We start from the raw sequence: 72,089 nt of genomic DNA on the forward strand, positions 1-72,089 counted from the left end.
CCAAACTATGGAAAGAACCTAGATGTCCATCAACAGATGAATGGATCAAGAAGATGTGGTATATATACACAATGGAATACTATGCAGCCATCAAAAGAAATGAAATCTTGCCATTTGCGACAACATGGATGGAACTAGAGCGTATCATGCTTAGCGAAATAAGTCAAGCAGAGAAAGACAACTATCATATGATCTCCCTGATATGAGGAAGTGGTGATGCAACATGGGGGCTTAAGTGGGTAGGAGAAGAATAAATGAAACAAGATGGGATTGGGAGGGAGACAAACCATAAGTGACTTTTAATCTCACAAAACAAACTGAGGGTTGCTGGGGGGAGGGGGTTTGGGAGAAGGGGGTGGGATTATGGACATTGGGGAGGGTATGTGCTTTGGTGAGTGCTGTGAAGTGTGTAAACCTGGTGATTCACAGACCTGTACCCCTGGGGATAGAGTATTATGCCTCCATCAGAAAGGATGAATACCCAACTTTTGTAGCAACATGGACGGGACTGGAAGAGATTATGCTGAGTGAAATAAGTCAAGCAGAGAGAGTCAATTATCATATGGTTTCACTTATTTGTGGAGCATAACAAATAGCATGGAGGACATGGGGACTTAGAGTGGAGAAGGGAGTTGGGGGAAATTGGAAGGGGAGGTGAACCATGAGAGACTATGGACTCTGAAAAACAATCTGAGGGTTTTGAAGGGACGGGGGGTGGGAGGTTGGGGTACCAGGTGGTGGGTATTAGAGAGGGCACGGATTGCATGGAGCACGGGGTGTGGTGCAAAAATAATGAATACTGTTATGCTGGAAATAAAAAAAAAAAAAAAAATATCCCATAAAACAAGAGCCCAGGGCCAGATGGCTTAACAGGGGAATTCTACCAGACATTTAAAGAAGAATTAATTTCTATTCTCCTGAAACTCTTCCAAAATATAGAAATGGAAGGAAACTTCCAAACTCATTTTATGAGGCATTACCTTGATGCCAAAACCAGACAAAGACCCCATCAAAAAAGAAAATTACAGACCCATATCCTTGATGAACACAGATGCAAAAATTCTCACCAAAATACTAGTCAATAGGATCCAGCAGTACATTAAAAGGATTATTCACCACGACCAAGTGGGATTTATTCCAGGCCTGAAAGTTTGGTTCAACACCCACAAATCAATCAGTGTGATACAATATATTAATAAAAGAAAGGATAAAAAATACAGGATACTCTCAATAGATGCTGAAAAGCATTTGACTAAGTACAGCATCCTTTCTTGATCAAAACTCTTCAAAGTGTAGGGATAGAGGGCACATACCTCAATATCATCAAAGCCATCTATGAAAAGAACACCACAAATATTGTTCTCAATGAAAAAAAAACTGAAAGATTTTCCACTGAGGTCAGGAACATGGCAGGGATGTCCACTATCACCACTGCTATTCAACATAGTACTAGAAGTCCTAGCCTGGCAATCAAACAACAAAAAGAAATTAAAGGCACCCAAAACGGCAAAGAAGTCAAACTCTCACTCTTTGCAGATGATATGATACTTTATGTGAAAACCCAAAAGACCCCTCTCCCAATCTGCTAGAACTTGTACAGGAATTCAGTAAAGTGTCAGAATATAAAATCCATGCACAGAACTCAGTTGCATTTTTATACACCAAAAGCAAGACAGAAGAAAGAGAAATTAAGGAGTCATTCCTATTTACAATTGTACCCGAAACCATAAGATACCTAGGAATAAACCTAACCAAAGAGGCAAAGAATCTATACACAGACCTGTACCCCTAGGGATAAAATATATGTTTATAAAAAATAAAAAATTAAAAAAAAATTAAAAAAAAAAGAAATGGGCAGAGGACATATACTCAGAAAACTATAAAGTACTCATGAAAGAAATTGAGGAAGACAGAAATGGAAAGATGCTCCATGCTGATGGATTGGAAGAACAAATATTGTGAATATGTCTATGCTACCTAAAGCAATCAATATGTTTAATGCAATACCTATCAAAATGCCATCATTTTTTTTCAAAGAAATGAAACAAATAATCCTAAAATTCATATGGAACCAGAAAAGACCTCGAATAGCCAGAGGAATGTTGAAAAAGAAAGTCAAATTTGGTGGCTTCACAATTCCAGACTTTAAGCTCTATTACAAAGCTGTCATCATCAAAACAATATGGTACTGGCACAAAAACAGGCACATAGATCAATGGAACAGAATAGTGAGTCCAGAAACAGACCCTTAACACTATGGTCAACTAATCTTCAACAAAACAGGAAAGAATGTCCAATGGAAAAAAGACAGTCTCTTCAACAAATGGCGTTAGGAAAATTGGACAGCCATCGCAGAAAAATGAAACTGGACCGTTTCCTTACATGACACATGAAAATAGACTCAAAATGGACGAAGAATCTCAATGTGAGACAGGAATCCATTCAAATCCTTGAGGAAAACACAGGCAGCAACCTCTTTGACCTCAGCTGCAGCAACTTCTTCCTAGAAACATAGCCAAAGGCAAGGGAAGCAAGGGCAAAAATGATCTCTTGGGACTTCATCAAGATCAAAAGCTTTTGCACAGCAAAGGAAAGAGTCAGAGAAACCAAAAAACAACCCACACAGTGGGAGGAAATACTTGCAAATACATATTAGATAAAGGGCTAGTATCTAAAATCAAGAAAGAAGTTATCAAACTTAGCACCCAAAGATCAAATAATCCAATCAAGAAATGGGCAGAGGACATGAATAGACATTTCTGCAATGAAGACACCCAGGTGGCCAACAGATACATGAAAAAGTGCTCCACATCACTCAGGATCAAGGAGATACAAATTAAAACCACAGTGAGATGCCACCTTGCACCAGTCCTAATGAATAAAATTAACAAGTCAGGAAATGACAGATGCTGGTGAAGATGGGGAGAAAGGAGAACCCTCCTACACTACTGGTGGGAATGCAAGCTGGTGCAGCCACTCTGGAAAACAGCATGAAAGTTCCTCAAAAATTTGAAAGTAGAGCTACCCTACCCTACAACCCAGCAATCTCACTACTCAGTATTTACCCTAAAGATACAAACGTAGTGATCTGAATGGGCACATGCACCCAAATGTTTAGAGCAGCAATGTCCACAATAGCCAAACTATGGAAAGAACCTAGATGTCCACCAACAGATGAATGGGTTAAGAAGATGTGGTATATATATAAAATGGAATACTAAGCAGGCATCAAAAGAAATGAAATCTTTCCATTTGCAATGACATGGATGGAACTAGAGGTTGTTATGCTGAGTGAAATAAGTCAATCCAAGAAAGACAATTATCATATGATCTTCCTGATATGAGGAATTTGAAAGGCAAAGTGGGAGGTTTGAGGGGTAGGGAAGAAAAAAAAATGAAACAAGATGGGTTCAGGAGGGAGAAAAACTATGAGACTCTTAATCTCAAAAAAGTAACTGAGGGTTGCTGGGGGGAGGGGGGTGTGGAGAGAGTGGTTGGGTTATGGACATTAGGGAGAGTATGTGCTATGGTGAGTGCTCTGAATTATGTAAGCCTGATGATACACAGACCTGTACCTACGGGCAAATAATACATTATATGTTAATTAAAAAATTATATATATATATATATATATAACAGAGGAATAAACCTAACCAAAGAGGTAAAGGAAAACTGTAGAATAGTTATAAAAGAAATTGAGGAAGACACAAAAAATGGGGGAAAATTCCATTTTTATAGATTGGAAAAACAAATATTGTTAAAATGCCTGTATTCTCCCAAGCAATCTACACATATTCAATGTAATCCCTATTAAATACCATCAACATTTTTCACAGAGGTAGAACAAACAATCCTGAAATTTGTGTGGAATAAGAAAAGCCCCCAAAGAGCCAAAATAATGTTTAAAAAGAAAACCAAAGCCTGAGGTGTCACAATTCTGGACCTGATACTGTATTACAAAGCTATTATCGTCAAGACTATATGAGTCTCTTCTTCTTATTTTCTTTTTTTTTAAAGATTTATTTTTTTCATTTGAAAGGGGGATAGGGGAAGAAAACAAGGGATAGCTAATCTTAAACAGACTCTGTGCTGAGCAAGAAGGAGGACACAGACTAAATTTCATGACCCTGAGGTCATGACCTGACCAGAAATCACGAGTCAGTCACTTAACTGACTGAGCCACCAAGACGCCCCTCCATGACTCTTTCTACTCTGACTTCACACCTGATTAACTCCCTTAAAATTGTGTTCCATGCTTATATATCTCCAGTGCATTTGGTGGATCCTCCACTTAAGCTCACTCCACCAAAGTCTTCTCATGTCTTCTTATGGGTACATCTAAGACATTAAGCATATTTTTTAGAAGTATGTAGATACGTAAAAAATTATTTGAGAGAAAATTGGGAGGTGTTCCACATCAGAATGTTAATATTAAAGAGCCTCTCTCTTTTCCTTTTTCTCCATGGAAAGAAATACATCTGTGTAGATGGGATACTCAACACTAGAAAGAAAAGGGCATTTCTGCGTCTTCTTCCCTTAGGCTCCAGTAGGTTCCCCAAACCTAGAAAACAAGCAGACTATCTTGCCGAACTTTGAAAATTCCTTTAAAAATGTCTTCAAATCCAAAAGAGACCATTATGTATGTCCAAAGTAACACATTGGGTGAGGAGACTGGGGTTCTTGACCAATAAGAGAAAGAATAGTAACTGCAACTTAATTTCAAAAATGGAAATTCATGTCTAGAAAAATTTACTCTTGTTTAGTGTTCATACATGATATGTATTGAATTTTCAAAATCCTGTTTTGAAATCTAAATATCTTTTTGCACAACAAAGGAAACACTCCACAAAACCAAAGACAATGAATAGAATGGCAGAAGATATTTGCAAATGTCTTATCAGATAAAGGGCTAGTATCTAAAATCTATAAAGAATTTATCAAACTCAACACCCAAAGAACAAATAATACACTAATAAATGGGCAGAGGATGTGAACAGACTTTTCTCCAAGATTGACATATAAATGGTTAACAGATAGATGAAAAAATATTCAACATCACTTGGCATCAGGGGAAATACAAATCAAAATCAGAATGAGACACAAACCCCACCCCAGTCAGAATGGCTAAAATTAACAGCTCAGGAAACAGCAAATGTTTGTGAAGATGTGGGGAAAGGGAAACCCTCCTACACGGTTGGTGGGAATGCAAGCTGGTACAGATACTCTGGGAAACAGTATGGATGTTCCTCACTAAGTTGAAAATAGAGTTACCATATGACCTAGCAATTGCAGTCCTGGATATTTACCCCAAAGATACAAATGTAGTAATCCAAAGGGGTGCTTGCAACCCAATGTTTATAGCAGCAAAGTCCACAATTGCCAAACTATGGAAAGAGCCCAGATGTACATCAACAGATGAGTGGATAAAGAAGATGTGGTATTTATACACAACAGAATGTTACTCAGCCTTGGAAAAAAAAAGAAAGAAAGAAAGAAAGAAATCCTACCATTTGCAATGACGTGGATGGAACCAGAGTGTGTTATGTCAAGCAAAATAAGTCAATCAGAGAAAGAAAATTAAATGATCTCACTCATATGTGGAATTTAAAAAAAAAACAGGATTATAGGGGAAGGAAGGGAAAAATAAAGATGAAATCATAGAGGGAGACAAATTATAAGAGATTCATAACCATAGGAAACAAACTATGGGTTGCTGAAAGGTGTTTGAAGATGGAGTAACTGGGTGATGGACATCAGGGAGGTCATGTGATGTAAAGGGCACTGGGTATTATATAAGAACAATGAATCAATGAACTCTATCTCTGAAACTAATAATACACTATATGTTGATTGAATTTAAATAATTTAAAGAGTTAAATATATTGACACAAAAAAAGAATGGCAGAGGAAACTAAAAGAAATTGATAAAAGCTGATCAAGATTGGAAAAATGCAAATATATTTGATGTGTATGATGAAGTAGGTTAAGTCAGATTATATTTATTGTTTTTTTTCATAAAGCTTTTATTTATTTATTTGACAGAAAGAGAGAGAGACAGAAGGAGAAACAGAGAGAGAGGAGAGCGAGATCACAAGCAGTTGAAGTGGCAGAGGGAGACGGAGAGGTAGGTTTCCCACTGAGCAGGGAGCCTGATGCAGGACTCAATCCCAAGCCCCTGGAGTCATGTCCTGAGCCTAAGGCAGAGGCTTTGCTGACTGAGACACCCAGTTTCTCCAGTAAGATGATATTTCTGATGCCCAGTTAAACTTCTATATTGTAACAAAAGAGACTAGATGGGTGGAAGGAAGAAGACCGTTTCAGAGCTTCAGTTTTCTTGGAAATCAGTTTTTATCGGATATTTGGAAAAATAAAATATGAAGATATAACATATAGCAAGAAATTCATGTGGCTAGGCTGCATTTTAAGGATGTTCAGATGTTACATTATAATTTCTTAGATCAGCCCTGTGATGTAGCTACTATTATGATCACCATGTCACAGGTGATAGAAACGAAGCATCAAGTTCTTAAGTCAAAATGACTAATCTAGTGAATACTTGTGTGTCAAGAGTTACTGTTCAAATAATCTAAGTAACTCTATGAATAAGATGCTATATCTATTATATTTTCCAGGACACAGGATACTGACCTAGAGCAATCATGAAACTGACTCACAGACCCAGAGTGTGCATTTAGAAATTACATTGAAGAGGCCTGGTTTCATTGCCAATGTCCTTAAACTTTACCCCATACTACTTATTCCCATTTATAAACTGATTAAGGTTCCTGGTACAAGCATCTACATTATGATGTTTACCACCATAGAGAAGTACGAGCATTTTGGCACAGAGGAAGCAAAAACTAGACTGGAAGTTAAGAAAGTACTCAATTTTCCATCTATTTTCTGATATTTTTCTTTTACAAACAAGCTTTGCTATCTCATGAAATATAATGAGAAAATATTCCTATAGTTATTATGGTAGATTAGGTTCTTGTTCAATGAAACTACATGTCTTCCACCTGAGCACTTTGAAAGGCATAAACCCTGCAGAAAATCAATGATAATTTTGGCCATGTGACTTGTTTTCACAATCTAATGTGAGTGGGAATGTGATATTTTTGAGGTCAGAGTCCAGGCGTTAAGAAGCACATTTCTCCTAGCTGCTAATCTCTGCTATAAGATGTCATATATCAGGTTTCCTGTTCTTCTAAGAATAAAATACACCCAAAAGATCTGATTTGAATCTGTAGTTGTAGTCTAGAGCCATGTCCATGCATGCCAAGCCTTGATCAACTAAAACCCAGCCAAAGCACAAACCGGTGAATGAGAAATAAATGCTTATTTTACAATGTCATTGCAATCTTGGTTTGTTTGAGCATAATGTCAGCGAATAGTTACAGATAGCATTTACATATTATATGATTTTGATTTTGAATATTCATATAATTTCTCAATAGGAGTAAAAGGAAAGAGTACAGAGAGTGTAAAGAATATGTGTAGCCACTGATTAGTGGCTCAGTCAGATAAGCATCTGTCTTACGCTCAGGTCATGATCCCAGTCTGGCTCTCTTTTCAGTGTGGAGCTTGCTTCTCCCTCTGACTGCTGCCAAATAAATAAATAAATAGATCTCAAAAAAATAATAATAATATGTGTAAAAATATTTTTCTATATTCAAATTAATAAATGTATAAGAAGCATGAATTTTTTTGCAAGTAATAATCAAGACCAATCTCTCTCCCTCTTGTAATTGAATGAGGGTAGAAATATTTGAATCATTACCAAATTACTAAAGTGTTTCGGGAATTCTGGCATTAACTAGCTGTTTGACCCATACAGTATCTTTATACTTTTATTCTTGTTTTCTTCATTATTTAACATTTTATTTTTTACATCAAAATGTTTTCTAGCCTGGGTAAGGATGACAGAAGTGGGGATTGGAATATTTAATAATACAAGATGTCTTCTAAAATATCTGAAATTCAGGTAAGAAGGAAAACATCACACAAGAAAAAGTAGTGAAGGACACTGGTTATTAATGATTGAGAAGACACCAATCTCTACCAAAAAATGAACCTAATTTTGATGATGCAGGACAAAAAGAGATTCAGAAGATAGCTGTTTATTCCATTCTCTGAGGATGTGGGGCAGGTGGGAATGGCTCTTATACAGCAATCCTGTGGTTGTTGCATGATCACCCTGAGTGCCTGTTAACAATCTGGTACTCTTAGCTCTAAATCTACCCATCCCTCTGTGCCCTGTTCTCAGAAAATGGAGTTCTCTTCCTTGTCAGCTCACATGAGTTTGAGTTCTGTTGATAAAGGCAATGGAGAGACACAGCAGGAAGGGCTTGTCTGGTTTCATGGTGTTTTCAGGGTGTTTGGCCTCTATGGCTTGGTTACCTGCTGCTTGCAGGTTACCTGTGCCTCCAGCAAGTACTTGTGGCCAGTCCCAGTCAAAGATTCCTGGCCTCTGCTCTCTGCCTCCTAACAGGGGTTCTTCCTGCCTGCCAGTCACAGCCTGAGATCCAGCCTCACCAGTTTCAGCCTGTGGACTGTGGAGCTGCTCTGTTCCAGGTCAACGCAGTGAGCATGCCTGCCATGAAGCTGTGTGTGGCCACATTGTCTTCAATGACATCTAAATCCCCTAAATCCAGAGAGTAGATGTGGTTTCCCAGTGATCTCTCCCTTGGGTACTCTCCTTTAACCCTAGAAATTCTTTATAATTTTCTTCATTTTAGAACTTTCCCTCTTAGTAGTCTTTCCCTTACAAATAGATAATAATTGTTTACATCAGTCTTCCTCTGGTTTCTGTTCTGGTGGGTAATCTTGGCACCCAGGGTTGTTCAACCCTTACTTGCAGCCCATTTAAGGGCTAGGACAAATCAATTCATTTGGAAATATGAATCCAATTCATTTGGATTGATGACCTATGGAAGACTTTACAATAACAGTGCTTGATATTATAATTTGTACTTTATTATTTAACAAATAACTAAAGCATACAAAATGTAGAATATGTACATGAGCATATATATTATTTACATTAATAAAATTAAGATGGAAAAACAGTTCTATGACACCAAGGGGGAAACCTCAGGTACACTTTGGGCTTTGTGTGATTATGATGCAAACTGCAGGTTCCTTCGTGGTAACAAACGAACCATTCTAGTGAATGATGCTGATAACAGGCCAGGCCATTCACATGTGTGTACGGAGACAATGGAGGATAGCTCTGTACCTTCTTCTCAATTTTGTTGTGAACCTAAAATTGTTCTAAAAATAGTATCTGAAAAATATCTGGGAAAATTGTATGCCTTTTGAAGAAATGAGAAATATCTTCTTTATAGGTGGTGAGGTAGTGTTATATCAAAATTAGGTAACTAAAATGCCCAATGCTTACAAACGTATATTTTTAGATCTAAGCAGTTTTCAAAAGATCTTATGCTTGAGTCAAAGCTGAAAAATGAACAATTCTTGTCACTTGCTGAAAAAACTGATGACCTGAAATACAGAGAATTATATCTTATTACTCTTAAAAATATAAATCTCAATGTTTTAAACAATAAACAGCTTATGTAAACTAATAGTTGTACATCTGAATCTGAATATTTCCCATATCATTCTGCTATGGAAACACTTTAACAATTGTGTTATAGAATTGTTCATGTACTGTACTGATTCTTTGTAAGATTAGCCCTCTTAAGGCATAAAATACAAAAGTTGTCAAGAATCTTATGGTTTAGGAAAGAAGGTCAAGGCTTTTGGACACAGAGGTGAATTAATATTGATATTCTGAGAAACTCTACTAATCCATGAAGAATGAGTGAAGAGGCCGAGCAAACACTAAGACAAAACAATTTTTTAAGAAGTCAAATAAAATCTCTTACTTGAATTTGTAATAACAACCACAGTTATTTTTTTCTTACTTTATAAAATCTTTCACATTTTCATATAGTGTTATATACTGAACATGTTATAAAAATATCTTAGTAGGAGTTAGTGAGGAGGACAACCATATAAAAATAACAATTTCAGGTTTCTGATAATTTATCAAGAGTTACTAATATTTTGTGAAATATCTATTATGAAAATCTCCTAGAGATTCAAGTAAGAAGAAGCACATCTCTAGTCTTCTTGCCTAGCACTGCTCCCATGCCTCCCTACCCACCCACCATAGCTCAGTCGTCCAGAAGCTTGTGAGTCCACAATTTGGAGAAGTTGCAGAAAGCAATGGTGCTGGTCCCACAGGGGAGACTCTGTTAACAGCAGGGAAGGGACTGAAATATCCCACTGACTTTTCAGCTCATGATTTCGCTTGGTATGAATGAGGAAAACCCATACTTTTACTAGCCAGAGGTTGTAGTTTTTTGTCAAGCATTGTGACCCCCATAAGTATAATGAGAAGGTACTTTAAGGGAAGGTAGAACTGAAGAGATGACATTAGCGCTCTACACACTCCTGGCTGACGGAAAAAATATGGGAATGGGGAGAGGAGACCAAGATGCACCTAGAAGAAAGTAAAAGCTGAAGAAGACTTGAGAACTGTTGGAAAGTTATGAGGACTCCCTACACTCTCTCTCTCACACACACACACACACACTCACACACACACATATCACATGGCAGAGGGTGGAAGCCCTGTTGACTTGTGTGCAGTATTTGAGCACAGTCTTTAAAAATTTGGTGGTTCATTTCTAAACTAAAAAAATCACAAGGATCATACCCAGGAAGATAGGCTAAAAAATGGTAAGCAATACAAATTTAGAAAAACTAAGCAAAAAATATCAGGAGGCCAAGTTTAGAGAAGATTGTGCAGTAAAGTTTAGGCAACTTATAAGAAAATAATAAATCTAAGAAAAATGAAATAGGATGCATGTCCAGTAAACTATGTTATCAAAAATGTCTACCAAGAAAATTAAGAAATGGGGCACCTGAGTGACTCTTTTGGTTAAGCAGCCAACCCTTGATTTTGGCTCAGGTCTTGATTTTAGGGTCCTGGAGTTGAGCACCACATCAGGTTCCATGGCAGCGTGCAGTCTGCTTGGGATTCCCTCTGTCCCTCTCCTCTACTCCTCCCCCAACTTGCACGCTCTCGCTCTCTCTCTGTCTCTCTCTCTGTCTCTCACTCTGTCTCTAAAATAAAGTAAATTTATTTTTAAAAAGAATTAAGACACTTAAAGTGTGTCACTATAAAAAAAATGTCAGTGACAAGGTGGAAAAAGAGGACACTTGTACACTGTTTTTAGAAGTACTAATTGATCAACCATTGTGAAGAAGTGTATGGAATTTCTTTAAGAAATTAAATGAATCAGCAATCCCACATGTAGGAAAATACCTAAAAGAATTGGAAGCAAGATCTCAAAGAGCTCTCTGGGCACCCACGCTCACTGCAGCATTATTCACAAGGCCAAGTGGTAGAAGCAGCCCATGTGTCCACTGAGGGAGGCATGGATCTAGAAAACATAAGACACACATGACAACATAATAATATTCAGCCTCAAAAAGGAAGAAAATCCTATCACATGAGTGAAACTTCAGGACTTTGTGTTAAATGAAATAAGCCACCCACACACACAAACACACAGACACACACACAAGATACATGGTTCCACTTATATGAAGTACCTAAAGTAGTCAAACTGAGAGAAACAGAAAGAAGAATAGTGATTGAGGGGAAAGTATAGAAGGGAAATTATTGTTCAATGAGTAGAGAGTCCCAGTTTGACAAGGTGAAAGTTCTAGAGATCTGTTGGACAACAACATGAATATACTTATTGCTCCCAAACTGTGTGCTTAAAGTTGGTGAAGATGTGTGATATAGTTAAATGTAATGTAAAATGTGAGATAGTGTGTGATTCCCACTAGATGACAGTCTGGAAAAAACTAACTCTGGATACAGTTGAAAAGATCAGTGTTTAACAGGGTTTAGCTGGAAGGAAGGATGGATAAGTGAAGTACAGAGAATTTTAAGGCAACAAAACTATTCTGCATAACTTCATAATGGTTGCTACTTGTGATTACATATTTCTCCAAAATCATAAAATGCACAAAAAAAATCCACTATAGTCTTTGAGTGATAAAGATGTGTCAATATGTTATATTAACTGTAGCAAATGAACCACTCCATTGAGGAATATTGAAAATGAGAGTTAGCCACTATGCATGCAGCAGCAAAAGAAAAAACTAGTCATTACATTTAGGAAAATAACAATATGACTAATAGATGAATTCTCACCAGTAACAATGAAGAATAAGAGACAAGAAACGTCATTCAGAGCTGGAAGTACTGAAAAAAAAAAAAAAAAAGAAAGAAAGAAACAAAACAACTTTTCCCATTAACAAAAGCCTCAAACAACCAAACAAACAAAAGTAAAAAGACTTGTCAAACAAGAATTATAAATTCAACAAAACCATCTTTCCAAAAATAGGGTTCATAGAAGTACCTGGGGGGCTCAATAGGTTGAGTGTCCAACTCTTGATTTCAGCTCAGATCATGATATCAGGGTCCTGGGATTGAGTTCTGTGATAGCCTCCATGCTCAGCATGAACTTTGCTTCGAGACTTTTTCTCCCTCCCCCTCTCCTCTCCCGCATTCACCCTAGGTCTCTCTCAATAAATAAAGAAATCTTAAAAAAAAAAAAAAAAAAAAGAAGGTACATAAAGACCCCAAGACAAACACAAAACTTAAGAGAATTTCTACTTAGTAGAAAAATGTTCTTCACATTAAATGTAAATGATGCTAGATATTATTAACCCATATACACAAGAAAGAATCAATCAGTGGAAATGGTAAATATGTCAGTAAATTTTTAAATCTGTGTATATTCACTTTTATTTGCTTTAAAGGATAAGATTATTTAAAGCCATCATTATAAGACTATATGGTTGGATGTATACCAGATACCTTATTATTTTTAGTATTTGTTATTTTCTGTGTGAAATGTTACTGTGAATGCTTCAAGTAACTAATATGAAACCATGAACACAGCGTAGGAAAAGACGTGTAATTGGTGTTCAGAAACCAGTGTCAGCTGGCTTCAGTACAATATGGTTAGAAGTACAGATTTCTGGCTCTATATGAAAGTAGAGTGTTCCTATGAAAGTTTTCCTTAGCTGAAATTATATAAATTGAAGAAAAAATCACCATTAATTTATATGGAAAAATTGTTGAGCATTCTCTGATCCAAACATAACTTCTTGGGTTTTTGTGACGCCTTAAGACACATCTTGCTAATGTTTACACAAAATAAACTAAGATGAAACATAGGCACTCAAAACATCATTCCAAGTTATGCTTGTTATGGAGATGCTGAGTATAGTTTCTGAGGAAGGATCCTGACAGCGTCACTCTCAGTGCTTGGGGTGTGAGCTGCCTCTATAACAGAAAACCCAGCACTAAGCACAATTTTCACTTTTTGTTTTTTGCCTAAAAGCAAAAATCCCCTTCAGATTTCTATTGCTCAGCAAAAACTGGTATTACTCTAGGTTTTTCATAAAAGTAAAATAACATAATGCAAATGTTTGGAAAAGTTGAGGCATACCTGTAATAATTAGGGTCAGAAAATGGGTTATGTTACTGTTCATTTAATATATCTTATCAGACTTTAGTCAGAATTCATTTGAAGTAGATGGCGACCAGTTAATAATATATGTGTGAAGAGTCCCATCAGCAAGATGGAGAACTAGGGGTTCCCAAAGCTAATCTGCCTCACAACAAGCAATAAGAACAATCACTAAACAACATACTAAAACAGCTCAGGAAAAGCTCTAAACAAAGAAGCAGCAAAAACCTGATAGAGCTCAAAAGTCCAGGATGGCGCCATAGAGAGTAAAGCAAGCATTTTGCTTGTATTCCCCAACCCTCCATTTGGGAGTGATTGACCCCTGCAAGAATCCCCTCAGAGGAAGTCACCACATGGAGGGAAGGAGAGCAGGAGAGTCCAGGAAGTTTCACCTTCGGGGATGTCTGCAGCTTTTACATCAGAAGTGCCCACCAATGCTGATCCTGATTGATGGAACACCCCAGAGGGCCCCACGTTGCATCTACTCCCAGAGGCTGGAGCTGTTGCTACTGTGAAACCTGCCTTCAGAGACCCCAGCTGCTACTCTGAATTTTGGGCACCATAGCATCTCAGCATATATAAGATTAGAGCTGCCTGTGGTTTTTGCCCCCCATGGTCCCAGACTGGGGCTCTGCCTCAGCATTACTGGGCAACGTCTACTGCAGTAAGCCCTGCCACCAAGTCCTAAGACATGCTTTGGCAGCCAGTAAGGGCAGATGCTGCTGCTGCACTGAGTCCCACCCACTGGGTCCATGTCAAGCCTCTGTATCTTCACTGTAAAGGTGCTCCTGCTGCTCTGAACCACACCCCCATCCCGGGCCTGGACTCTGAACTGCCATTGCTAAAACCAGGTTGCTGCTGCTTGGACCCTTTCCTTCACCTATGGAAGTTCAATACTGACCTATCATTGCCAAGGCCAAGTAGCCATTTCACAGCTTAAATTGCCTTTGGAGGCTATGCTGGTAGAGCCCGTGACCAGCTCTCTGGGTCCTGACACATGGCTATGACCTGCCAGCACTCAGTGAAAGTAAGATCTAACATAATTACAGTGATCATACTGCAATACATAATGTATGAAATGAACACAACATATGCCTTAAATTTATAGACTACTATATGTTAATTGTATTTCAATAAAAACAAACAGAAGATATATTTGTGATACCTACACTTACTACCAAGGAAATAGTTTAAGAATATAGGTAAGTAAAATAAGTCAAGCAGAGGAAAACAATTTTCATATGGTTTTATTCATATGTGGAACGTAAGGAATAACTCAGAGGACCACAGAGGAAAGAAGGGAAAAAATTGAATGGGAAGAAATTGGAGGAGACAAACCATGAGAGATTCTGGACTCTGGGAAACAAACTGGGGTTACAAGGGGATGGTGGGGGGATGGGGTAACCAGATGATGCATATTAAGGAGGTATTGTGATGAGAGCACTGAGTGCTATAGGCAAATAATGAATTGTTGAACTGTTGGGGTTAATGTAGAACATGAAATCAGCCATAATACCTGGCTTAGTAAAATGTTAACAGAGGCCGCTGAGGGTGAAAGAAAGTTTAGGGGAAGGGTGTGGGTCTTTGGAATGGCAAGGCCTGTGTGACCACTCTGATGTTGGAATGCCTGGGGAGTTGCCTTCTGGAAGCTTTCTTAGCCCAAACAGCTGTTCTGTGATGTATGCATTGTCCCTTAGGCTATGTTTAGCAGAATTCCTAGAACATGCAGAAGAGCATATCTCATCTTTACTGTAAACAGATCCTCCTACTTTCAGTAAGACCCCTTGTCACACATCCTGTGCCTAAGAAACAGTGATATGGATTTGTGATTATACTGAAGGACTAATAAAAGTGGGAACAAAGAAGAGCAAAGGATCTTCATCTCTGAGCATTGACCCTTTTGCCTTCCCCTCTCTTTCACAGCAAAATTTGGAGTAATTTTTCATCCACTGGTACAGGGATTGCTGGCCATCTACATGCTTTCTGTAACAGACACACTTTAGAGTCAAAGGCACAAATAGATGTAAGAAAAGATTAGCAACAGATAAACCTGACAAACAATAACCTTGTAAAGGAACAAAAATGGTTATTCTAATACCAAAGTAGCTGTTAAAACAAGAACTATTATTAGAAATTAAAAGAAACATTTCAGCATGTTAAGGCTCTCAATATAAGAGGAAGATAAAGCAATGATAAACGTAGATTATTCATCTGACAACGGAATCCAGGCCTCAAACACATGCAATATAAACTGACAGATTTGGAAGGATAAATAATTCAATGAGCATAGTTGAAGATTTAAAAGTTCTTCCAGCCAAGCACCAAACCAGGAGCCCTATGGAAGACTGTCAAAGTATAGGAACCAGCTTGACATAACTGACATATATAGAAAGGAGTCTAGGCCATAAATAGGGATCAAACAGGTGTAAAGATGTAAAATTTCAAAGTACAGCCTCTGAAGAAGAAGGAACACATTAGAAGCAGCAACAGAAAGAAATGTGGGAAATTTCCAAATATGTGGAAAGTAAACCATTTCTGAAAATTTTCCAATTCAAGGATGAAATCTTTGAAAATATTTTGTACTGGATAATACTAAACTGAGAACATACCAAAACTCTTATGGGGGAACAAAAGTAGTATGCAGACACAATTCGTAGCTTTGTCATTTATACTCAAAAGGAAGAAACTTATAAAATGCATGATCTGAGTAACTCCCTCTCGAGAAACTATAAAGAAAAGAGCCAAATAAAATTAGAGAAAGAAGATACGATAAAACATGTACTTAGCTGAAAGGTGATTGTGAGATATGTGTATTAGAAGGACTCATGGTAGCCCCAAATAGATCAAATACCCAAATATCCAAGGGAATCAACAATAGAATGGATTCTGATTGTAGTAGAATCCAACAATGGAATAGCAAGGAGTTTGGACAGTTTGCATCTTCATGCAACTATATGGATGAAGCACACAAGTTTAGCTTCCCCTGAAAATTCCAAAAATAAAATATGTACACTGTATGATTCCATTTATATAAATACTTTTTAAAATGCAGAGAAGAACACAGAAGGGGCATTTTGCAATACTGGTAAAATTCATTTTCACATTCCAGGAGATGGTGACACTTGAAAATGCAGCCATCAGTTGGCAAGTATCTTATGGGAATCCATCTGTACGTACATTATACCACAACAAATGTATAAGAGAATATTATGAAAATATGCAAATATATTTAAAACTAGATGTAAAATTGAAAAATATCCTACCAAATACAACTTGTGTCAACCAAGTACAAAAGAAATAAAAATATCAGAAGTATCTTACAACATCTAATACATTTTTTTTTATTTTCAGCATAATAATATTCAACATAATAATTTATTTTCTGTTAGACAGAAAATAAAAAAGGGGTGCCTGGGTGGCTCAGCAGGTTAAAGCATCTAAATACATTTTTTTAAATTTATTTTTTTATTTATTTTCAGCATAACAGTTTTCATTACTTTTGCACCACACCCAGTGCTCCATGCAATCCGTGCCCTCTATAATACCCACCACCTGACCCCGACCTCCCACCCCCCACCCCTTCAAACCCCTCAGATTGTTTTTAAGAGTCCATAGTCTCTCATGGTTCACCTCCCCTTCCAATTTCCCCCAACTCCCTTCTCCTCTCTAACTCCCCATGTCCTCCATGCTATTTGTTATGCTCCACAAATAAGTGAAACCATATGATAATTGACTCTCTCTGCTTGACTGATTTCACTCAGCATAATCTCTTCCAGTCCCGTCCATGTTACTACAAAAGCATCTAATACATTTTTATCTGTCACTCAGAAAGCTTTTCGCACCCGGTTACAGAATATTTAGGTGCTTATGAATGAAGAAAATGTCTGCCAATTAAAAACCAAATGACCCTTGTATGGTGTAAGAAGAAGCTAAAAAATATATGACATGTGCATTTTGATGGGAATATTAAATGAAAGGAAATTACAAGTTATGCAATTGCAAATACATTCAGACAGTATGTAAAAATAATGGGCTATGATATAAATACATTTATTGAAGCAATACCATCCTGAATTTACATTTGAAATGCCATAAACTTGGGACACCTGGGCGGCTCACTGGGTTAAGCCTCTGCCTTTGGCTCAGGTCATAATCTCAGGATCCTAGGATCGAGCCAATCAGGCTCTCTGCTCAGCAATGAGCCTGTTTCCCCCTCCCTCTGCCTGCCTCTCTGCCTACTTGTGATCTCTCTCTCTGTGTCAAATAAATAAATAAAATATTAAAAAAAAAGAAATGCCATAAATTTAATCTGTCACATTAGCAGAGTAAAGAAAGTCAAATGATATGATATCTCTGTTGCAGAAGGCAACTGATAAAATACATAATGAGTTTAGTAAAATAGATTATAAAGTGCAAAAATTATAGCAGCATACATATGGAATACAGATTTCAACATAATGCAAAGTCATTTGGTGTAAAAGTAAGGTTTTTCAGCAATGTTGTGTAAACAATGGAGTATTAACAGCATTAATAAATATATACTTTATACTGTGTACAAAAATGTTAAAAATTGATCATCTTTAAGTGTAAATTATAAAATTTGAAAAAGATATATGAGAAAATATGCATGGCCTAAAGTTGGGCAAACATTTCTTAGAACACCAAACACATGATGCATAAAAGAACAAATTAATGAAGTATAGTTGATCAGGATAATTTCTACTTTTTGAAGAGAAAAGAAAGAGAAGTCATAGCCTTGGGAAGAAATATTTGCAAAACATACATCTAATAAAAGCCTTACTACCAAGAATAAGGGATTATTCTCAAAATACAATAACAGAAACTAAAAATATAAAGCAATATAAGCAAAATATTTCAATAGATAACTTCATTAAAAAGCATATATGGGAGGCAAATGAATACAGTAAAAGATGCCCAACACTATTAGTCTTAGGAAAATTCAAATTAAAAAAAAAAACTATAGACCAGATGTCCCTATTTTTCCCACCAAATAGAGCTACCCCACCCCAGGCATTAAATACAAGACAACATAAGAAGATTCAGACAGGTGATAAGAAAACTAACAGAATCAGGCACTCCAGACCCGAGGAATGACATGGTGGTGAGTTCCCTAGAATTTTTCTTTCCCTCACATGTCCCAGACTGGCTCCCAGAGAGGCTGGCAACTTACAGACATCAAGTAGTACAGACAACTGCCTCCAAAATATTTTTATCTCTTAGTCAAAATAATGGAAAAAAAATGCTAGAAAGAGAAAATTTTAGATATTAAGTGCATTATTCCAATTAAAAAAACATTGACTATCCAACAAAAATATCACTCGGGAATGCAGGGGAAATCAAGACATTCTGAGATCAGAGAAAACTAAGAAGATGTGTCAACACCAGACTGTCTCTGAAAGAACTGCTAAAGGGAATTATTTAAACAAAAATTAAATGATAAAAGAAGGAATCTAGAATCATCAGGAAGAAGGAGACACAAAAGAATAAAACTACCATTCTTAGGTCTATTGGACTTTGCTTCACCTCTTGTGTTATCTAAATTCTTTGATATTTGAAGCAAAATCATCAGTTGAAGAAAAATTATAACATCCATGTGATTCTCAATGTAACTAGAGAAACATTTAAGATAATTATAGTAGAAATGAGACACAGTAAAGGGACATAAAGGAAGGAAAGGCTCTACATTTTACTCAGAGTGCTGTGGGTTGTGAAAAACTGTGTAGACTGATATATGTGTATATAGTTATCTATACAGGGATATCTAATATTTTTACTATTTACAGAAAGCAGATTAGAACATATATGACATATATAAAAATTTATATGTATAAAGTTATGTATGAAGAAAAGATTACAGTACTGTAAATTATGCTCTATCAATAGATCATGATGTAGAAAAATGTAACCTTCACTTTTATCTCAGAGCATCATAAACACAGCATCACAAAAAATAAATAAACCTTAATTAAAAGTTAAAAATAAACAAAGAAAAAAGTAAACCCAGGGGAACCTGGGTGGATCTGTGGGTTAAAGTCTCTGCCTTTCGCTCAGGTCATGATCCCAGGTTCCTGGGATTGAGCCTCACATTGGACTCTCTGCTCAGTCAGGAGCCTGCTTCCCCCGCTCTCTGCCTGCCTCTGCCTGCTTGTGATCTCTGCCTGTAAAATGAATAAATAAAATCTTAAAAAAAAAAAAAAAAGAAAAGAAAAAGGTAAATCCAGGAGGTAATATAGGAAATTATATTCAAGAACTTTGACCAACTTCTGAAATAGGTCCAAAATAATCACTAACACCCAGAATAATCAATTGGACCATGGTAACATTAAAATTTTGGTCATTAAAAGACTTCAATAGGGCAATAAAAATGCAAGTCACAGCTATTTCCACCTCATAAACTCAAAAAAGCTCTCATATCTAAAATACGACAAGGTCTTAGAAGGGAAAAGAAAACATCATCTAGGAGAAATGAACAAGAGACACACTTGAGTACTTCTCATCCTCACTGAGGAGAATGTCCAAATGATTCATGGCCCACAAAAATGATACTGTTATATGACCACCAGAACTTACTGTATTAATTTTTCTGAGACTATTGAGTTTTGGATAAAAGAACTCTTCTGTACAATGTGTATTTATGCAATAAACTAGAAAAGTGTATGGATAATTAGATATGCTGACAACACAAAAAACTTTGAGCATGCAATTTCATACTAATGAAGAAGAAAATGTATTATAATTGTATGTTAATACAATTATCATGCATATTATACATAAATTTTTTGTTATGACAAATGCAATATTTATAATCCATAAATATACTATATTCTATGTGGTTAGGTATAATAAATTATTATAAATACAATTTGTAAGGAAAAAAAGATATAAAGGCTGGGGTGAGTGGGTGGCTCAGTTGGTTAAGGGTCTGACTCTTGTTCTCAGCTCAGGTCATGAGCTCAGGGTCATGAGATCCACCTCTGAACTAGGCTCTGTGCTCAGCACAGAGTCTGCTTGAGATTCTCTGCCTCTCCCTCTCCATCTGCCCTTCCCAACACACTCTCTCACTCACATAAATAAACTAATATTTTTTAAAAGACATAGAAAAGACTTTTCATAAAATAATTTTTCATAATGCCCACATTCTAAAAAGGAACTAAATTTCTGAGGATAGATTCTCAGAAGGTCCTATTCATACAAGACAGAAGCAGTAAAAATTCACAAACTACAGACAAACGCAACGGATTACAAATATCAGATGAGTGAAAGGAGACACACATAAAAACACATACTGCATAATTTCATTGCTGAAGTCCAAAAATAATAAAAATATTTCATAATATTAAAGTGGGAAGGGCTCCTAGAGGTTCTAAACTTCTCTTTCATGCTCTGATTTGTAATTACATGGCTGTAGCTACTTTCAGCTCAATTGCACAATCATATATTTAGTTTCCTTGATAATAATGGTAAAATTAAATAGTAAAGTTATTTCAGGCAAAAGAGCATCTTTGGAAGCACAGTTTTCTATGAAAAACAAGACCGGGAAAATATCAAACGTATCTTTTTTTTTTTTTTTTTAAACTTTTTTTTTTTTTTAAAGATTTTATTTATTTATTTGACAGAGAGAGAAATCACAAGTAGGCGGAGAGTCAGGCAGAGAGAGAGAGAGAAGCAGGCTCCTGCTGAGCAAAGAGCCCGATGCGGGGCTCGATCCCAGGACACTGAGATCATGACCTGAGCCGAAGGCAGCGGCTTAATCCACTGAGCCACCCAGGCGCCCCTCAAACGTATCTTAAAGGTATAAAAATATAAATAAAATATCACAGAGTCAAACTGTGGAATACTAACAGATGTTAAAATAAATAAACTAGAAATATGTACAAAATATGGATGATCTCTCTCTCTCTCTCTCTCTCTATATATATATATATATATATTTAAAGATTTTATTTATCCATTTGAGAGAAAGATAGTGAGAGAGAGCATGAGAGGGGCGGTCAGAAGGAGAAGCAGACTCCCTGTGGAGCTGGGAGCCTGATGTGGTTCTAGATCCCAGGACTCTGGGATCATGACCTTAGCTGAAGGCAGGTGTTTAACCAGCTGAGCCACCCAGTGCCCTCTACAAATATATTAACTGGTAGGCTTTCAATAAAACCTGGAAACATTTGAAATCTTACCATTTCTTCTTCATTCTCTATGTAGAGCAGGGTAGAGTTCTTAGAAACATAGGACAGGGGCGTCTGGGTAGCTCAGTGGGTTATAGCCTCTGCCTTGGGCTCAGGTCATGATCTCAGAGTCCTGGGATTGAGCCCCACATCGGGCTCCCTGCTTAGCGGGGAGCCTGCTTCCCCCTCTCTCTCTGCCTGCCTCTCTGCCTACTTGTGATCTGTCTGTGTCAAAAAAATAAATAAAATTAAAAAAAAAAAAGAAACACAGGACAACAAACTCTCATTCCATGATTTTCTTTCAGTGCTAATGTAATAGCAATTGTTGGAATACGTAATCCACTCTTTTGGACAATGACCACATGGATCTACTAAAGAAATATTATGAGATATTATCCAAAAAGTTTCACATTTTAAAAATTGCAAATTTACAAATTGCATATGTATACACATATGTATATGACACCCATGTACCCTCACAGCTGGCAAAAATAAAACACACACACACTATCAAAAGAGTCAGGCTTCCCTCCCCTAATTTATGTGCCCATAAAAGGCAATAACACAAAAAGTCCATATCTACATGTCATTTGAGTCATTGAGCAAAACCGCTTTTTTGGAATTACATAATGATTGATCTCCTGTCATAGCAGGAGGAAATTTGAAGCAATTGGTAACAATGGGTATGGTAATTTTAAAGATTTTTTTTTTTATTTATTTGAGAGAGAGACAGTGAGAGAGAGCATGAGAGAGGAGTAGGATAGAGGGAGAAGCAGACTCCCTTTGGATCTGGGCGCCTGATGTGGGACTAGATTCCAGGACTCTGGGATCATGACCTGGGCCGAAGGCAGGTGCTTAACCAACTGAGCCACCCAGATGCCCAATGGGTATGGTAATTTTAAATGAGGATTCCTTCATATTGTTTCATAAGAAGGAATACTCTCTTATAATCATTACTTACTAACATCTACTTTCTGCATTTTATAATATATGTTTCCCCTCAATCTCTATGATGATTTTGTACAGCCTAGATGGAGACAAAATATAAACTGTACTACTATCAAAAGTAGTACATACATTTCTGGATTCTTGTAACTGGGTACGAATTGTTGTGCTGTGGTGTTCCACTACCTAAAAATAAAAATTAATCCTTGTAATACTTCTAGTTTTTCCATTTGAAACTTGGTGTATGTTTTAAGATTAGAATATTCTGGAATAAAATTGATTTACTAAAATTAATAATATCATTAATATTTGAGGCTAAATCAATCCAAAACCTTAAACAACCAAACATCAGCATCTCTTAGAGTATTTCGTTTAGCCAGTCTCAAGAATTAACTTATGTTTTTCAATTATGTATATATGTATATTTTCTACAATCACTGTTATTTATACTTTTGAAAAATCAGAAAAAGCATTCCACATTTAGTCTGAATGCATACATCAAAAGCAAAGTTCCACTTTCTTATGCTTGTAATGCTTAGAGGCACTGATGATCATTAAAATGAAAAGATTTCTCATAAACATTCAAAGATTTACTCACAGGGAAGAGAACTTATCATTCTAGCTACAGTATAGGTCACGACAAGGCAGGTGGTTCCCAAAATCCCAGCAATGAGCTTCTCTAGAGATGACAGCAAATCTGTGGGGAGAGAAATGAAACAGTGAAAGGATGGATGGATGAAGACCTTAGTTTAGACAGTTAACATACAAGACAACCAAAGATGCACAGGGAATCATAGGTATAAACATGGACCACAAACCCATATCTACCATTGTAATCTTTCTAGCCATATGCCATTTGATTTTCATTAAACACAATGCTCCATGAGTTGTTGGTCAAAGACTGAATTACAAAAATGACTGAGTAAAGTTAGTCCTCAGATATCAATGAAAACACCCTATCCCAACTTCAAGCTCTCACCCACAAATGAAAAATATGTGAGATTATTCCCTACTCTTCCCCACACATCTGCACCCCAAGTTCACATCATAGAGCAGTTGTGCCTTGTGCCTTACTGTGTGCTTTATTTTTGCAGTGGTAGTTCTTGTCATTCCCTTGCAGGTCTTCAGACACATTTTGAAGATTTAATTCTGCACAGATGACTCCCTGATCAGTTACTGAATTAGGGCTTTTAGTGCCCTTACCTTTCAACTGTTGTCTTCTTGAGTTCTTTTTTTTATTTTTATTTTTATTTAAATTAATTTTTTATTTTTTATAAACATATATTTTTATCCCCAGGGGTACAGGTCTGTGAATCACCAGGTTTACACACTTCACAGCACTCACCAAAGCACATACCCTCCCCAATGTCCATAATCCCACCCCCTTCTCCCAAACCCCCTCCCCCCAGCAACCCTCAGTTTGTTTTGTGAGATTAAGAGTCACTTATGGTTTGTCTCCCTCCCAATCCCATCTTGTTTCATTGATTCTTCTCCTACCCACTTAAGCCCCCATGTTGCATCACCACTTCCTCATATCAGGGAGATCATATGATAGCTGTCTTTCTCTGCTTGACTTATTTCGCTAAGCATGATACGCTCTAGTTAATCTTGCCATTTGCGACAACATGGATGGAACTAGAGCGTATCATGCTTAGCAAAATAAGTCTTCTTGAGTTCTTAACCAGATTTGGTTCTGAGGGGTTTTCACTTTGGTTATTCATTTCAGCAGCTGAGAGATCTCAGGGCCTGTGCTGTATGGAAACTGGACTGACGTAGCTGACAAACGGTGCAGGTAATGAGAAGAACCCTGCTGGAGTCACACTGGGTGGAGTGTTAGATAAGTGGTAACACTCTTTTGCAGTTGAATGAAGTAAAATTCTCGTTCTGATTTCCTCAGAACTTGAAATAAGTGTTTCATCAGAGAATAAGTGATTTTTAAAGTGATATTTTAAGTTCTGCAATATTATTGATTGTAGCCATGAAAAGCAATAAATTAGTGAGGAATAAAGAAACTCACAAAGAATGATGCCCTCATTGGCTTAAAGTCAATTTCCATAGACACACTGTTAGAAAAACAAGGGTTAAAACTAAAATGCTGTTATTAGGAAATGAGATTAATTTGTATGACAATTTTTAAAATCCATGAATGGTTAATGATTGAATGTTCTAAAGTAATTGGGGTAATAATAGTATTAGAATATGCAGGAAATACCTACAGTAAATTAGTTTTATTTGGTGACTTATGCATACTTAGTAAAAGGGGATGAGGTCTTATTAAATGACCTTTCAAATTGAATGATTATAGAATTCTGGAAATCATTAAATTTTAGAGAAATAATGTACATTGTAAAAAATGCTACATGGCACATTGAACTTATCCAAAATCTAAACAATGGTGTTAGCATACACAGGAAATTCTTGCAGTAAATTAGTTTTATTTGGTGACTTCTGTATACTTAGTAAAATGTGGTGAGGTCTTATTAAATGACCTTACATTTTGAATGACTGTAGAATTCTGGAAATAATTAAATTTTAAGGAAATACTGTGTATGGTGAAAAATAATACATGACACGTTGGGGCGCTTGGGTGGCTCAGTGGGTTAAAGCCTCTACCTTCGGCTCAGGTCATGATCCCAGGGTCCTGGGATCGAGCCCTGCGTCGGGCTCTCTGCTCAGCAGGGAACCTGCTTCCCCCTCTCTCTTTGCCTGCCTCTCTGCCTACTTGTGATCTCTGTCAAATAAATAAATAAATCTTAAAAAAAAAAATACTACATGACACACTAAACTTATCCAAAACCTAAATAATACTGCTGAAAACCAAAAGAAGACAATAACAGAAAAGATTTCTGTAAATCCTTATTTGACACCAGAAAAGGGAAAATGAAATGACCAACATATGCAGGTATAAAATGATAAACAGAAGTAGAGATCATTTGTGGAAGAATAGTGTTGGTATGAACTCAGAAACAACCTATGGCTGTCAAAGGCAGTGAAGGTGGTTTTATTGTGCAAGCAATTGTTATAACTAATATAATCTAATAATTCACATAATTAGCTCTGCAGTCAGTGAGCTCTAGAATCCCTCCTGGCTCTCAAAGTTACAATATGTGATCTTTTAAAAGTCACTTCGTGTCTAGCTATCTAGCTTACTAATCTATCATTGAGATAAAAATTTGTATGCTCTAATACATGTAAAACACTTAAGATTCAAGCAGACTTTTATAAACTCTTAATAATATATTATTTTATTTCTATTTTTAACCCATTGCCATACTATTGTTTCTGATTCATATCATACTATATACCATGATCCACAGGGCTGTCTTCATCAGTGTGGTAAAATCTTTTGCAATTTTTTGTTCATATTTTTTAGAAATCTTGTCTTTATTTAAGGTAAGCTTAAATTAGCATATTAGGAAACTTACCTCCTCCTAATATTAGGAAAAATTAAACGGTTTTATTTAAGAAAGTATATGAAGAATTATATTTGGCCTTCATGATTGCATGATTTTATTTCAAGAATGTATTTTTAAAGGCTGGGCTAAATATCAAGTAATACATGAAATTATTTCTATGTTGATGGCAAATCCAAATTAACTGTTCCTTGTCATGCATGATGTTTATGAGATTTCACGTGAAGTTATATGCATTTATAAACCTTTATCATCTTTGTATGTATACACTTGACTACTTCTCCACAGGCAAGAATATGAATATTTTAAGATATTCTCTGACATGTATCATGTCTATTCCTATTTGTTACCCGAGTTGTTGGAATAGAGTTAACCAGTGTTCTCTGTGATTTCCTTGTGTATTAGTTGTATCCCATCCAGCATCTGTATCTCCCCACTAGGTAAGGCGGCTAGGAGACGGCAGCAGAGAAGTGACACATACCTTCTGTTGACCAGAGAGTTGGGCATCTTCCAGAGGGAGACCAGGTTACTCTTGTAAACAGACAGTATCTGTGGTCTTCACAGACTGCCGGCCCTGTGAGCGCTCAGAGTGAGGCAATATTGGAAAAAGTAGATTTCTCATCAATGTGTCGCTTAAAATTTGAACAGGAAACCCTTACACTTGGGCCATTTCGAAGACACTATCTCATCACACACCCCCAGAATGTCTGAGACTTTCAGCTTGTAGTGTATTAGTTAATTGCAACGTGACTCTGAGTAATGTTCATGTTCCACAAGATATTGGGGTCAGAGGCTTGACCACCCATGCTGTTAACTTGCTTCTTTCTCAGTCACAAGTGCTGAAACTTGAAAATTCAGGTCTTTAAAGAGTATCTTGGATCTGTCAGTTCTATTTTTACACATTGCTAAGTCTTGGCATAGCATGCTTCTTTCCCTTACACTCTCCTTATGTCATTTCTATTATAATGGGAAAAATCTGAAAACATCATCCCATTAGAATAGGAAACTACTGATATTTATCTCCAACTATTTTGAGTAACTACTACATTTTCAACTTCATGGTAACTGTGGCTATTATTAATTCCCAACTGTTCTCAATTTCTCAGCCCTAGTTCTTTAGATTCCTACCTTCAATTTTGTTATTTGTAAATAACTTATTTAAATTTCACATGATAAAAATAAATGTCTCTGGGAAGGGTTAAAACATTAGACAATATTCACTATATTACCATGGCAGAGGTTACAATTTTAAGTAACTACTCATGACATTATTCATTGATTCATCCTTCAATCATAACTAGTTATCTCTTTTAAAAGGGACATTTGACAATTAATGACAAAAAAATTCTAAGAATGTAGGGGGAAACAAAGCTAATTTTTAAGCATTACTCTTAACCAAAAAATAAAACAGCAGAAAATGTAGACTTTTAAAACACAGATATATGACTATGAACTCAAAAAGAAATAAGAGTGTCTGTGTATCTCCGTAGGTTAAGGTCTGCCTTTGGGTCAGGTGTTGATCTCAGGGTCCTAGGATTGAGCCCCATTTTGGGCTTCCTGCTCAGCAGGGATCCTGCTTTTCCCTCTCCCCTTCCCCTGCTTCCGCTCCCTCTCTCTTGTGCTCTCTTTCTCAAGTAAATAAATAAAATCTTAAAGAAAAAGGAAATAAAACTTCGTATTATCTAGTTTGCATCAAATGTAATTCTTTTCATAATTCCTCCTCTTGTATCACGAATTGGGTTAATGTGTACCTATCATTCCTAAAGAACTTAAAAACAGAAGTGTCATATCCAGCAATTCCACTTCTGGGAATGACATCCCCCCGTTTATTGCCTTCTGTTTATTGCACTTAGGAGATGTTATGTGTTTTACACATCGAAGGGTTGTGGTAACTCTGTGTGGAGCAAGAGTATTGCCACCGTTTTTCCAAGAGCACTTTCTCACTTCATGTGACTGTCACATCTTGATAATTCTTACATGTTTTTAACTTTCCCATTATTGCTAAATTTGTTATTGTGATCTGTGACTTGTGATTACAACTTGCTCAAAACTCAGGTGATTATTAGCATTTTTCATGAATAATATATTTTTTAGATAAAACATATACTTCATTTTCTTAGACATAATTCTCCTGCACACTGAATAGAATACATTATAGTGTAAACATGACTTTCATATGCACAGGGAAATCAAAAATCCATATGACTGGGTTATTGTGACATTTGCTTTATTGCACTGGTCTGGAACCAAACCCACAGTATCTCCAAGGTACGCAGCATATATCCAAAAGAAAGGACACCACTATCTGAAAGAAAGCTCTCTAGCCCCGTGCCCATTTCAGCATCATTCATATTAGCTCCAGTAGAGAATCACCCTAAGTGTCTACAAAAGAAGGATAAATATAGACAATGAGGCATTTGTGCAGTAGGTTATTATTCAGACATGAAAAAAAGAAATCTTATCATTGGCTTTTTTGTTTGTTTGTTTGTTTCATTTTTATTTTTTTTTCCATACAGGTGTAGAATTTAGGGAATAATCACTTACATAAAACACCTAGTAGTGGGCGCCTGGGTGGCTCAGTGGGTTAAGCCGCTGCCTTCGGCTCAGGTCATGATCTCAGGGTCCTGGGATCGAAGCCCGCATCGGGCTCTCTGCTCAGCAGGGAGCCTGCTTCTCTCTCTCTCTCTCTGTCTGCCTCTCCATCTACTTGTGATTTCTCTCTGTCAAATAAATAAATAAAATCTTTAAAAAAAAAAAAAAAAAAAAAAAAAAAAAAAAAAAAAAAAAAAAAAAACACCTAGTAGTAACCATGACAAGTGCACTCCTTAATACTCCTCATCGATTTAACCCTTCCACAGTCCCTCTCCCCTCCAGTAACCCTCAGATGGTTTGCCTCTCCTTTTTTCCCCCCATGTTCAATCATTTTCTTTCTTAAATACCACATAAAAGTGAAATCATATGGTATTTGACTTTCTCTTACTGACCTTTTTCGCTTATCATAATACTCTCTAGCTATATCCAAGTTGTTGCAAAGTCAGTATTTCACTCTTTTTGATGGCTAAGTAATATTCCATGGTAGATATGTAAAACCTTTATGCATTCTCCATTTGATGAACATTTGGCTCTTTGGTAATTTTCTTATTGTGGATAATGCTGCTGTAAACGTTGGGTGTATGAATCTATTCAAATCTGTATTTTTGTATCCTTTGGGTAAATATCAACAAGTGCAATTGCTGGAGTATAGGGAAGTTCTATTTTTAACTATTAGAGGAGCCTCTGTACTGTATTTCAGAGTGACCACACCAGTGTCCATTCCCACCAACCTTGTGGGAGAGCTCCCTTCTCTGCTTCCTCTCCAGCACCTGTTGTTTACTGTTGTTGATTTTAGCTATTCTGACAGGTGTGAGATCATGTCTCAGTGTACTTTTGATTTGTATTTCCTTGATGATGAATGATGTTCAGCATCTTTTCATGTGTCGCTGGCCATCAGGAAATCATCTTTGGAAAATGTCTCTTCATGTCTTCTACCCATTTTTTAAACGGATTGTTTTCTGGGTGTTGAGTTTTATAACTTCTTTACATATTTTGGATGCTATTGCTTTAACAGAGATGTCATTTACAAATATCTTTTCCCATTTCAAAGACTGTGTTTTAATTTTATTGATTGCTTCCTTTGCCATACAGAGGCCTTTTGACTATAGCTTTTTAATACAGCTTGAAGTAAGTAATTGGGGTGCCTCCAGCTTTGCTTTTTCTTTTAAGGGTTGTTTCGCTATTGGATGCCTTTTGGGAACCAAACAAATTTTAGGATTGTTTGTTCTAACTCTGTGAAAAAGGTTGTTGGTATTTTGATAAGATCTGCATTAAGTATGGAGATTTCCTTTGGGTACTATAGACATTTTAATAAAGTTTGTTCTTCTGATCCATGAGGATGGAATGTTTTTACATTCTTTGTGTCTTCTTCAATTTCTTTCATTAGTATTTTATAGTTTTCTGAGTGTGGACCTTTCACCTCTTTGGTTAGTGTTATTCCTTGGTAACTCATGAATTTGGTGCAGTTAAAAATGGGATTGATTCTTTGATTTCTCTTTCTGCTGCTTCAGTACTGGAGTATAGAAATGGAACAGATTTCTGTACGTTGATTTTATACTCTATGACTCTACTGAATTACTGCCTCAGTTCTAGCAATTTTTTGTTGCAGTCTTTTGAATTTACTCTATACAGTATCATGTCATCTACAAATAGTGAAAGTTTAACTTCTTCTCTGATGATGTGGATGCTTTTTATTTCTTTGTGTTGTCTGACTGCTGAGGCCAGGACCACCAGTACTATGTAAAATAACAATGGTCCCAGTGGTCATCCCTATCTGTTCCTGACTGTGGAAGAAAAGCTCTCAGTTTGTCCCCATTGAGGATGATACTAGCTGTTCATAGTTCATATGTGGTCTGCATTACTTTGAAGTATGTTCTCTTTATCCCTCTTTTATTGTGGGAATTTTTTTTTAAAGATTTTATTTATTTATTTGACAGAGAAAGCACAAATAGGAAGAGAAGCAGGCAGAGAGAGAGGAGGAAGCAGGCTCCCCGCTGAGCAGAGGACTGCCCCCCCCCCCATGCAGGGCTGGATCCCAGGACCCTGGGGTCATGACCTGAGCCAAAGACAGAGGCTTTAACCCACTGAGCCACCCAGGTGCCCCTGTTGAGGGACTTTTAATCATGAGTGGTTGTTGTATATTATCAAATGCTTTTTCTACATCTATTGAAATGATCAAATTGTTCTTAACCTATTTTTTTCAATGTAGTGTATGACATTGTTTGCTTTGTGAACATTGAACCACCCTTGTAGCCAAAAATTAAATCCCACTTGATTCTTTTAATTGTTGTTGCATTTGATTTGCTAGTATTTTCTTGAGAATATTTGCATCCATGTTCATTCTGCATATTGGCTTATCGTCCTCTTTAACAGTAGAGTCTTTATTAAGGTAATGCTGGCCTCACAGAGTGATTTTTGAAGTTTTACTCATATTTCTTCCTTTTTTTTTTTTTGGAATGTTTTGAGTAGTTGTTGGAAAATGTTTTAATTTACCAGCATTTTGGAAGACAATTAATGAAATCAAATTCTGGATGGCAGTGTCTTTTCCTTGAGATGAATATTCTATTATCTCCTAAATTTCATTAACTTGAATGAATTTCTAGGCATATAAAGTGTTGTTATTCTCTCATTGCTTTCAATATTTATTTATCTGTTTCAGAAGTATGACTACAGTGTGCCCACATGTGATCTAATTATTATTATTAATTTTTATATTTGGTTTTGCTGGGCTTCTTGAATTTAACCTGGTGTTTTTCAAGATAACTGAAATAGCTTCAGCCATTATTTCTTCAAGTAATCTGCTAATTGTTTCCCTCACCTTGTACTATCCTAGTTATACATGTCATAACTTTTGGTATTATCACATTGATTTCCCTTGCAAAATTTACTTCTCATCACCTCTCAGATTGCACTATTATTCTTATTCAATCCAGAGTATTTGAGGGGGACAAAAGATAGATATTTACATATTGCTTTAGGAGGGGACACAAAGAACCAGTGTTTGCAATTAAGGGCAGAACAACACATTTCAGCTGGCACTGAACTTGGAGCTGGATGCAGGGCTGCCTCATGACCTTGAGGTCATGACTTGATCAGACACTTAACTGTGCCACCAGGCACCCCTCCATGACTATTTCTACTCTGACTACACACTTGATTAACTCCCTATAAATACTGTTCTGTGTGTATATTAAGCAGCTTCTCTCTCACAATCCCCCTTCTCCATGGTGAGAAACACATATGTGTAGATGGGATACTCAACACTGGAAGGAAAAGGGCATTTCATTGTCTTAGGCCATTCACATTGAGAGGGATTATTGACAGATAAGATTTTATTGTCATCGTGTTCCCTGTGAAGTCCCTGTTTCTATGGATAGTCTCTATTTCTGTTCTGTATCACTCTTGGGGTCTTTCTCTTTTTATAGAACACCCCTTAATATTTCCTACATAGCCAGCTTAGTGGTCACATATTCTTTTAACCTCTTCAGGTCCTGCAAGCTTCTTATCTCTTCATCTGCTCTGAATGACAGCCTTGCCAGGTAAAGAATTCTTGGCTACATATTTTTCTCATTTAGCACCCTGAATATGTCTTTTCAGCCCTTTCTGGCTTGTCAGATTGATGTGAACAGGTCTGATGTTATTCTGATGGTCCTCCTTCTTTACATAAGGAATCTCTTCCTCCCAACTGCACTTAAAATCGTCTCCTTCATTCTAAGATTTGCAAGTTTTACTAATACATGTCTGGGCATTGGTCTGCCCTCATTGATTTTGGGGTGTGTCCTCTCTGCCTCTAGGACAGGATTACTTTCTTCATTCCCCACATTCAGGAGCCTCTTGCCTACAAATTGGTCAAATATATCTTCTAGTCCTCTTTCTGTTTCCACCCCTTCAGGGACCCCAATAATTCTGACATTGGAATGTTTCATTGTGTTGGGGTCCATTATCAAAGGAATGAGACTGAGACAAAGTTAAAGTTATGCAAAGCTTTATTCTATGCCAAGCATTAGAAGTCAGAGTGACTGAAGAGAGCCATGACTCCCAATTTTACAGGCTCAAGAATAGACTGACCAGTCAGGGCCAACTCTAAAGGGAGTGACCCTTTCCAGCCTCACAGACTAACTTTAATAGAGCAAAGGCCATGTGGTTAAACCTGGCCACACATAGGTGGCCAATGAGATTGTAATATACACAGAAAGTTTCATAGTCATGTTAGGCCACATGCAGGTGCCAATTGAATTACAATTTACCCTATAGTAGCTGTTTGAACTAGCCTTTAAATCTGGTCAGAATTGGCACCCACGTTTGGTGCCCAAAAGGCGGGGTTTACATTCTTTGGTGGTTAGGGAGATAGTATGTGTGCTTTTTACTGATTGGATGTCTCCACCTGGCCTGACTTGTCCTTGTATTCTGGGCTCTGTTATTAGGAACTGGCCGACCATATTTTACTGGTTTTCTTGGTCTTGTTTCTAAGCAAGTTCCTCTGCGGAGGAGAGTCAATTTAATTTTACTGCACAAACAACAAAATGGCTGTTTAACCGAGATGGAGTCACTCTAGCTAAGTAGGCCCTTACACATGGCACCATTTATTTCTCTAATTCTGTTTTCACAGAATTTAAACTCTTTGTTCCAGGACTCCTGGTCCTTCCTTTCTATCAGTTTGTCTTCAAGATCACAAATTCCTTCTTCTGCTTCCTTTACCCTAGCTGTTAAAGTATCTAGATTAGATTGTATCTCATTGATAGCATTTTTAAGTTCTGCCAAATCTGGTCTAATTTATGCCCTTAATGAATCTATGTTGCCATTAATAGTTTTTTCTGGTCTGGCAATTGTCTTCATAACTACTACCCTGAAGTCTATTTCTGACCTCTTACTTGGATCCATATCCATTAGATCTGTGGAAGAGGCCATTGTCACTGGATCTTTTCTTTGTTGGGAGTTCCTCCTCCTCGTCGTTCTGTTGAATTGTGGTTGAGAGGATGTACAGCCAAAAATATCAACCACTATCCAGGCAAAGAGCACCCTGGGAAGGTTTGGAGCAAACAGATGTCCCCACCAAAAAGAAAGGAAAAAAAAGTTCCAGCCAAAATGAGCCCCAAGAGTAAAATGTATATAGTACAAAAACAAAAACAAGCAAACAAATAAAAAGACAAATAAATAAATAAATAAAAGGGGGGCTGATGGGAAGGTGGTTATAATCCCTCAGTGTGGGCAAGGAATGCCCATTTCTGTTCTTCCTGGGTGTATTTTGTTAGAGGATTCAATTTCCCAGACATACAGACAAATTAAAACTGGTATGTATATAAAGGTACTGTTGAACAGGGAAAAAATGACTACATTGAAGTTTATCTCTCTCTATATATATATATAAAAGAAAAATAAACAAGTATACATATAAAACATTCAAGTTAAAACATTACAGTATTTCACATTAATTAAACATCTAGTTGAAACGGTAAGTAGGTTAGAACAAAACAAAACAACAGCAAGGAGCAGGAATCATGAGAAAGAATTAAAGAGAGATAAAAGTTATATGTCAGAAATATACAGGCTGTGAAGCAATATCAGGAGCTTTATATACTATTTTCCCCTGGTGTTGGGGTTTTTGTAGTTTTATGGAGAGTCTGTGGTTGTTGCCCTCCTGTTCTTTCAGCTTGTTTTCTGGTGGAGGGGTCTGCTGTGTTGTTTTTCTATTAATCCTGCTTGGGTGGAGTAGACCTGGCCCCTATCATGGGACTGGGCTCTATGGAAACTGGTTTTTCAGGCTTTTGTTCAAGGAGGCTTTTCTTCTCTGGTGTCAGGGTCAGAGCAAAGTAAACTGTCCACACCCAGACCTCTGCCTCAGGGAGAAATTACCCTCTGTTCCTCTCTGAATCGTCTGGAACATAGACACCCCTCTGCAAACCCCATTGAATACTGCAGCCTCCCACAGGTGGTGTGCATTCCCAGCGACCCTCTCTGTCGTTTCCTTGATATCCCCACTTGTCTCTGTATCCCCGTGCCACCAAAACCATGAGTAATACCGGTTCGGGTGAGCCCAACCCTGGTGGCTGCTACTCCCAGACCATGGTCTCCAGACCAAGTTGGGTCCTCTCAGCTGCAGAGGCATCAGTGGTGGTGGAGGTGACTCTGGGGGCAGCAGTAGCTGCCAAGTCCCAGGGACCGCTGACTCAAATCCCCAGTGAGTCCTCTCAGGCACAGGTGGGCAGTGGTTGTGGCTGGTCCATGTGTCCACACCTATGGTGACCTGGTCCCTGCAATTGTCCCTTAAGCCCCTTTGTTCTTTTTAAACACTGTTATCAGTCACCTCCTGTTTTGCAGCCACCCATCTCCAAGGTATCGCTGGTCCCTGAGCACAGGGCACTTTTCACCTGGGGTATTAATTTCCAATGGTTGGTTTCTTTTGGCTCTCTCCCCTTTCTGTTTGTCCTGCAACATCTGTCCGTGCAAACCCAACTCCATCTTTTGTACGTCTCCCTGGATGATCTTCAGTCCCCACAGAAATACAGATGTGTATAATCTTACATCTCAGACTGATTTTATGGGTGTCCAGAGTGGCTTGACAGATTCCTAGCTAAATTTAGGAGACTGGTTGAATTGGAGTCCCCCACTCTTTAGCCAACTTGGTGAGACCTTCAGTAATAGACCATTCTAGTAAGTGATGCTGATAACTGGTGCAGCCATGTACTTGTGTATTCAGGGGTAATAGAGGAAATTTCTGTACCTTCTTCTTAATTTGTTGTGAACCTAAAATTGCTTTAAAAGTTATATATGAAATATATTATGAGATAATAATTATATGGCTTTTGGGGTGCCTGGGTGGCTCAGTGGGTTAAATCCTCTGTCTTCAGCTCAGGTCATGATCCCAGGGTCCCAGGATTAAGCCCTGTATTGGGCTCTTTGCTCAGCAGGGAGCCTGCTTCCCTTCCTCTCTCTCTGTCTCTCTGCCTACTTGTGTTCTCTGTCTGTCAAATAAATAAATAAAATCCTTAAAAAAATAATTTTATGACTTTTGAAGAAATGAGAAATACATTCTTTACAGATGGTGAGATAGCTTTATAGCTGGTGAAATAGATACCAATATTAGGTAACTAAAATGCCCGGGTCTTACAAACATATATTTTTTGATACAAGCAGGAGCCAAAAAGAGTTTTCTTTGAGACAGAGTTGAAAAAGGGACACTTGTCACTCTCTGAAGAAATCGATGACCTGAAATATAGAGAATTAGATCTCATTACTCTTAAAAATATGAATCACAATATTGTGAAGAATAAATAGTTGATTTGGACTAATAGCTGTACATCTAAATCTGAATATTTCCCATATCATTTTTATGGGAACATTTTCACAATTGTGTTACATAATTGTTCACACATTGCATTTATTCTTTGTAAGATTAATTCTCTTGAGGCATAAAAAAGTTGTCAAGACATACAAATGGCTATCAGACACATGAAAAATGTTCATCATCACTAGCCATCAGGGAGATTCAAATTAAAACCACATTGAGATATCACCTTACACCAGTTAGAATGGCCAAAATTAACAAGACAGGAAACAATATGTGTTGGAGGGGATGTGGAGAAAGGGAAACCCTCTTACACTGTTGGTGGGAATGCAAGTTGGTGCAGCCTCTTTGGAGAACAGTGTGGAGATTCCTCAAGAAATTAAAAATAGAACTTCCCTATGACCCTGCCATTGCACTCCTGGGTATTTACCCCAAAGATACAGATGTAGTGAAAAGAAGGGCCATCTGTACCCCCAATGTTTATAGCAGCAATGGCCACGGTCGCCAAACTGTGGAAAGAACCAAGATGCCCTTCAACGGATGAATGGATAAGGAAGATGTGCTCCATATACACTATGGAGTATTATGCCTCCATCAGAAAGGACAAATACCCAACTTTTGTAGCAACATGGATGGGACTGGAAGAGATTATGCTGAGTGAAATAAGTCAAGCAGAGAGAGTCAATTATCATATGGTTTCACTTATTTGTGGAGCATAACAAATAGCATGGAGGATATGGGGAGTTAGAGAGGAGAAGAGAGTTGGGGGAAATTGGAAGGGGAGGTGAACCATGAGAGACTATGGACTCTGAAAAACAATCTGAGGGGTTTGAGTTGGCGGGTGGTTGGGAGGTTGAGGTACCAGGTGGTGGGTATTATAAAGGGCACGGATTGCATGGAGCACTGGGTATGGTGAAAAAATAATGAATACTGTTATGCCAAAAATAAATAAAAAAATAAATTTAAAAAATTAAAAAATAAACAAATTCAAGCTTGAATGGAACTGATGTTAATACTGAAACATTTACTTGATAGGTGGAAATAAACAAGGATGCTCAAAAAAAAAAAGTTGTCAAGAAACTTACACTTTAGGAAAGGAGGTGGAAACTTTTGGCCACACAGATGAATTAATACTGATGTTCTGGGAATCTCTACTAATCCATAAAGAATGAATGAGGAGGCTGAACAAATACTATGAGAAAAAAACATTTTTTTAGAAGTCAAACAAGCTTTTATTTGAATTTTGCAAAAACAAACAGATAATTCTTTCTGACTTTATAGACTCTTTAAAATTTTCAAGTAATGTTATACACAGGGCATGTTATAAAAATATCTTAGTAGAGGGGCACCTGGGTGGCTCAGTGGGTTGAAGCCTCTGTCTTCGGCTCAGGTCATGATTCCAGGGTCCTGGAATCAAGCCCTGAATCTGGCTCTCTGCTCAGCAGGGAGCCTGCCTCCCTATCTCTCTCTGCCTGCTTCTCTGCCTACTTATGGTCTCTGTCTGTCAAATAAAAAAAAAAAAATCTTTTAAAAGAAACTTTGTAGAAATAAATGAAGAGGACAAACTGACAAAGGCAACAATTTCAGAGTTCTGATAACTGATCAAGGGCTAATAATATGTTATGAAATAGCTATTATTGAAAACCTCCTAGAGATTCAAGTGAAAAGAAGTGCATCTGTAATCTTCTTGCCCAGAACTGCTCCCTTGCCTCCCCACCTTCCCACCATATCCCAGTGATCCAGAAGCTTGTAGTTCCACAATTTGGAGAAGCTGCAGAAAGCAATTGTGCTTGTGCCACAAGGGAGACCCAATCAGCAGTGGGGAAGGGACTGAAATAGCCCATTGACTTTTCAGCTCAGAGTGATGATTTTGCTTGTCAATGAATGATGAGAACCCATACGTGTGTCAGGAGAAGATGACAGCCCTGCTTGCTAGAAACAAGGAGGTTGGAAGGAGTTGTTTTTCATTGGAATTGGGGCTGTGACCCAAGAGACTCTAGGTCTTGATCAGCATGTCTTCCTTGCTGACCCTGCCCTGGCCTCAGGAACCATGACTGCATATGCTGTCTCTCCAGACTCTGGCTGCATACTTCCCCAGCCTTTTGGTATTCATCGGTTGGGACCCTGCTCAAAAGCAGGATGAGAGAAGTCTTGGGGCCAATCTAACCCAAGGGGCAGGCTACATGGTCGGTAGGAATGTTTTTCCTGCTCTTTTTCTCAGGTATCAATAAAATTCTTTCTACTCCAGAAAAAAAAAAAATGTTGGAGGTTGCATTTTTTTCTGTCAAGCACTGTGGCTCCCATAAATATAATAGAGAAATGTTATTAATGAAGGAAAAACAGAAGAGTTGACATGAGCTCTCTGTACACTCTTGATTGATGGAAAATAATTATTCATACATGGAGAGGAGATCAGTAGAAAGTAAAAGCAGGAGACTTCTCACACTCATATGCATGCACACACACAATCACACACACACACACACACACACACACACATCTCATGGTAGAGCATGGAAGTCCTATTCACCTGCAGACTTTGAACACAGTTTTTAAGAGTACTTGTAGGTAACATCTAAGCTACAAAGTCACAAGGACAATCCCTAGGAATGCAGGCTAAAATATAAGAATTTGGTAACACTGAAAAAAAATATTAGCAGGCAGATCTGAGGGAAGAAGATCCTGCAATAAAATTTGTGCAACTTACAAAAAAATACAAATCTAAGAATATGAAATAGACTGCATGATGACTAAATTATATTATCAAAACTATCTACCTAAAAATTAAAAAAAAAAAAAAATGAAAAGAAACTGGCAATGTCTTCCATACTAGGAGAATGCAGAAGTCAATATAAACTTCTACTGAGATAAGAATATTATGTTTATTAGATAAAAAGCATTTTAGTCTAGGGCCATACCACCCTGAACACGCGTGATCTTGTCTGATCTTGGAAGTTAAGCAGGGTCGGGCCTTGTTAGTACTTGGATGGGAGAAAAAACGCATTTTATAGTGCTATTTATAAATATATGGAAATTACAAAGAAACAGTTCAGATAATTAAATGAACATATGATGGCAGCAATATAGGATGTAAGAAATATCAATAGAGAAGTAAAAGTACATGAATAAATCACAGAGAAATTCTTAGTTTATCGTCATACACCTATATGAAAATTCACTAAATTGGCTCTCCAGAAAATTTGGGATACATTAGAAAAAACTGATGACATTGAACAGGGAATCATGGATTTACTCATCTCAACAGAAAGAGAGCAAAAAAACAGAAACATTAACACAGTCAGAAACCTTCAACACAGTACCAGGAAAACCAGCATAGGTCTAAATACAATCTAAGAAGGAAAAGAGAAGCAGGGGGGAGAAGCAGTGCAGAAAAATAATCCTAAGTCACAAAGAGTGAACAACTTCTTAAATATCATTTAAAAAATATTATGGACCCCAGAGGCTCAACAAACTAATTATAGAACTATGTCTATAACTCAAAACACAATGAAATGACTGAAGAACACATGCCAACACAGAAAAGAAATACTCCTGAGGGAACAGGGTGGAACATGAGGAGACTGAATTTGTGTGAAAACCATGGAATGGGTGATACATCTTCCATCTTCAGCAGCCTGAGACCACATTATCTACCATAGAATCCACACATGCCATGGACACAAGTTAGATTAGAGGGGGGTCACACCAGTAAGATAAAAGTATAAGAAGGCCCAGGCCATAAGTCCTCCATGGAAACAATAACTTAAAAATACCTCCTGGGACTCATGGGTGGCTTAGCTGGATAAGTTTTTGCTTTGGCTCAGGTCATGATCCCAGGGTCCTGGGATCAAGTCCAGCATAGGGCTCCTTGCTCAGCAAGAGGCCTGCTTCTCCCTGTGCTAGTCACTCCCTCCTGCTTGTGCTTTCTCTCTCTCTGACAAATAAATAAATAAATATTTTAAAAAACAAAAATAAAAATATACCCAAACACAAACCAATGTATATTCAGTCTAATCATTTTGATCGGGGTGCCAAGACATTCAATAGGGAAGGAATAGTACCTTTCACAAAAGGTGTTCAGAAATTGACTTTCACAAATGGTTGGGAAACTGACAATTTCTTTGCAAAAGAATGAAATCCAATGCTTACGTTTACACCATATACTAATGTTAATTCAAAATGAACCAAAGGCCTAAACATAAGAAGCAATAAAACTATGAAATTCCTTGAGGAGAACATGGGGGGAAGTAGACAGCATTGTAGTTCCAATATTGCTTTGAGGACTCTGAGGTCTACATGCCATATCAGACATCAAAAAAGATTCTCTCGGCAAGACTTTCTTCTCACAGATAAGACAGGAGAGAGTGGGATGATATTTTTAATGCAATCAAAGTGAAAAACAACTGTCAACCAAGAATACCTTACTCAGCAAAGCTGTCATTCAGAAACAAAGAAGAGGGGCACCTGGGTGGCTCAGTGGGTTAAGCCGCTGCCTTCGGCTCAGGTCATGATCTCAGGGTCCTGGGATGGAGTCCCGTATCAGGCTCTCTGCTCAGCAGGGAGCCTGCTTCCTTCTCTCTCTCTCTCTGCCTGCCTCTCTGCCTACTTGTAATCTCTCTCTGTCAAATAAATAAATAAAATCTTTAAAAAAAAAAAAAAAGAAGAAGAGTTAAAGACTTTCCCAGCATCCCAGGGGATGGTGTGTCAAAGTTTCAACTCTTTCCCCAGATGGCAGTCAGAGGAAAGTGGCATGACTCTACTGGTGGTTGGTTAAAGCCACATTTCAGAAGAAATTTGAACCATTAGACCTGCCCAACAGAAATGCTAAAGATAATTCTTCAAGCTGGAAAAAGAGACAAAAATAAGCAAGGTAAAAACACATAAAAATATAAAATCACTGGTAGAGACCAAAACGAAAAGATCCTTCATATGATTTCTTGGATAAGTCACCAAAAGATGGGCAAGAGAAATTAAAATAGAAAAGTGAGACTGCATTAAATTGAGCATATGCACAGCAAAGGAAAGAACAAAAAAGTTGAAGAAAAGTTTGGAAGAATGATGTACAGAAGAGGAGAAATATTGTAAACAGATCAGATAAGGGACTGAGATCCAAATCTATAAATAGCTCCACCAATTCAATAAAAACAAAGGAAATAATCCAATTCCAAAAATGGGAACAGGGCCTGTTTTTATGTTTTTTTTTATGAAGACAGAAAAATGGCCAATAGGTACAAGAAAGATACCCCAAATCACTAACATCAGTGAAATGCATATCAAAACCATAATTAATTATCACCTCACACCTGTTAAAATTGTTTTTTTCCCAAAATTTAAGAGAATATTCGTGAAGATATGAAGAAAAGGAAATCCTTTGAAGAAAATATAAATTGGTGTTCCAACAATTTTTTTCAACCAATTACAAATAAAAATACCATATATTATGCATTTTTTCCAAGCAATTACAAATAAAATACAATATCATGTACTAATGTTACTCCTACATATATATTAAAAACTCAAATCAGTATCTCAAAGGTTACTGCACACCATGCTCATTGCAACATTATTCTCAATAACCAAATTATTAAAGGAACCTAGGTATCTGCCAACAGATAAAGAGGTAAAGAAGGTGTGGTATATATATGTATCCACAGACATCCATGCATATATGCACAATGAAATATTATTCAGTCATGAGAAAGAAGGAACTCTTGCCATTTGTGACAAATGGATGTACCTTAAAGGCATTATGTACGTGACAAAAATCAGACAGAAATAGACAAATACTGTATGGCCTTGCTTAAATGTAGAATCTGAAACACTGAATTTGAAAAAGTAATAAATATAATATAATTTACCAGGGACAGCAAGGCAGGGGAATTGATGAGATGTTTAAGAAAACAAAGTTACAGCTATCTACTATATAATAAGCTCTGGAATCTAATGTACAACATAGTGATTATAGTCATCATTTACTGTATTATAAACTTCAAACTTGGAAAGGCTAAATCTTTGCTGTTCTCAACACCCACAATAGTGGTAAGAATGTGATGTGAGAGAGGGGTTATCTACCTTACCATAGTAATCAATCAGTAATACATCAAAGTAGTAAATGAGCACATTGCATGCCTTTAATTTACACACTGTTATCTCAATTATATCTCAGTAAAAACAAATAAAAGATGTAATTGTTAACACCCAGCTACTACAAAGAACTAACTTAAGAATATAGCTAAGAGATCGAAGGGGAATTAAAATAGGAATCTAAAATATGTTTAGTGCAAAAGATGTCAGATAAGGTGGAAGAAGAAAACAACATAAACACAAAATGAATAGAAAAATGGGAGACCCAAATACAACTATCCCAATAACGACGTTCATGTTAATTCAGTAAATATTCCAATCGAAAGATAAAAATTGTCATCCTGAATAAAAAAGAAAAATTTCAGATCCATCATTATGCTTTCCATAACACACACACTTTAGATTCAAAGGCACAAAGATGTGAAAGTAAAACGATAGCAAAAGATCCACTCTCCAAGCAGTAACTCTGTAAGTGAGGACAAATGGCTACAACAATATCAGACAAAGTAGCTGTTAAAACAAGAAATATTGGAGCACCTTGGTGGCTCAGTGGGTTAAAGCCTCTGCATTCGGCTCAGGTCATGATCCCAGGGTCCTGGGATCCAGCCCTGCATTGGGCTCTCTGATCAGCAGGGAGACTGCTTCCTCCCTCTCTCTTTCTGCCTGCCTCTGTGGGGACTTGTGATCTCTGTCAAATAAATAAATAAAATCTTATAAAAAATAAATAAATAAAACAAGAAATATTATTAGAACTTAAAAGAAACACTTCACCATGGTAAGCCTGTCAATATGAGAAGATAAAATAATTACAAATATGTATTATTCACCTAACAATAGAACCTTCAAACACATGTAATAGAAACTAACAGATTTGGGAAGATAAATAAACAACTTAATGAGCACAGCTGAAGATTTAAAAGCTCTTCCATCAGTAAATGAGAGACCATCCAGTCACAAAATCAGGAGCCCCACTGAAGACTGTCAGAGCTCTAGGAACCATCTTGACAAAACTGACATATATAGAAATTATTCTTCTATGTCATAAATAGAGATCAAACATTAACAGGATGGAAATTTTCCAAAGTATATTCTCCGAAGACTAATCAATTTTTGTCTAAAGGAATAAATTAGAAGTCACAACAAAAAGAAATTTGGTGGATTTCCAAACATGTGGAAAAGTGACACACTTCTGAAATATTTATAGTTCAAAAATGAAATCTGTGAAAATACCTTGTACTGGGTGATACAAAACTGAGAATATATCAAAAGTTTTAAAGTGGAACAAAAGTAGTGTTTAGAGACAATTCATAGCTCTGTCACTTAAACCCAAAAGGAAGAATGTTATAAAATGGATGATTTGAGTAGTTTCCCTCTCAATACACTGTACAGAGAAGAACCTATTAAAGTTAGAGAAGAAAGAAGTGATAAACATATACTAGACTGAAGTTGACTGTGAAATACAAAAAGTAGAGTAACTCATGGCAGCCTAAGTGGATCAATACCCAAATATCCAAGAGCAATAGCATGGATGAATGCACTGTAGTAGAACCAGACAATGGAGCAGCAAGAAGTTTGGATGATTTACAACTTCATGCAACTATATGGATGAAAAGCACAAGTTTATCTTCCCCTGAAAATGCCAAAAATAAAATATGCACACTGTATGATTCTACTTATGTAAATGTTTGTAAGTGGAGGTGGAAACATGAAAGGGACATTTTGCAGTACTGGTAATATTCATTTTCTCCTTCATATGATGGTGACACTTGAAAATTCAGCCAGCTGTTGGTATGTATCACATGTGCAACCATCTGTATGTACATTACACCACAGTAAAATTAACATAACAGGATACCATGAAAATATGCAAATATGTTTAAAGTTAGACATAAAATTAAAAACATCCTACCAAATACAACTTGTGAAAACCAAAATAAAAGGAAATAAATATATCAGAAATGTCTTAACCTCTAATATAATTTAATCTCTAATGTAGAAAACTATTCAAACTCAGTTAAAGAATATTCAGATGCTTATGAGGAAAGAAAGATGAAATATCAATTAAAAACCAAAAAGAAAATCTTACAAGGTAGAGAAAAGGGTCTAATAAAATATGTGTTGTGTGCATTTTCTTGGAATACTAAAAAAAGGAAATTACATGTGAGTGGCAATCTAAGCTAATTCTGATAATATATAAAATTAAATAAACTACAAGATAAGTAGATTTATTGAAGCAATACCAAGTTGTATTTACATTTGCAATTCCTTTAACTTAATCTGTCACATTAGCAGAGTAAAGAAGGTCAAAGGAAGTGATTTCTCTCATGCAGAAGATAAAACTAATTTTCATTTTTAATTTAAAAAAATTTAGGCTGCTGGAAATAAAAAGGAAAGATCCATGAAAAGATCTAGAATAGATATGATAACTCTGAAAAAGAACTGATTATAAAAGCCACTGTTTATAAAAGGACAATTTTTAAAGTACAGTTTGACAAAAGTATATTCAAGATCAAAGAAACCGAGAAGGAAGTGCAAAGTTATACCCACACATTTATGGAATACAAATTTCAGCAATGATGAAAAATCATTCCGTGGAGAAAGCATAGTGTTACAATAAATGTTGTGGAAACAATTAGTATCAAATGAAATTAATAATATATACTTTATACCATATACAAAAATGTCAAAAAATGATCATCTGTTAGCGCAAATGATAAAATTTCAAGAAGATGTATTAGGAAAAACATCTGACCTAAAGTTGGGCAGTGATTTCTTAGAGAGAAACAAAACATGATCCATAAAAGAACAAAGTGATGAAGTGTAGTTCCTTAAGATAATGTCTGTGCTTTGAAGAGAAAGGAAAGACCAGTCATAGACCGAGAGGAAATATTTACAAATAACACATCTAATAAAATACTTGCTGCCAGGATACAGAAAGAATTCTCAAAATACAATAACAAAAACTAAAAATATAACAAAAATATTTCAAGATACTTCACCAAAAAGCATTTATTGACGGCAAATAAATACAGAGAAAGTTGCTCAAGACTATCAGTCTTAGGGAACATTCACATTAGAACCACTACATATCAGAATTCCTATTCCAGCAAAAGAGAGGATATGCTACTGTTCCCTACTTCCTCCACCAAATACAGCTAAAACGCCTAGATATTATACACAAAACAATATAACATTCAAACATTTTATGAGAAAGTGGACAGAACTGCACCCTCTAACCCCAAGGAATGATACGGCGGTGAGCGCCCTGGAATTTCTCTTTGCCTCACATATCCCAGAGTGGTGAGCAAACCACAGACACCAAAGTGCACAGACAAAAGTCCCCAAAATGTTTTTTTTTTTTTCTCTAATGAGCATAATAGAAAAAAAGATATGTTAGAAAGATCCAAACAAACAAATAAACAAAAAATGTAGACACTAAGTGCGTTATTTCAATCAACCACAGACTATTCAAGGGACACATCACTCAGGAATGCAGGGGAAATCAAGACATTCTGAGATAAAGGAAAACTAAGAAAAGTGTCACCACCACACCCAGTCTGCAAGAACTGCTGAAAGGAATTATCCAAACAGAAATTAAATGGAACAGAAGGAATCTTCCAAGAATCATCAGGAAGAAAGGGAAAAAAAAACAAAGTATAAAACTATCATTAGGTCTAAGGGACTTCGCCTCAACTCTAGTGTCTAAATTATTTGGTATTTGAATGAAAATCATCAGTTGAAGCAAAATTATAACATTCATGTAATTCTCAACATAAGTAGAGAAACATTTAAAACAAAGTAGAAATGAGACACAGTAAAGGGACATCAAGGAAGGGAAGGCTCTACATTTTACTAAGTGCAGTCAGTGGTTTGTGACAGACTGTGTAGACTAATATATGTGTTTATAATTATCTATATAAAGATATATACTATCTACATTGTTTATATGAAGCAGATTAGAACATATGGGGACATGTATATGACTATATATGTATAAAGTTATTTATGAAGAAAAGATCGACTTTGCTTTACATTATGCTCCATCAGTTAGGTTCATGATGTAGAAAACTATAACCTTCACATTTATCTCACTGCATCGCAAATACAACATCACCAAAAATAAATTCCAATTGCATCAGAAACTCTAATTAAAGTGAGAAATTAATAAATAAAGAAAAAAGATAGAAGTAATATGGAAAAATGTTTATGAACTTTGACAAAGTTCTAAAATGGGTTCAAAATAATCAATAACACTCAAATGACATATGGAACCATGGTAATATTAAAATTCTGATCATTAAAGGACTCCAATAGGAGAGTAAAAATGCCATACACAGTTATTTCCATCTTGTAAACTCAAAAAAGAGCTCATATTTAGAACATGGTAAGGACTTCCAAGAAGACAAAAGAAAAACACCATCTAGGAGAAATAAGCAAGGGACACACGAGTCCTTCTCACCAAAGAGAATATCCTAATAACTCACAGCCCAGGAAAATGATACTGTTCTATAACCAGCAGAACTTTTTGTCATAATTTTCCTCAGAACTTTGGATCAATGGACAATTTTGTACAATATATTTACACAATACATTAGATAAATGTAGGGATAATGTAATATATTGAAAGATACACATATCTATGACTGGGCACTTTCATACTAATGCTTAGAAGAAAATGTATAATAATCATATGTAAACATAATTATAATGTTCAATTTATGCATTGTTTTTTCGACAAATGTATTATTTACATTTCATAAATATACTATATATTATGTAGTTATGTATAATAGTTATTATAAATACAATACATAGAAAACACATAGAAAAAGCCTTTCATAAAATAATTATTTTTTAAAATTTTATTTATTTATTTGACAGAGATAGAGATCACAAGTAGGCAGGGAGTGGGGAGCCTGATGTGGGGCTTGATCCCAGGACCCTGAGATCATGACCTGAGCCGAAGGCAGAGGCTTAATTCACTGAGCCACCCAGGTGCCCCATAAAATAATTATTCATAATAACCACACAGTAAAAATGATGCAAGTTTCTGAGAATAGCTTTTAAAATGTCCTATTCATATAAGACAGCAACACTACAAATTCACAAACTATAGACAAATCTAGTAATATAGACCAATTACAAATATCATATGAAAGCAAAAGGAGACACATATAATAATGCATACTGCATGAGTCCAACGATATAAACCCCCAAAATAAGTAAGGATATTTCATAGTATTAAAATTGGCAGGACAAATAGAGGCTCTAAACTTCTCGCTCATGAGCTGATTTGTATTTACGTTCTGACTGTTTTGTGATGAATATGCACAATCATGTAGTTTTCTTTTTTTTAAGATTTATTTATTTATTTGACAGAAAAAGAAATCACAAGTAGGCAGAGAGGCAGGCAGAGAGGAAAGAGGAAGCAGGCTCCTTGCCCAGCAGAGAACCCAATGCAGGGCAGATCCCAGGACCCTGAGATCATGACATGAGCTGAAGGCAGAGGCTTAACCCACTGAGCCACCCTGGTGCCCCAGTCATATAGTTTTCTTGATGTGTGGTAAAAAATATATAAGGTTATTTCAGGCAAAAGAGCATTTATAGAAGTATGGCTTTCTAAGAAAAGCAAGAACTAGAAATTATTAAATATACATTAAAGGTATAAAAATAGTAAAATATCATAGAGTCAAACTATGGAATAGTAACAGACTTTAAAATAAATAAACAAGAAATATGTATGACTATACAGATGAGATCTACAAATGTAATATTAAATGATAAGCTTTTAATAAAAGCTGCAAACATGTGAAACCTCACCATTTCCTCTTCATCCTCTATGGAGAGCAGGGTAGAGTTCTTAGAAGCACAGGACAACCGACTCTCATTCCATGGTTTTCTTACAGTGCTAATGTAATAGCAATTTTTGGAATATGTAATCCACTCTTTTGGACAATGACCACATGGATCAGCTAAAGAAAGATTATGAAATATTATCCAAAAAGTTTCAAATTTTAAAAATTGCAAATTTACAACTTGCATATGTATACACACATGCATATATATACATATGTATGTGTGTGTGTGTGTGTGTGTATATATATATATATATATATATACACATATATATATGACATATCCATGCACCCTCCTTCACAGGTGGCAAAAATAAAACACACACACACTCCCAAAGAGTCAGGCTTCCTTCCCTTAATTTATGTGCCCATAAAAGGCAAACACACAAAAAAGTCTACATGTCTCTTGAGTCACTGAACAAAACCACTTTTTTGGAGTTATATAATAATTTATCTCTTATCATGTCATAGCAGGAGGAAATTTGAAGCAATTGGCAATAATGAGTATGGTAATTTAAAATATATTTTTTCTTTATTTATTTGAGAAAGAGACAGTGAGAGGGAGCATGAGAGAGGAGAAGGTCAGAGGGAGAAGCAGACTCCCTGTGGAGCTGGGGGCCCGATGTGGAACTAGATTCCGGGACTCCAGATCATGACCTGAGCCAAAGGCAAGTGCTTAACCAATTGAGCCACCCAGGTCCCCAATGGATATGGTAATTTTAAATGAGGATTTCTTCATATTGCTGCATAAGAAGGAATAAGCTCTTATAATCATTACTTATTAACATCTATTTTCTGCATTTTATAATATATATTTCACCTCAAACTCTATGATGATTTTGTACAGCCTAGATGGAGACAAAATATAAACTGTACTACTATCAGAACTATGAAAATCATTACATACATTTCTGGATTCTTGTAACTGGGTACGAATTGTCCTGCTGTGGTGTTCTAATACCTAAAAATAAAAATTAAACATTGTAATAATTCTAGTTTTTCTGTTTGAAACTTGGTGTACTTTTTAAGATTAGAATATTCTGGAATAAAATTGATTTACTAAAATTAACAATATCATTAAGATTTGAGGGTAAATCAATCCAAAGCCTTAAACAACCAAACATCAGCATTTCTTAGAGTATTTCGTTTAGCCAGTCTCAAGAATTAACTTGTGTTTTTCAATTATGTATATATGTATATTTTCTACAATCATTGTTATTTATACTTTTAAGAAGTTCAGAATAAGCATTCCACATTTAGTCTAAATGCATACGTGAAAAGGATAGTTCCACTCCCTCATACTTTAAATGCTTAGAGGCACTGATGATCATTAAAATGAAAAGATTCCTTGGGGCGTCTGGTGGCTCAGTGGGTTAAAGCCTCTGCCTTTGGCTCAGGTCATGATCCCAGGGTCCTGGGATGGAGCTCCATATCAGGCTCTCTGTTCAGCAGGGAGCCTGCTTCCTCCTCTCTCTCTGCCTGCCTCTCTGCCTACTTGTGATCTCTGTCTGTTAAATAAATAAAATCTTAAAAAAAAAAAAAAGAAAAAAGATTTCTCATAATCATTCAAAGATTTACTCACAGGAAAGAGAACTTATCATTCTTGCTACAATATAGGTCAAGACAAGGCAGGAGAGTCCCAAAATCCCAGCAATGAGCTTCTCTAGAGATGATGGCAAGTATGTGGGGAGAGAAATGAAACAGTGAGAAAGGATGGATGGATGAAGACTAAAGTTTAGACAGTTTACATACAAGAGAACCAAAAATGCACAGAGAATCATAGGTATAAACATGGACCACAAACCCATATCTACCATTGTAATCTTCCTCACAATATACCACTTAACTGTCAGTAAGCATCATGCTCCATGAGCTATTTGGTCACGGACTATGAATTACAACAATGCTGCAGTGAATTAGTCCTCAGATCTCAAAAATGATACCGTATTCCAGCTTCAAGTTCATCATGATCCTCACAAATGAAAAATATATGGAATTATTCTCTACTCTTTCCCACACATCTGCACCCCAAGTTCACATCCTAGAACAGTTGTCCTGTGTGCCTTACTGTGTGCTTTATTTTTGCAGTGGTAGTTCTTGTCATTCCCTTACAGGTCTTCAGACACATTTTGAAGATTTAGTTCTGCACAGATGATTTCCTTCTCAGTTACTGAATTAGAGCTTTTAGAATCAGTTACTGAATTAGAGCCTTACCTTTTGACAGTTGTCTTCTTGAGTTCTTAAACAGATCTGGTTCTGAGAGGTTTTCTCTCTGGTTATTCATTTCAGCACTGAGAGATCTCAGGGCCTGTGCTGTATGGAAACTGGACTTATATAGTCAGCAAACGGTGTAGGTAATGACAAGAGCCCTGCTAGAGTCACACTGGGTGGAGTGTGAGGTAAGTGGTAACACTCCTTTGTAGCTGAATGATGTAAAATTCTGGTTCTGATTTCTTCAGAGCTTGAAATAAGTGTTTCATCAGAGAATAAGTGATTCTTAAAGTGGTATTTTATGTTTGATGCAATGTTATTGATTGTAGCCACAAAAAGCAACAAATTAGTGAAGAATAAAGAAACACGAGGTGAACCAGAGAGACTATGGACTCTGAAAAGCAGTCTGAGAGGTTTGAAGTGGCGGGGGGTGGGAGGTTGGGGGAACCAGGTGGTGGGTATTATAGAGGGCATGGATTGCATGGAGCACTGGGTGTGGTGCAAAAATAATGAATACTGTTATGCTGAAAATAAATAAAAGAAAAGAAAAGAAACATGTAGGGGCACCTGGGTGGCTCAGTGGGTTAAGCCGCTGCCTTCGGCTCAGGTCATGATCTCAGGGTCCTGGAATAGAGTCCCGCATTGGGCTCTCTGCTTGGCAGGGAGCCTGCTTCCGCCTCTCTCTCTCTCTCTGCCTGCCTCTCTGCCTACTTGTGATCTCTCTCTGTCAAATAAATAAATAAAATCTTTAAAAAAAAAAAGGAAAAAAAAAGAAACATGTAAAGAATGATGTTCTTAGTAGCTTAATGTCAGATTCCATAGACACACTGTAGGAATAACAGGGTTAAAACTAAAATGCTATTATTAGGAAATAATAAGACAAAATTTTTATGACAATTTTTAAAATCCATGAAAGGTTAAAGATTGTTCTGAAGTTGGGGGAACAGTGGTGTTAGCATATACAGGAACTTCCTGCAGTAAGTTACTTTTATTTGGTGACTTATGTATACTTAGTAAAAGGGGATAAGGTCTTATTAAATGACCTTACATTTTGAATGATTGTAGAATTCTGGAAATTAAATTTTAAAGAAATACTGTATATGGTGAAAAATGCTACCAGACAATAACAGAAAAAATTTCTAAAAATCCTTATTTAACACCAGAAAAGGGTAATTGATAATGGCCAACATATGCAAGTAAAAAATGGTAAACAAAAGTAGAGATCATTTATGGAAGAATGGTATGAACTCAGAAACAATCTATGGCTGTCAAAGGAGTGAAGGTAGCTTTATTGTGCAAGCAATTGTTATAACTCAAATACACGTAATCTAATAATTCACATAATTAGCTCTGCTGTCAGTGAGCTCTAGAATCCCTTCTGGTTCTCAAAGTTACAATGTGTGATCTTTTAAATTACTTCATGTTTACCTACCTAATTTACTAATCTATCATTGAGATTAAAAATATGTAAGCTCTAATACATGTAAAACACTTAGGATTCAAGCAGGCTTTTATAAACTCTTAATAATATGTTAGTTATTTTATTCCTATTTTTAACCCAATTGCTTTATTGTTGTTTCTGATTCATATCATACTATGTACAATGATTCACAGGGCTGTCTTCATCAGTGTGGTAAAAACTTTTGCAATGCTTTGTTGATATTTTTTTGAATCTTGTCATTATTTATAGGTAAGCTTAATTAGCATATTAGGAAATTTACCTCCCTCCTGATATTAGGAAACATTAAATAGTTTTATTTAAGAAAGTATATGAAGAATTATATTTGACCTTCATGATTGCATGATTTTATTTCAAGAATGTATTTTTAAAGGCTGGGCTAAATATCAAGTAATATATGAAATTATTTCTATGTTGATGGCAAATCCAAATTAACCATTCCTTGTCATGCATGATGTTTATGAGATTTCACGTGAAATTATATGGATTTTAATCCTTATCATCTGCGTGTGTATACATTTGACTACTTCTCCACAGGCAAGAATATGAATATTTTAAGATATTCTCTGACATATATCATATTTCTTCTTATCTGTGACCCTGAGTTGTTGTAATAGAGTTAACCAGTGTTCTCTGTGATTTCGTTGTGTATTAGTTGTATCCATCCAGTATCTGTATCTCCCACTAAGTGAGGTGGCTAGGAGAGAGACAGCAGAGGAGTGACACTTACCTTCTGTTGGCCAGAGTCGGGCATCTTCCAGGGGGAGACCAAGTTACTCTTGTATCTTGTATCCACAGTATCTGTGGTCTTCACAGACTGCCAGCCCTGTGAGCAGTCAGAGTGAGGAATAGTGGAAAAAGTAGATTTATCATCAACATGTCGCTTAAAATTTGAACAGGAAACCCTTACATTGGGCTATTTTGAAGATACTTTATCTCATCACACACCTCCAGAATGTCCGAGAATTTCAGTTTGTGGTGTGTCAGTTAATTGCGACATGACTCTGAGAAATGTTTATGTTCCACAAGATATTGGGGTCAGAGGCTTGACCACCCATGCTGTTAACTTGCTTCTTGCTCAGTCACAAGTGCCGAGACCTGAAAATGCAGGTCTTTGAAGAGTATCTTTGATGTGTCAGTTCTATTTTTACACATTGCTAAGTCTTGGCATAGCATGCTTCTTTTCCTTATACTCTCCTTATGTTATTTCTATTATAATGGGAAAAATCTGAAAACATAATCCCATTAGAATAGGAAATTACTGATATTTATATCCAACTATTTTGAGTAACTACTACATTTTCAACTTCATGGTAACTGTGGCTATTATTAATTCCCAATTGTTCTTCTCAATTTCTTTGCCCTAGTTCTTTACATTCCTACCTTCAATTTTATTATTTGTAAATAATTATTTAAATTTCACGTGATAAAAATTAATATCTCTGGGAAGGTTCAAACATGAGACAATCAATATTCAACTATATCACCATGATAGAGGTTACAATAGTAAGTAACCACTCATGACATTATTCATTGATTCATCCTTCAATCATAACCAGATATCTCTTTTTTAAAAGGGACATTTGTCAATAAATGACAAAAAATAAATTCTAAGAACATGGGGGAAACAAAGCTAATTCTTAAGTATTGCTCTTAACCAAAAAGTAAGACAGCAGAAAATGTAGACTTTTAAAACACAGATATATGACTATGAATTCCAAAGGAAATAAGGGGCACCTGTGTGTCTCAGTAGGTTAAGATCTGCCTTTGGGTCAGGTCTTGATTTCAAGGTCCTAGGATTGAGCTCCATGTTGGCTTCCTGCTCAGCAGGGAACCTGCTTCTCACTCTGCCCTTTTCCTGATTCTGCTCTCTCTTTTGTGCTCTTTCTCAAATAAATCGATAAAATCTTAAAAAAAAAGAGAAAATTTCATATTATCTAGTTTGCATCAAATGCAATTCTTTTCATCATTCCTCCTGTTGTATCATGAATTAGGTTAATGTGTACCTATCATTCCTAAAGAACTTAAAAACAGAAGTGTCATACCCAGAAATTCCACTTCTGGGGATGGCATACCCCCTTTTATTGCCTTTTGCTTATTGTACTTAGTGGATAATATATGTTTTACACATCAAAGGGTTGTGGTAACTCTGTGTGGATCAAGTGTATTGCCACTGTTTTTCCAACAGCACTTTCTCACTTCATGTGTCTGTGTCACATTTTGGTAATTCTCATATCTTTGTAACTTTCCCATTATTACTAAACTTGTTATTGTGATCTGTGACTTGTGATTACAACTTGCTCAAAACTCAGGTGATGATTAGCATTTTCAGCAAGAACATATTTTTTATATAAAACATGTACTTTATTTTCTTAGACATAATTATCCCACACACTGAATAGAATACATTATAGTGTAAACATAACTTTTTCATGCACTGGGAAACCAAAAATCCATATGACTGAGTTATTGTAACATTTGGCTTTATTGCACTGGTCTGGAACCAAACCCACAGTATCTCCAAGGTATGCAGCATATATCCAAAGGAAAGGACATCACTATCTGAAAGAAAGATCTCTAGTCCCATGTTCATTAGAGCATTTTTCATATTAGCTACAGTAGAGAATCACCCTAAGTGTCTACAACAGAAGGATAAATATAGACAATGTGACATACATGCAGTAGGCTATTATTCAGAAATAAAAAAAAAAAAGAAATCTTGTCATTGGCTTGTTTGTTTGGTTTTATCATTTATACTTGTTTTTCCCATTTCAGGTGTAGAATTTAGTGAATAATCACTTAACATAAAACACCTAGTGGTGGGGCGCCTGGGTGGCTCAGTGGGTTAAGCCGCTGCCTTCGGCTCAGGTCATGATCTCAGGGTCCTGGGATCGAGTCCCGCATCGGGCTCTCTGCTCAGCAGGGAGCCTGCTTCCTCCTCTCTCTCTCTGCCTGCCTCTCTGCCTACTTGTGATCTCTCTCTGTCAAATAAATAAATAAAATCTTTAAAAAAAAAAAAAAAAACACCTAGTGGTCACCATGACAAGTGCATTCCTTAATACCCATCACCTCTTTAATTCTTCACCAGTCCCTCTACCCTCCAATACCCCTCAAATGGGTTGCCTCTCCTTTTTTCACCTCTGTGCAATCATTTTCTTTCTTAAATCCTGCATACAAGTGAAATCATATGGTATTTGTCTTTCTCTTACTGACCTTTTTTGCTTACCTTAATACTCTCTAGCTCTATCCAAGTTGTTGCAAAGTCAACATTTCACTCTTTTTGGATGGCTGAGTAATATTTCACGGTAGATATGTAAACCCTTGTCTTTATGCATTCTTCAGTTGATGGACATTTGTGCTCTTTCCATAATTTTTTTGTTGTGGGTAATGCTGCTATAAACACTGGTTGTGTGAATACATTCAAATCTGTATTTCTGTATCCTTTGGGTAAATATCAATTAGTCCAATGGCTGGTATATAGGGTAGTTCTATTTTTAACTTTCTGAAGAACCTCTGTACTATATTTCAGAGGGGCCACACCAGTTCCCATTCCCACCAACATTGTGGGAGGGCTCCCCTTCCCTGCTTCCTCTCCAGCACCTGTTGTTTCCTGTGTTGTTGATTTTAGCTATTCTAAGAGGTGTGAGGTCATGTCTCAGTGTACTTTTGATTTGTATCTCCTTGATGATGAATGATGTTTAGCATCTTTTCCTGTGTCTGTTAGTCATCAGGAAATCATCTTTGGAAAAACGTCTCTTCATGTCTTCTACCCATTTTTTACATGGATTATTTGTTTTCTGGGTGTTGAGTTTAATAATTTCTTTACATATTTTGGATGCTATTGCTTTAACAGAGATGTCATTTGAAAATATCTTCTCCCATTTCATAGACTGTGTTTTAGATTTATTGATTGTTTCCTTTGCTGTACAGATGCTTTTTGAATACAGCTTTTTAATACAACCTGAAGTAAGTAATAGGAATGCCTCCTGCTTTGCTTTTTCTTTTAAGGTTTTTTGGGCCATTGTATGTCTTTTGGGAACCAAACAAATTTTAGGATTGTTTTTTCTAACTCTGTGAAAAATGTTGTTGCTATTTTTATAAGGATTGCATTAAGTACGGAGATTTCCTTGGGTACTATAGACATTTTAGTAAAGTTTGTTCTTCCAATCCATCAGGATGGATGTTTTTACATTCTTTGTGTCTTCTTCAATTTCTTTCATTAATATTTTATAGTTTTCCATGTATGGACCTTTCACCTCTTTGGTTAGTTTTATTCCTTGGTAACTCATGATTTTGGTGCAGTTAAAAATGTGATTGATTCCTTGATTTCCCTTTTTGCTGTTTCATTACTGGAGTATAGAAATGGAACAGATTTCTGTACATTGATTTTATACTTTGTGACTCTACTGAATTACTGCATCAGTTCTAGCAATTTTTGTTGCAGTCTTTTGGGTTTTCTCTATATAGAATCGTGTCATCTGCAAATAGTGAATGTTTGGCAGCTTCCCCGCTGATGTGGATCCCTTTTATTTCTTTGTGTTGTCTGACTGCTGAGGCCAGGACCACCAGTACTATGTTAAATAACAATGATGCCAGTGGACATCCCTATCTGTTACTGAATGTGGAAGAAAAGCTCTCAGTTTCTCCCCATTGAGGATGAAATTAGCTGTTCATGGTTCATATGTGGTTTGCATTACTTTGAAGTATGTTCTCTCTATCCCTGTATTAATGAGGGATTTTTAATCATGAGTGATTACTGCATATTGTCATATGCCTTTTCTACATCTATTGAAATGATCAAATTTTCCTATTTTTTTAAATGTAGTGTATGACATTGTTTGCTTTGTGAATATTGAACCAATCTTGTTGCCAAAAATTAAATCCCACCAGATTATTTTAATTATTGTTGGATTTGATTTGCTAGTATGTTCTTGAGAATATTTTCATCCATGTTCATTCTGCATATTGGCTTATCGTCCTCTTTAACAGTAGGGTCTATGTCTCATTCTGTTATTAAGGTAATGCTGGCCTCACAGAGTGAATTTCAAAGTTTTACTCACATTTCTTCCTTTTTTTTTTTTTTGGAATGTTTTGAGTAGTCATTGGAAAATGTTTTAATTTACCAGCATTCTGGAAGACTATTAATGAAATCAAATTCTTGGTTGGCAGAGTTTTTTACTTGAGATAAATATTCTATTATCTCCCAAATTTCATTAATTTGAATGAAGTTCTAGGTATATAAAGAGTTGTTATTCTCTCATTGCTTTCAATATATTTTTTATCTGTTTCAGAAGTATGACTACAATGTGCCCACATGTGATCTAGTTTTGTTTTTGTTTTTGCTATCTAATTTGGTTTTGCTGGGCTTCTTGAATTTAACTTGGTGTTTTTCAACATAATTGAAATAGCGTCAGCAATTATTTCTTCAAATAATCTGCTCTTTGTTTCTCTCACCTTGTAACATCCTAATACATGTCCTAACTTTTGGTATTATCACATTGATTGCCCTTGTGATTTTTATTTTTTATTTTTTGTTTTTTTTGTTTTGTTTTGTTTTATGTGTGAAAATTACTTTTCATCACCTCTCAGATTGCACTATTATTCTTATTCAATCCAGCATATTTGAGGGGACAAAAGCATATTTACATATTGCTTTAGGAGGGTCTGCAAAGAACCTGTCATTGTAATTAAGGGCAGAAAAACATATTTTAAATGCTAACATCTTATTTTATCCTTGATCTTACACTCATTAATTATTAGAAAATAAAATTTTCCATTTAATAAATTGGGTACAGGAGATCAGACAGATACAACTTTGTCCTTTCTGCATTTTCTTTGGAACTGAGTGCCTGCAAAGAATATCTGTCCTGCTCTGGTACAACCACAGTAAATTATGAAATGGTTTAATCTTTCTCTGAATTTAGTACTGAAGTGAGTACTGTTTAACTCTGGGATCTAGAATAACAAGCTCATATTGTTCAACACCTAATGTATATTCTCAGAAAGTCAGGCACAAAAAATTATACCACATTGATCTATATATTCTTGATTTCTCCAAGATTCTTTCTTTCTTCTCTTTTTTCTTTTCTTTCTTTTTATTACTTTTTTTTCATTTTTCAAGGATAGAACTTAGTGATTCATCAGTTTCATATAACACCCAGCACTCATTACATCAAGTGTTGCCTTAATGACCAACATCCAATTTTCCCTTCCTCCCACCCACCTCCCCTCCAGCAACCCTCTGTTTCCTAGAGTTCAACATCTCTTATGAATTGCCTCCTTCTCAATTTTCATCTTATTTTATGTTTCCTTCCCTTCCCTATGTTCATCTGTTTTGTTTTTAAATTCCACATATGAGTGAAACAATATGGTATTTGTCTTTTTCTGGCTGATTTATTTTGCTTGACATTATACCATCTAGTACCATGCACATCATTGCAAATGGCAAGATTTCATTCTTTTTGATGTTTGAGTAATATTCCATTGTATATATACCACATCTTCTTTATCAATTCATCACTTGATGACATCTGGGTTCTTTCCATAGTTTGGCCATTGTGGACATTGTTTCTGTGAACATTTAGGTGCCTGTGACTGTTCTTTTCATTACATCTGTATCTTTGTGGTAAATACCTAGTAATGCAATTGTTGGGTCATAAGTTAGCCATATTTTTTACTTTTTGAGGAATCTCCATACTGTTTTTTAGAGTGTCTGCACCAGACTGCATTCCCACCAACAATATAAGAGGTTCAGGAACACAACAGACAAGTCCACTTTCACTGCTGTTGTTCAACATAGTACTGGAGGTCCTAGGCTCAGCAATCGGACAACAGAAAGAAATAAAAGGCATCCAGATCAGCAAAGAAGCAGCCAAACTTTCACTCTTCACAGACAACAATGATAGTCTATGTAGAAAACCCAAAGACTCCAACAAAAATTTACTAGAACTCACACAGGAATTCAGGAAAGGCGCAGAATATAAAATCAATGCACAGAAGTCAGTTGTACTGCCATATCCTAACAATGAGACAGAAGAAATAGAAGTCAAAAAATGTATCCCACTTATAATTGTAACTAAAAAAACAACAAAAACAAAACATAAGATATTAGGAATAAACCTAATCAAAGAGTACTCTAGGGGCTCCTAGGTGGCTCAGTGGGTTGGGCCTTGGCCTTCAGCTCAGGTCATGATCTCAGGGTCCTGGAATCAAGCCCCACATTGGGCTCTCTGCTTGGTAGGGGGCTTGCTTCTCCCTTCTCTCCGCCTGCCTCTCTGTCTATTTGTGATCTCTCTCTCTCTGTCAAATAAATATATAAAAAATTAAAAAAAAAAAAGAATCTGTACTCTGAAAACTATAGAACACTCATGAAAGAAATTGAGGAAGACACAGAGAAATCAAAAAGCATTCCATGCTAATGGATAGTAAGAACAAATATTCTTTTATATTTTTTAATTAACATATAATTTGCCTCATGGTACAGGTCTGTAAATCATTAGGCCTACACATTTCAAAGCTCTCACCATAGTATATACATACCCTCCCCAGTGTCCATAACCAGCCACCCTATCCCTACCTCCCACCCTCCAGCAACCCCCAGTTTGTTTCATGAGATTAAGAGTCTCTTACAGTTTGTCTGCCTCCTGATTCCATCTTATTTCATATTTTCCCTCCCGACCCCCAAAGGTCCCCCACCCTGTCTCTCAATTTCCTCAAGAACAAATGTTCTTAAAAAATCTATCCTACTCAATGCAACTACAGATTCACTGCAACTCTTATCAAAATATGATCAGCATTTTTCACAGAGCTAGAACAAACAATCCTAAAATGTGTATGGAAAAGAAAAGACCCCAAATGGACAAAATAATGTTGAAAAAGAAAACCAAAGCCTGAGGTTTCACAATTCTGGACATAAAGCTGTATTACAAAGCTATTATCATCAATTGTGTATGGTATTTGTTTTTAAGATTTATTTATTTCTTTGAAAGAAGGGGATAAGGGCTGAAAGCAAGGAAGAGAGAGTGTTAGCAGCTGGTACTGAACATGGAGCTGGATGCAGGGTTGGTCTCATGACCTTGAGGTCATGACCTGATCAGACACTTAACTAACTGTGCCACCAGGCACCCCTCTTTCTACTCTGACTACATACTTGATTAACTCCCTATAAATACTGTTCTGTGTGTATATTAAGAAGCTTCTCTCTTACATTCTCCCTTCTCCATGGTGAAAAACCCATATGTGTAGATGGGATACTCAACACTGGAAGGAAAAGAGCTCTTCATTGTCTTAGGCCATTCATGTTGAGAGGGATTATTGACAGATAAGATTTTATTGTCATGTTCATATCTTCTGCCCATTTTTGATATGATTATCTGTTTTGTGTGTGTTGATCTTTATAGATCCTGGATATCAACCTTTTGTCTGTACCGTCATTTGCAAATATCTTCTCCCATTCCGTGGGTTGCCTCTTTGTTTTCTTGACTGTTTTCTTGGCTGTGAAGAAGCTTTTGATTTTGATGAAGTCCCAGAAGTTTATTTTGGCTTTTGTTTCCTTTACCTTTGGAGACATATCTTGAAAGAAGTTGCTGTGGCTGATATCGAAGAGGTTACTGCCTATGTTCTCCTCTAGGATTCTGATGGATTCCTGTCTCACATTGAGATCTTTTATCCATTTTGAGTTTATCTTTGTGTACGGTGTAAGAGAATGGTCGAGTTTCATTCTTCTACATATAGCTGTCCAGTTTTCCCAGCACCATTTATTGAAGAGCTTGGCTTTTTTCCACTGTATATTTTTTCCTGCTTTGTCGAAGATTGTTTGACCATAGAGTTGAAGGTCCATATCTGGGCTATCTGCTCTGTTCCACTGGACTATATGTCTGTTTTTATGCCAGTACCATGCTGTCTTGGTGATTACAGCTTTGTAGTAAAGCTTGATATCGGGTAACGTGATGCCCCAGTTTTATTTTTGTTTTTCAACATTTCCTTAGCGATTCGGGGTCTCTTCTGATTCCATACAAAAAATGGGCAGAAGATATGAACAGACACTTCTCTGATGAAGACATACAAATGGCTATCCGACACATGAAAAAATGTTCATCATCACTAGCCATCAGGGAGATTCAAATTAAAACCAAATTAAAATACCACCTTACACCAGTTAGAATGGCCAAAATTAACAAGACAGGAAACAACATGTGTTGGAGGGGATGTGGAGAAAGAGGAACCCTCTTACACTGTTGGTGGGAATGCAAGTTGGTGCAGCCTCTTTGGAGAACAGTGTGGAGATGTCTCAAGAAATTAAAAATAGAACTTCCCTATCACCCTGCAATTGCACTACTGAGTATTTACCCCAAAGATACAGATGTAGTGAAAAGAAGGGCTATCTGTACCCCAATGTTTATAGCAGCAATGGCCACAGTTGCCAAACTGTGGAAAGAACCAAGATGCCCTTTAACAGACGAATGGATAACGAAGATGTGGTCCATATACACTATGGAGTATTATGCCTCCATCAGAAAGGATGAATACCCAACTTTTGTAGCAACATGGACGGGACTGGAGGAGATTATGCTGAGTGTAATAAGTCAAGCAGAGAAAGTCAATTATCATATGGTTTCTCTTATTTGTGGAGCATAACAAATAGCGTGGTGGACATGGAGAGTTAGGAGAAGGAATTTGCGGGAAATTGGAAAGGGAGGTGAACCATGAGAAACTATGGACTCTGAAAAACAATCTTAGGGCTTTTAAGTGGTGCGGGGGTGGGAGGTTGGGGGAACCAGGTGGTGGGTATTAGAGAGGGCATGGATTTCATGGAGCACTGGGTGTGGTACAAAAACAGTGAATACTGTTTTGCTGAAAATATATAAAAAATAAATTAAAAAAAGATTTTATTGTCATCGTGTTGCCTGTGAAGTCCTTGTTTCTATGGATTGTCTCTGTCTATTTCTGTTCTGTATCAGTCTTGGGGTCCTTCTCCCTTTATCGCACCCCTCCCCTTAATATTTCTTACAGGGCCAGCTTAGTGGTCACATATACTTTAAGCCTCTTCAGGTCCTGCAAGCTTCTTATCTCTTCAACTGCTCTGAATGACAGCCTTGCCAGGTAAAGAATTCTTGGCTGCATATTCTTCTCATTTAGCACCCTGAAGATGTCTTGCCAGCCCTTTCTGGCTTGTCAGATTGATGTGAATAGGTCTGACGTTATTCTGATGGTCCTCCCTCTTTACATAAGGAATCTCTTCCTCTTAACTGCACTTAAAATTGTATCCTTCATTCTAAGATTTGCAAGTTTTACTATTACATGCCTGGACATTGGTCTGCCCTCATTGATCTTGGGAGATAACCTCTCTGCCTCTAGCACAGGATTGTTTGTTTCATTCTCCAGATTCATGAAGCTCTTGGCTACAGTTTGGTCAAATATATCTTCTAGTCCTCTCTCTCTCTCCACCCCTTCAGGGATCCCAATAATTCTGACATTGGAAAGTTTCATGGCACCATTTATTTCTCTAATTCTGTTTTCATGGATTTTAAGCTCTGTTCCAAGGCTCCTTCTACTCTTTCTTTTCTATCAGTTTGTCTTCAAGATCACAAATTCTTTCTTTGGCCTCATTTGCCCTAACTGTTAGAGTATCTAGATTAAATTGTATCTCATTGATAGCATTTTTAAGTTCTGCCAAATCTGGTCTCACTTCTGCCCTTAATGAATCTATGTTGCCATTAACAGTTTTCTCCAGCCTGACTATTGTCTTCATAACTACTACCCTGAAGTCTATTTCTGACATCTTGCTTGGATCCATATCCGTTAGATCTGTGGGAGAGGCCATTGTCTCTGGAGCTTTTCTTTGTTGGGTGTTCTTCCTCCTCATCATTCTGTTGAGTTGTGGTTGAGAGGATGCACAGCCAAAAATATAAACCACTATCCAGTCAAGGAGCACCTGGTAATGTTCGGAGCAAACAAATGTTACCACCAAATAAAAAAAAAAAAAAAAAAGAAAAAGAAAAAGAAATAGAAAAAGTAAAAGTAAAAGAAAAAAAACAATTCCAGCCAAAATGCGCCCCAAGAGTAATATTTGTAAAGTACAAAAACAAGAACAAGCAAACAAATAAAAGGATAAATAAATAAATAACCAGGTGGGCTGTTGGGAAGTGGTTATAATCCCTCAGTGTGGGCAAGGAATGCCCATTTCTGTTATTTTTGGGTGTATTTTGTTTTCTATGTTAGAGAACTCAACTTCCCAGACATACAGAGAAATTAAGTTGTGTGTATATAAAGGTATTATTGAATAGGGAAAAAAAGGACTTTATATATATATATATATATATATATATATATATATATATATAAAGAAAAAGAAAAAAGTATATGTATAATACATTCAAGTTAAAAAGTTACTATGGAATATGTTGTATTTTTTTAATTATATTTATTTATTTGACAGAGAGAGAAATCACAAGTAGGCAGAGAGGAGGCAGGCAGAGAGAGGGGAGAAGCAGGCTCCCTGCTAAGCAGAGAGCCCGATATGGGGCTTGATCCCAGGACCCTAAGATCATGACCTGAGCCGAAGGCAGAGGCTTAACCCACTGAGCCACCCAGGCGCCCCTGGAATATGTTGTATTAATTAAACACCAGTTGAAATGGAAAGTATGTTAGAATAACAAAACAAGAACAGCAAAGAGCAGGAATCATGAGAAATAATTAAAAATAAAGAGAGAAAAAAGTTGTTATCTCAGAAATATACAGGCTGTGAGGCAATATCAAGGCTTAATAAACTTGTTTCCCCTGGTGTTGGGGTTTTCATAATTTTATGGGCACCTTGAGTTTGTTGTCCTCTTGTTCTTTCAGCTTATCTTCTGGGGCAGGGTTCTGCTGTGTTGATTTTCAGTTAATCCTGCGTGGGTGGAGTTGTGCTGGCCCCTATCATGGGACAGGGCTTTATGGAAACTGGTTTTTCAGGCTTTTGTTCTTGGAGGCTTTTCTTACCTAGTCACTTTTCATGACATTTCAGAGGGTCAGAGCAAAGTAAACTGTCCACACCCAGACCTCTGCCTTAGGGAGAAGCCACCCTCTGCTCCTTTCTGAATCATCCAGAACACAGACTCCCCCTCTGCAAATCCCATTGAATACTGCAGCCTCCCACAGGTGGCGTGCATTCCCAGCGACCCTCTCAGTGGTTTCCTGAGACCTCCCACTTTTCTCTGTACCCCTGTGACACAAAAACCATGAGTGATACCAGTTTGGGCAAGTCCATCCCTGGTGGCTGCTGCTCCCAGGACTGTGGTCTCCAGACAAAGTTGGGTCCTCTCAGCTGCAGCGAAGCAGTGGGGTGGAGGTGACTATGGTGGTAGCAGTAGCTGTCAAGCCCCAGGGACGGCTGACATAAATCCCCACTGGGTCCTCTCAGGCACAGGTGGGCAGTAGTTGTGGCCAGTCCACACCTAGGTCACCTGGTCCCTGCAATTGTCCCTTAAGCACCTTTGTTTTTTTTGAACACTGTTATCAGTCCCTTCCTCTCTTGAAGACACCCATCTCAAATGTATCACTGGTCCCCAAGCATAGGGCTCTTTTGACCTGGGGTATTGATTTCCAATGGCTGGTTTCTTTTGCCTCTCCCCCCTTCTGTCCTCCAACATCTGTCTGTGCAAACCCAACTCCATCTTTTGGATCCTCAGCCTCATAGAGAGCCAAACATGTATAATCTTATATTCAGGCTGATTTCATGGGTGTCCAGAGTAGCTTTGTAGCTTTCTAGCTAAATTTAGGAGACTGGTTGAAATGCAGTCTCACACTCTTCCGTCCCCCTTGGTGGGACCTTCAGTAAGAAGCCATTCTAGTGAGCGATGCTGATAACAGGTGCGGCCATGCATTTGTGTATTCATGGGTAATAGAGGAAATCTCTGTACCTTCTTCTTAATTTGCGTGAACCTAAAATTGCTCTAAAAATTATAACTGAAAAATATTATGAGATAATAATTTTATGACTTTTGAAAAAATGAGAAATATGTTCTTTATAGATGGTGAGGTAGAATTATACCAAAATTAGGTAACTAAAATGCCTGAGCTTACAAATATATATTTTTTGATCCAAGCAGGATTCGAAAGAAGTTTTATTTGAGTAAGAGTTGAAAAAGGGACACTTCTCGTCACTCTCTGAAGAAACTGATGACCTGAAATACAGAGAATTATATCTCAGTACTCTTAAAAATATGAATCACAATATTCTGAAAAAATAAATAGTTGATTTAGACTAATAGCTGTACATCTAAATCTGAATATTTCTCATTTCATTTTTTATGGAAACATTTTCACAATTGTGTTATATAATTGTTCACATATTGCATTTATTCTTTGTAAGATTAATCCTCTTGAGGCATAAAACAAGTGGTCAAGAAACTTACACTTTAGGAAAGGAGGTGGAGACTTTTGGCCACACAGATGAATTAATACTGATGTTCTGGGAATCTCTCCTAATCCATGAAGAACGAATTAAGAAGCTCAACAAATACTATGAGAAAACAAAAATTTTTTTGGAAGTTGGACAAGACTTTTTTGAATTTTGCAATAACATAGTTCATTCTTTCTTACTTTACAGATACTTTCAAATTTTAAAGTAATGTTACACACAGGACATGTTATAAAAATATCTTAGTAGAAACAAATGAAGAGGGGTTGGGAGTCAAGATGGCAGAGAAGTAGCAGGCTGAGTCGACATCAGGTATCAGGAGATCAGCTAGATAGCTTATCAAACCATTCTGAACACCTACAAATCCAACAGGAGATCAAAGAGAAGAAGAGCATCAATTCTAGAAACAGAAAATCAACCATGTTCTGAAAGGTAGGACCAGTGAAGAAGTGAATCCAAAGTGACAGGAAAATAGACCTCAGGAGGAGGGGCCAGCTCAAGGCAAGTGGTGGATCAATGGAGCATAAAATCAGAACTTCTAAAAGTCTACTCCACTGAGGAACATCACTCCAGAGGCTAAGCTGGTGTGAAGACCACGTGGGGACAGCATGGCCTCAGGTCCCGTGGGGTTACAGAAGGATCAGGGCTGTCTGATACCCTTTGTCTTCTGATTGGGGCATTTAACACATTTACACTCAGGGTATCTATTGAGAGATATGAATTAAGTGCCATTGTATTGCCTGTAAGATGACTATCACTCTATATTGTCCCTGTTCTTTTCTGATCTATTATTTATAGGCTCTCTCTTTGCTTAGAGGACCCCTTTCAATATTTCCTGTAGAGCTGGTTTGATGTTTACAAATTCTTTTAGTTTTTGTTTGTCCTGGAAGCTTTATTTTTTTAATCTCTCCTTCTATTTTCAATGATAGCCTAGCTGGATATAGTATTCTTGGCTGCATGTTTTTCTCATTTAGTCCTCTGAATATATCATGCCAGTTCTTTCTGGCCTGCCAGGTCTCTGTGGGACAGAACAAAGGCAGTCCTGAGAGGAAAAAATATAGTGATACAAGCCTTTCTCAAGAAAAAAGAAAGGTCTCAAATACACAACCTAACCCTACACCTAAAGGAGCTGGAGAAAGAACAACAAAGAAAGCCTAAACCCAACAGGAGAAGAGAAATCATAAAAATCAGAGCAGAAATCAATGAAATAGAAACCAAAAACAAACAAACAAAAAAACAGTAGAATAAATCAACGAAGCTAGGACCTTAGTTCTTTGAAAGAATTAATAAGATTGATAAACCCCTGGCCAGACTTACAAAAAGAATAGAGAAAGTACCCAAGTGAATGAAACCGTGAATGAAAGAGGAGAGATCACAACCAAAACCAAAGAAATACAAACGATTATAAGAAATGTTATGAGAAACAATACACTGGTAAATTTGACAATCTGGAAGAAATGGATGCATTCCTAGAGACATATAAACTACCACAACTGAAACAGGAAGAAACAGAAAACCTGAACAGACCCATAACCAGTAAGGAGAATGAAACAGTCATTAAAAATCTCCAAACACACAAGAGCCTAGGGCCAGACGGTCTCCCGGGGGAATTCTACCAAACATTTAAAGAAGAATTAATGCCTATTCTCCTGAAACTTTTCCAAAAAATAGAAATGGAAGGAAAACTTCCAAACTCATTTTATGAGGTCAGCATCACCTTGATCCCAAAACCACACAAAGATCCCATCAAAAAAGAGAATTATAGACTAATATCCTTGATAAACACAGATGCAAAAATTATCATCAAAATACTAGCCAATAGGATCCAACAGTGCATTAAAAGAATCATTCACCACGACCAAGTAGGATTTATTTCAGGGCTGCAAGTTTGGTTCAACACCTACAAATCAATCATTGTGATACAATATATTAATGAAAGAAAGAACAAGAACCATATACTCTCAATAGATGCTGAAAAAGCATTTGACAAAGTACAGCATCCCTTCCTGATCAAAACTCCTCTTAGTGTAGGGATAGAGGGCACATACCTCAATACTATCAAAGCCATCTATGAAAAACCCACCACAAATATCATTCTCAAAGGAGAAAAACTGAAAGCTTTTCTGCTAAGGTCAGGAACATGGCAGGGATGTCCATTATCACCACTGCTATTCAACATAGTACTAGAAGTCCTAGCCTCAGCAATCAGACAGCAAAAAGAAATTAAAGGCATCCAAATTGGCAAAGAAGAAGCCAAACTCTCCCTCTTTGCAGATGATATGATACTATATGTGGAAAACCCAAAAAATTCCACTCCAAATCTGCTAGAACTTGTATAAGAATTCAGTAAAGTGTCAGAATATAAAATCAATGCACAGAAATCAGTTGCATTTCTTTACACCAACAACAAGACAGAAGAAAGAGAAATTAAGGAGTCAATCCCATTTACAATTGCACCCAAAACCATAAGATACCTAGGAATAAATGAACCAAAGAGGCAAAGAGTCTATACTCAGAAAACTATAAAGTACTCATGAAAGAAATTGAAGAAGTCACAAAGAAATGGAAAAATGTTACAAGCTCATGGATTGGAAGAACAAATATTGTGAAAATGTCTATGCTACCTCAAGCAATCTACACATTTAATGCAATCCCTATCAAAATCCCATCCGTCTTTTTCAAAGAAGTGAAACAAATAATCCTAAAATTTATATGGAACCAGAAAAGACCTCAAATAGCCAGAGGAATGTTGAGAAAGAAAGCCAAAGTGATCCAGAAGCTTGTAGTTCCACAATTTGGAGAAGATGCAGAAAGCAATGGTCCTGGTGCCACAGGGGAGACTCAATCAGCAGTGGAAAAGGGACTGAAATAGCCCATTGACTTTTTAGCTCAGAGTGATGATTTTGCTTGGTAATGAATGAGGAAAATCCATACATGTGTCAGGAGAAGATGACTGGCTAGGAACCAGGAGCCTAAAAGAACAGGTTATTATTTTTTTTTTTTTCATCAGACTTGGGGTTGTGACCCAAGAGACTCTAGATCTCGATCAGTGTGTCTTCCTTGCTGACTCTCCCCTAGCTTCAGGAACCATAACTGCACATGCTTTCTCCCAGACTTAGGCTGCAGACTTCTCCAGCCTTTGGGTATTTGGGCCCCAAATGACCCAAAGCTCAAGGGCAGGATGAGAGAAGTCTTGTGGCCTAGTCTGGCCCAAGGGGACAGGCTACATGGTCAGCAGGAATGTTTCTCCTGCACTTTTTCTCAGGTGTCTATAAAATTATTTCCACTCCAGAGGGGGGAAAAAATATTAGAGGTTGCAATTTTTCTGTCAAGCGCTGTGGCTCCCATAAATATAATAGGAAAATGCTGTTAGTAAAGGACAACAGAAGAGTTGACATGAGCTCTCTGTACACTCTTGATTGATGGAAAAAAAATATGCACACATGGAGAGGAGACCAAGATGAGCCAGTAGAAAGTAAAAGGAGAAGGAGACTTGAGAACTGATATTCCAGTTGTGAGCACTTCCTTCTCACACTCACATGCACACACACACACACACACACACACACACATCTCATGGCAGAGCATAGAAGTCCTATTGACCTGCACACTTTGAACACAGTCTTTAAGAGAACTTGAGGTAAAATCTAATCTACAAAGTCAAAAGGACAATTCCTAGGAATGCAGGCTAAAAAATAAGAATTTGGTAACTCTGAACAAAACCATTAGCCGGCAGATTTGAGCAGAGAAGATCCTGCAATAGAAACTGTGCAACTTACAGAAAATACAAATCTAGGAATATGAAATAGAATGCATGATGACTAAATTATATTATCAAAACTATCTACCTAAAAATTTTTAAAAAAATGAAAAGAAACTGACAAATCTTTTCCACACTAGTGGAAAGCATAGGTCAATATAAACTTCTACTGAGATAAGAATATTGTTTATTAGAAAAAAATCATTTTATAGTACTATTTATAAATATATGGAAATTACAAAGAAAACAGTTCAGAAAACTAAATGAACATACGATGGCAACAGTAATATAAGAAATACCAACAAAGAAATAAAAATATATGAATAAATTAGAGAAATTCTTGGTTTATCACTATATACCTACATGAAAATACACTAAATTGGCTCTCCAGAAAATTTGAGATACATTAGAAAAAATTGATGACATTGAGGAGGGAATAATGGATTTACTCATCTCACAGAAAGAGAACAAAATAAAAAAGAAAAATTAACACAGTCAGAAACCTTCAAAACAGTACCAGGAAAATTAACATAGGTCTAAATACAATCTGAGAAGGAAAAGAGAAGCAGGGGGTGGGGGGTGGGAACAGTGCAGAAAAATAATCATAAGTCACAAAGAATGAACGACTTCTTAAATAATTTTAAATAATTTTAAATCATTTAAAAAATATTATGACCCCAGAGGCTCAACAAACTAATAATAGAACTATATCTATAACTCAAAACATAATGAAATGACTGAAGAACACATGCCAACACAGAAAAGAAACACTCCTGAAGGAACAAGGTGGAGCATGAGGTGACTGAATTTGTGTGAAAACCATGGAATGGGTGATACATCTTCCATCTCCAGCAGCCCGAGACCACATTATCTACCATAGAATCCACACATGCCATGGGCACAAGTTAGATAGGAGTGCGTCACACCAGTATAAGAAGCCCCAGGCCATAAGTCCTCCATGGAAACAATAACTTAAAAATATATCCTGGGACTCATGGGTGGCTTAGTTGGATAAGCTTCTGCTTTTGCTCAGGTCATGATCACAGGGTCCTGGGATCAAGTCCTGAACAGGGCTCCTGGCTCAGAAGGAGGCCTGCTTCTCCCTCTGCTTGCCACTCCCTCCTGCTTGTACTCTCTCTCTCACACACAAATAAATAAATAACTCTTTAAAAAATCAAAATATACCTAAACACAAACTAATGTATATTCAGTCTAATCATTTTGATTGGGGAGCCAATACCTTCAAAAGGAAAGGGACAGTATCTTTCACAAAAGATGTTGGGAAATGGACTTTCACAAATGGTTGGGAAAACAATTTATTTGCAAAAGAATGAAATTAGATGCTTACATTTACACCATATACTAATGTTAACACAAAATGGACCAAATACCTAAACACAAGATACAATAAAACTATGAAATTCCTTGAGGAGAACATAGAGGGAAGTAGACAACATTGTAGCTCCAATATTGCTTTGGGGACTCTGAGGTCAACATGCTATATCGGACAGCAGAAAACATCCTCTTGGGAAGACCTTCTTCTCATGGATAAGATAGGAGAGAGTGGGATGATATTTTTAAAGCAGTCAAAGGGAAAGACAACTGTCAACCAGGAATACCTTAGTCGGCAAAGCTGTCATTCAGAAACGAAGAAGAGATAAAGATTTTCCCAGAATCCCAGGGGATGGTGTGTCAAAGTTTTGCAACATGCAAAACAGATAATCATGTCAAAAAATAGGCAGAAGATATGAACAGACACTTCTCCAATGAAGACATACAAATGGCTATCAGACACATGAAAAAATGTTCATCATCACTAGCCATCAGGGAGATTCAAATTGAAACCACATTCAAATACCACCTTACACCAGTTAGAACAGCCAAAATTAGCAAGACAGGAAACATGTGTTGGAGAGGATGTGGAGAAAGGGGAACCCTCTTACACTGTTGGTGGGAATGCAAGTTGGTGCAGCCACTTTAGAGAACAGTGTGGAGATTCCTCAAGAAATTAAAAATAGAGCTTCCCAAGGGGGTAGGAGAAGAATAAATGAAACAAGATGGGATTGGGAGGGAGACAAACCATAAGTGACTCTTAATCTCACAAAACAAACTGATGGTTGCTGGGGGGAGGGGGGTTGGGAGAAGGGGGGTAGGGTTATGGACATTGGGGAGAGTATGTGCTTTGGTGAGTGCTGTGAAGTGTGTAAACCTGGCGATTCACAGACCTGTACCCCTGGGGATAAAAATATATTATATGTTTATAAAAAATAAAAAATTAAAAAAAAATAGAGCTTCCCTATGACCCTGCAATTACACTACTGGGTATTTACCCCAAAGATACAGATGTAGTAAAAAGAAGGGCCATCTGTACCCCAATATTTATAGCAGCAATGGCCACGGTCGCCAAACTGTGGGAAGAACCAAGATGCCTTTCAACGGATGAATGGGTAAGGAAGATGGGGTCCATATACACTATGGAGTATTATGCCTCCATCAGAAAGGATGAATACCCAGCTTTTGTAGCAACATGGATGGGACTGGAAGAGATTATGCTGAGTGAAATAAGTCAAGCAGAGAGAGTCAATTATCATATGGTTTCACTTATTTGTAGAGCATAACAAATAGCATGGAGGACAAGAGGAGATGGAGAGGAGAAGGGAGTTGAGGGAAATTGGAAGGGGAGGTGAACCATGAGAGACTATAGACTCTGAAAAACAATCCGAGGGTTTTGAAGGGGCGGGGGGTGGGAGGTTGGGGGAACCAGGTGGTGGTTATTGGAGAGGGCATGGATTGCATGGAGCACTGTGCATGGTGCAAAAACAATGATTACTGTTAAGCTGAAAATAAATTTTAAAAAAATTAAAAACAAAAACAAACAAAAAGCCAATCTTACAAGGTAGAAAAAAGGGTCTAATAAAATTGTTGTGTGCATTTTCTTGGAATACTAAGAAAAGGAAATTACATGTGAGTAGCAATCTAAACTGATTCTGATAATATATATAAAAACAATGAACTACAAGATAAGTAGATTTACTGAAGCAATACCAAGTTGGATTTACATTTGAAATCCCATTAACTTACTCTGTCACATTAGCTGAGTAAAGAAGGTCAAAGGATGTAATTTCTCTGATGCAGAAGATAAAACTAATTTTCATTTTTAATTAAAAAACATTTAGACTGATAGAAATAAAAAAGAAAACACCCATGCAAAGACCTAGAATAGATATGATAACTCTGAGAAGAACTAATATAAAGCCACTGTTTATAAAAGGACAATCTTTAAAGTATGGATTGACAAAAATATATACAAGATCAAAGAAACTGAAGAGAAAGTGTGAAGTTCA

General features: G+C 36.8%; 2 protein-coding genes and 1 long non-coding RNA gene across 7 annotated transcripts in view; all 3 read right to left on the reverse strand.

Annotated features, from left to right (window-relative positions):
• Positions 1-19,794: 19,794 nt before the first annotated feature.
• Positions 19,795-33,600, reverse strand: LOC116593479 (NKG2-A/NKG2-B type II integral membrane protein-like; the record flags this gene model as incomplete). The annotated part of the gene is made up of 7 exons (XM_032347754.1): positions 33,564-33,600; positions 23,750-23,863; positions 23,286-23,384; positions 22,820-22,873; positions 22,010-22,113; positions 21,755-21,817; positions 19,795-19,833 (listed from the first exon to the last, which is right to left on the reverse strand). Coding segments are annotated over exons 1-7 (510 nt in total), but the record flags the coding sequence as incomplete, so codon positions are not given.
• Positions 33,601-35,704: 2,104 nt separating this feature from the next.
• Positions 35,705-52,735, reverse strand: LOC116593266 (NKG2-C type II integral membrane protein-like). 5 transcript variants are annotated; one of them, XM_032347287.1, is made up of 8 exons: positions 52,535-52,735; positions 52,317-52,412; positions 50,131-50,229; positions 49,499-49,579; positions 48,824-48,877; positions 47,882-48,033; positions 37,063-37,169; positions 35,705-35,898 (listed from the first exon to the last, which is right to left on the reverse strand). In XM_032347287.1, exons 3-8 carry the CDS (start codon positions 50,198-50,200, stop codon positions 35,781-35,783), a joined length of 582 nt encoding a protein of 193 aa, XP_032203178.1. In that variant the 5' UTR covers positions 50,201-50,229; positions 52,317-52,412; positions 52,535-52,735; the 3' UTR covers positions 35,705-35,780. The 5 variants fall into 5 exon arrangements, with proteins under 5 accessions (XP_032203178.1, XP_032203177.1, XP_032203176.1 ...); XM_032347286.1 differs by having other exon boundaries at positions 50,131-50,240; XM_032347285.1 differs by having other exon boundaries at positions 50,131-50,240; positions 52,317-52,735.
• An 11,874-nt stretch (positions 52,736-64,609) lies between these two features.
• The window catches only part of LOC116593267, a 10,949-nt gene continuing 3,469 nt past the window's right edge, over positions 64,610-72,089 (reverse strand). The window contains exons 2-3 of the long non-coding RNA XR_004286847.1: positions 64,981-65,087; positions 64,610-64,749 (exon numbers count right to left, since the gene is read on the reverse strand). This is a non-coding gene — a long non-coding RNA (uncharacterized LOC116593267). The remainder of the gene's footprint in view (positions 64,750-64,980; positions 65,088-72,089) is intronic.

Source organism: Mustela erminea, chromosome 6 (genome assembly GCF_009829155.1).
Source record: "Mustela erminea isolate mMusErm1 chromosome 6, mMusErm1.Pri, whole genome shotgun sequence".
NCBI lineage: Eukaryota > Metazoa > Chordata > Mammalia > Carnivora > Mustelidae > Mustela > Mustela erminea.

Bases quoted from the DNA above. Each gene is read 5' to 3' on its own strand.
- LOC116593266 (XM_032347287.1), bottom strand. From the start codon at position 50,200: ATGAATAACCAGAGAGAAAACCTCTCAGAACCAGATCTGTTTAAGAAC. The intron at 48,878-49,498 runs GTGAGTAAATCT...TTTTATTTTTAG, and splicing joins AATGATAAGTTCTCTTTCCT to GTATTAGAACACCACAGCAG. The intron at 48,034-48,823 runs GTATGTAATGAT...ATCTTTCTTTAG, and splicing joins AGTTACAAGAATCCAGAAAT to CTGATCCATGTGGTCATTGT.